The following is a 72,089-nucleotide window of genomic DNA, read 5'->3' as shown; positions in this document are numbered from 1 at the left end:
CTTGCTGTCAAGTAGTATAGCTGCTAAGTCCACACAAGGGGATCACATTCATGCTCCTCCTCGAATGTAAAATATCCAAGCACAAAAATGTGAAGAGGTTTGCTGCATTAGTGAAACTGGTCAAAAATTAAAGTGGAGAATAAGCTTCAAAGAGACAAGATAACATATCACAGAGAAGAATAAGGCAGCTCCTGTGGATGAACATTTTTCAAGGCCAGATCATTGCATGAAGGACCTTCTGATCAGGATACTGAAAGGAAACAGGAACATAAAACGTTGAAGATATGATCAAACACTGGAAACAAGCACAAAAGAACGGGCACTGATTTCTCAGCCTGCCTCTATGCTTTTACCGTAAGCTCTGAAAACAGACACCACACCACCGTTGTAACACAACATGTAATCGGGGTGTATATTCCAGCAACTTCATGCCTAGGTCCTTCTGCACTGACCCGAAGCATGCCGAACTCTCAAAAGCCAGTCATAAACATATTAAGTTATCCTAAAAAAGGGTAGCACTTGAACTTATTCCAACTTAGTATTAGCATTTGTATAATCATCTCCCCAAACCAAAATACGCCCAAGGTGGTGACGAAAGAAACACATAAAATATAAAAACACAATCATAGTATGCAGTATTGCAACATAAAAGAAAGTTATCACTTTACTCGCATTAGCATACGAACCCCAGAGAGAATGGCAACAGGAGTGTGGATTAACAATGCTCATGAAGGAAAGAAATGATCTTTCCACTGTCCAGAGGGCGAGGAAATCTACTTCCTGCCTGGCCTCCATAGTAGAGGCTGCGAAAACAAAAGCCCTACAGGCCAAATATTTATTCCCCCCTCGCGCGTAAAATACGGGGATTATGGGGTAGATTTTAAAAAGCATTTACTCGAGCAAAACTGGTTTTTGCTCGAGTAAATACACTTTACTCAAGTAAGTGGGCTTTTCAAAATTGCTACAATATATGCCATTGAATTGTCCATAGGATTTACTCGAGTAAGTGCACTTTACTCGAGTAAATAGCTTTTGAAAGGAGGCTGATGACGTCAGCGGAGCGAGTGGCCGCCTGATCCACGGCTCCCGACTGAACCGGTGGGAATCGCAATAATCGGCAGCCATCCAGCGCTCATTTTTCACGAGCAACCCAGCGAAAATCACAACAGCACTCAGCCCATGTCGAGCCGCAAAAAAGGAATCGACTTTCAAAAATTCTCGTATCAAAAAACGGATCGGGAGCAGCGGGCCGAAAAATCCAAGATGGCGGCCGCAACTACAACGGAGCTCTCGGAGGAGGAGGAAGAATGCAACGAGGCAGCCGACTCGGCCATCCCTAATCGGGGTGAGTTTAAAACGTGGTTTAGAGAACTGAGACATGACTTGCAGGCGTTTAAGTCGGAAATTCGGGAGGTGGTGGGAGAGCTCCGGGAGGAGGTCAGCGATATGGGCCGGAGGATTTTTGAGTACGAGACGCTCACCGAGGCTCAGGCAGAAGCAGTAAAAACTTTAGCTGCTGACAATAAAAATATCTCCCAGGATCTTAAGCTACTCTCTCTGAAAGTTGAGGACCTGGAAAATAGGAGCCGCAGAATGAACCTGCGATTCCGCGGCATCCCGGACACCCCAGAATATGCGGACTGTGCTCAGATTATCTCTAAACTCTGCATTGATATCCTGCAAAAGCAGGAATCTCCGGGGGGCGAAGGATCAGTCATACCCCACATTGTGAAAATTGAGCGGGCTCATCGGGCCCTGGGTCCCCGGATAGCGAACAGAGTGAAGGACATTATTGTCTGCTTTCATGAATATGCAGTGAAAGACCGGGTGATGATGGCAGCGCGAAAGCAGGGAACCATTATGCTGGATGGGAACGAGGTACAGATTTTTGCGGACATTTCTCCTATAACGCTAAAACGGCGTGCTGAATTGCGACCCATCACGGAGTTATTGATGAAGGAAAATATCCGGTACCGCTGGCTGTTCCCTTTTGGGCTCAGCTTTTCCAGCCAAGGCCGGACCTATAAGGCCCAGTCTCTGAGGGAAGCAGCTGGCTGTCTGAAGGAAGCGGGGCTCAGTGTTCCAGATCTCCCTTCTCCGCCGTCCCCTGCGGCTCTGCAGAGGGAGGAACCGAGATGGCAGAGGATGGGAAAGGGAGGAAAAAGACTGCGTCGCACCCCAACACCGGATCCGGTACAGCCGGTAGTGGATACTACTTGATGGGTTTGACGGATCCAGCAATTTCTTCAGTTCCTGTTTTCTGCAACCTGGATGGCTGCGTTGTTGAAAGTGGTTAATTTGTTTTTGTTGATTCCCACCGGACGGGACAGCGGGCGTTCTGCTGTGCCATGCCTCTATATGTAGGGCCGTGTGCCCATCGACTGTGGTCGAGAGAGGGGGGACGGGGGGGAGGGGGTTTTCAAAACTTGCAGGACCATGTGGGTTACGCTTTTCGGTATCCAATCTCTACTTTGGGCCTGGTTCCTCATCTGAGACCTTGGATTTTGCACCATTCCCCGGCTGAGTGGAGTAGCCAGTGTCTTCATTACTTTACCCCGCCATGACGAAGTTTCGACTATTTTCTTTGAATGTGAAAGGGTTAAATTCTCCACGAAAGCGCAAACTGTTATTCAAAGACTTGCAACGGGGGCAGGTGGCGGTGGCCATGGTGCAAGAAACTCACCTCAAGAGACGGTTTGAGCATCTGATGCGCTCGCCACACTACCCTCAACAGTTCTGGGCAGCGAGCTCCAAGCTCTCAAGATATGCAGGGGTGGGAATTATGTTTCACAAAGACTTTGCTTTTGAACTGCTCAAATGTGTTGCTGATCCCGAGGGGCGATTTATTTTGCTTAATATTTTAGTAGCAGGGGAAAAATACACGTTGGTCAATGTGTACGCTCCTAACACTGGTCAAGCAGTTTTTTTTCCTAAATTGTTTAGGACTGTTCAGAATCACCTAGAGGGCCATCTTTTACTGGTAGGCGATTGTAACATTTTACTCAACCCCAAGATGGATTCATCTGCGGGAAGGGGATCTATTCCCAAGAAGGATAGGCGTAGCCTCTTAACTTTTCTTCGCCACTTCATGCTGGAGGATGTCTGGCGCTTCTTTCACCCTCAGAAAAGGGAATATACATTTTATTCACACCCTCACAATCTTTATACAAGAATTGATTATATTTTTGCCGATAGGGGTTTTCTCCACAGGGTGATCGGTCCCACAGTGGACGCCATTACATGGTCTGATCACGCCCCTCAGTGGGTAGACTTAGCGTTTCCCCTATACGATAAAGGGCAGAGGTTTTGGAAGTTGAACGATGGCCTTCTAGAGGATAAAATGTTTGTGTCACAATGTCAGCACCGTATCCAAGAGTACTTACAGCTTAATGAGTCCCCGGATATTTCTCCTATAACTATATGGGATTGTTTGAAGGCGGTGGTGAGGGGAGAGCTTATCGCACGTGCTTCATTTGTTAAGAAGGTAGAGAATAAAGAGCGGGTAGCTCTCATACATACCTTAGTGGCTTTGGAGCAACGGCATAAATTACAGCCCACGGAGTCCGTGAAAGAGCAGATTGACTGCTGTCGCTCGCAAGTGGCAGCATTGGATGCTGCTCAGATTGCGTTTGCTTTGGAGCGGGTGGAGCAAACGTATTTTGAGGGGGGCAACAAGGCTGGTAAGCTCTTGGCTAATAAATTGAAAGCGAAACGCATGCAGAACCTTATTACCAAAATTAAGGATGAACAGGGTGCCTCTCTTACCTCTAATGAGGATATCCGTTCCCGGTTTCTTAGATTCTATGCCACTCTCTACCAACGCAATCCCACTATTGTAGAGGAGGACATAGAGGCCTTTTTAGGAGATATTTCCCTGCCCCGATTAGTGGATGGTCAGAGCGCGGCTCTGGATGCTGTAATTACCCCCTTGGAGGTCTCTCTCACCATTAAGCAGCTGAAGGTGAACAAGGCACCTGGATTAGATGGCTTTACGGCTCGGTTTTATCAATGTTTTTCTGCCGAGCTTTCTAGTCCCCTGGCACGGATGTTTAATGCCCTGCGAGGGGAGGGTCACTTAGCCGTTAATTCTAATGTGGCGGGGATCACCATATTGGCGAAGCCGGGCCGGGATGCCACTCAGTGTGGCTCCTATCGGCCTATATCCCTGTTGAATATTGACCTTAAGCTACTGGCTAAAATATTGGCTAACCGGCTTAACCATTATATAGCGCACCTGATACACCCCGACCAGGCGGGCTTTATTCCGGGGCGTATGGCTTCCGACAATGTGCGGAAAATAATGGATTCTCTATGGTGGGCTCAGCATCACAAACTCCCATTTTTATTAATGGCCATGGATGCGGAAAAGGCCTTCGACCTGGTCCACTGGCCCTTCCTTTTTCGGACTTTGTCTGCTATGGGTTTTGGCCCCTTTTTCATCCAATGGATACAAAGATTGTACGAGGGACCCAAAGCATGCATAAAAGTCAATGGTGGGTACTCCACTTATTTTTCGGTGGAAAGGGGTACTAGGCAGGGGTGTCCGCTGTCTCCTCTGTTATTTGCCATATTTATTGAACCCCTAGCTCAGAAGATCAGGGAGACGGCGACCATCACCGGCATAGAGGTGGGGACCTTTTCGTCCAAATTGGCCATGTTTGCTGACGATGTGATCTTCACACTCACGCATCCTCAGCGTTCTCTTCCAGTGGTCGTGGATCTCATAAAAGCCTTTAGTAAGGTATCTGGGTACTCCATCAATTGGGATAAAACTGAGATTCTCAACATTTCCCTATCGGGTTCCCAGGTGTCTGCCCTTCAGGCAGCTTTCCCCTTTCGTTGGGCTAAGGATAAATTGAAGTATTTGGGGGTGTATATTGGCAACAAGGGCGATGCTTTTACTCTTAATTACCCCCCTTTATTAGCTAAAATTTATAGAGAACTTGAAGAATGGAGCAGATATCACATTTCCTGGCTCGGGCGTATAGCAGCCTTCAAAATGAACATTCTGCCGCGGTTATGTTACCTGTTCCAGACCCTACCTGTTAGGGTGCCGGATGTGCTGTTAGTGAAATGGCAGAGACGTTTTATGAAGTACATATGGCAGGGGAAACGTCCCCGGGTAGCACGTAAGGTACTCTTCCGTCCCAAGCTCCATGGGGGGCTTGCGGTCCCCAACTTGGTGTGGTATCATGCTGCTGCACATTTGCGTGTAGTGGCGGAATGGCATCGGCAGGGGAGGGGGAAACCTTGGATAGCTTTAGAACAAGCTATTGTGGGGATCCGGCCGTTGCCATCCCTGGTATGGCGGCCTCGCTCGGATTGGCCCCCTATGCGGGATTTGTCTCTGCCTATGCAGCATACCGTTCAAATGTGGTATCTTTGGAGGCGGGCTCTCTTGGGTAAGCGGCTTGGGTCTATTAACTCCTCCCCCTTCTTTCATGTGGATTTCCTAAACGGGAAAGCGTATAAGGCATTCAAAGGTTGGCTAGATAGGGGCATCACTAATTGTGGCCATCTATGGGAAAATGGGGGGTGGTTGCCCTTTGAGACTATCAAGACTAAATTTGGTCTAGAACCTTGGGATAGCTATCGCTATCATCAGCTGCAAAATTATTGTGCGCACTCCGGCTTGAGGAGTGATCTTCAGGCTCCGGTCTCCTTATTCGAATCTTACTGCAGGGTGGTAGAGAAAACCCCCAGTCTACTATCCAAAATATATAAATTGCTCAACCAGGACTTGTGTTCCCCTCCGGCGTATGTAGCTGCGTGGGAGAATGATTTGGGGGTGACTTTAGATGCAGAGTCCTGGGATGATATCTATTCTAAGATGGGGAAGGGTATCATTTCCGCTACTCTCATTGAAAACGATTTTAAACTGCTCTATAGATGGTACTATACCCCTGAAAGACTCCACCGTATTTCCCCCCAGGTGTCGGACAAATGCTGGAAGGGATGTGGGGCTACGGGTACCTTTTTTCATTTATGGTGGGAATGCCCCAGGATTTCTCGGATTTGGGAGGATGTTTCTGCATGGCTTACGGCAGTCTTGGGGGAGTCTGTGTTGCTCACACCATTGCAGGCCTTTCTTAATGGGGACCTGGGGTCCGGGGATTTGCATCATTCTAGGTTTGTTAGGTTTGTGGTCTCGGCTGCCAGGTGTGAAATAGCGAGACATTGGAAGGGGAACGTACTGCCACAGGTGGCGGCTATCAAGGCAAGAGTGGACAAGGTCTATCTTATGTGTAAGATTACAGCTCACAAACAACACAACTTGCCCTCTTTCCAGAAGATTTGGCAGCCATACCAGCGCTGGCGAGCGGCACTGATTGCCTAGTAAATGTTGCAGATCCCAGATTGTATTCTGGCGGGTGCTTCTCTATTCTTCTGTATGGGGTCCGGAGCCGAACTATGGCTCTTCGTTAGGTTATGAATGTATGCTCATGAGATTGGTTGTGGTGTTATGCTGGTTTCTGCAAGATGGGGGGGAGGGGGTTGGGGGAATAACACAATAATCATATGGAAACTCATTTTTGTGTATTGAGTTTATTGCATTCTGGCATGTTATCTTTGACATATACAATGTTACGTATTTTTGTTTATGCAGTTTCTAATAAAAATTTAAATTGAAAAAAAAAAAAAAATAGCTTTTGAAAATTGCTACGATAGTATGTCACATTTACATGCATAACTCCTTTGAAAATGACCACTATGTGCATGGCCGGGCCTTGGTGCGCCGCGTGCATTTTAGAAGGGGCCCGGCCGCGCGCGTAATCCCCGTTACGCGCACAAGAGTCGGGCCTCACAAAAGGGAGGGGCGGAGCTGGAGGCAGCCGGTACAGCGGCCATTTGCCACCATGTTGGGGGAGGGGGGATCACGCACCGGCCGGCGCCCGCAACGTACGCCAGCTCAGGAGCTGGCGTACGTTCTGAAACAAAGGAAAAAACAGGTAGGGCGTTTTAAGGGGTCTGGGAGGAGAGGGGACGAGGGAGGGAACTGGGGAAGGCTGCGCTGCGTCGCTGTGAAAGTTGCATTATTCCCCCGCCCTTGTGCGTGGGTCTGTTTAAAAATCTACCCGTTAGTCTGTAGCAGAAACCAGACAATGCAATTCCCAGAAAGAGGGGGCCTGCAACCCGTATCCTGGGATAAGCAGGGAGGGCCCCCAGCCAGCAATCTGAATTTCAGTTTCACCCCTACTGGAAGCAAAGGCAGGACGACGTAGTCATTTTTACTGAACTAGCAGTAACTGCCCGTGCCCCACAGAAAGCGCAGCACACAGCACCCTGCAGTAATAAATGCCAGTGCATGAACACTTAACAAGCCTGAGTTTAGCATAGCCCTCCCCCTCCCCCCCCCCCCCCCCGCGCCAAGTGCAGGTCACATCTGGTACGGCATCAGAATCACATCAGAAGCTACGACTCTGCGCATCCGCTGCCAGTGCAAGACAAAATGAGCCCTCAGAAAAAGCAGAGAAACTGGGACAGGAACAAGGGAAGGTGAAAGGGAAGAGGTTGAGGCTGAGTGAGCTCTCTAGGACAGTCCTCGCCCCACCCCGGCAGCCACTCCTGTGACAATAGTACTTTAAAATTAGCTCTAGCAATGCTGTTTAAAATCATCTAAAACTTTTTCTGAATGGGGTGTTGCAGGCTTTTACAGAGGTCACTGTCAATTTTGTTCCTGGTTTTCAAATGCAGTGAAACAGCAAATTCTATTACGTGACCTTGTATTCATCCAAATGCAATTAGTGGTTGCTCGGCATGGATTTAAATATTTTAATTAAGTTGCAGGGCAATCCATTGCAAACGGAACAGTTTGCAACTACAAAAAAAAAAAAAAAAAGCTTTATGAAGAGATGTTAATGGAGTTAGTGGCTGCTCATGGCCTCAGAATAAAGACCTTAGCATCCACATTTAGCTTTCAAAAAATCAGCCACTACATTTTTTTAAGAACGTGCTTTCATTTAAAACAAAACTTCCTATTTTGATTCCATTCATCTATAAAATAGAAGCAGCCAGCCCAGCCCCCTGCTGGAAATGCACAGCCTTTAAACCAAACAACAAAGCAAGCCTGGCTTTCTCCCACACCTCTGGACTCGTTTCTCCAGATTACCCATGACCATAGGGTTCAAAGGGGACCGGAGCAATCCTCCAATTCCATATTTGTAATTAACCCATGGACACGAAGGAGGTAACATCTTTTCTGCCACCTTTCCTTGTATGGTGAAGGAATCAGTTTCTTCTGACACTGAATTAGAACAAGAGATTAAACTACCACATTCTAGAACAATGGATTACATTACAGCATTCTAGAACAATGGTTTAACCTATGACTACATTCTAGCACAATGGATTAAACTACCACATTCTAGAACAATGGTTTAACCTGTGACTACATTCTAGAACAATGGTTTACATCACCACATTCTAGAACAATGGTTTACCCTACAACTACATTCTAGAACAATGGATTAAACTACCACATTCTAGCACAATGGATTAAACTACCACTTCCTCGCTTTAATTCCAGCACATAAGAACCACCTCTTGGCCTAGCCAGTCTGTGCCCTCGCCTCTGCCCACTGTGTCACCGTAGACCCTAATCAGTATCCAGCAGCCTGTGAGAAGGCATTTACTTATAAACTTTCTTTCATGTAAATGGAAGTGCCTTGTGTAACATTTAAATAAACTCTTGCCTCATTACAATTTTTTGTGGGGCCTGGCAGTTTCCTCCTGCTCCTTTATACTTCCAGCACAAATCGGAACCAGAGCTGGGATCTGGTGCCATACATCTTTATTCACAAATACTCGAGAGTTTCCTCCCTGTTTTATATTCTCTTTCACCTCACCTATAGCTGAGTGAATGCTGCGGCAGTCGCTGGCAGGGACAATGCAGCAGTGCTCCCTTCCACAATCCTGCAATCACAGTAACAAAGGAGATGACAGCAGAAAACTAAATGCCCCACTTTTCTTGTCCACACTGCCAAGGATATATCCTAGCTGCCAGACATAGAGGAGGACCACCTTTATGAAAAAAAGATCTTGTCATCTTTCTCCACTATACTCCAACCTCCTGGGTGGCTTAGCGTGCAAATCCCCTTTTTAGTTCACATCCAGCATCCATTCCCTCCCCACCCAGTTCCAACCACAAAGTCCCATAACAATCTGAAAACTGCTAACATCAATGTGGCTATTACCTGAACATCTGGCCTCCTCGGATGCTGCAGCCACCAAGCCTCTGCTAATGCCAGGCAGCTCTGACTACATGAGCGCCCCTGGTGTCGCTAGTACACGGCTCCCAGACTTTCAGCCAATGTCAGCCCATTTCTTGACCCCAGGGTACGATGAAAACAAATTATCAGGGGTGTGGTCCCTCTCTCAACGTCCACTCTTTCCAAACTGATCCTTGCTCTCAAACTCCACCCCTCCGGCGGACTTCCTCTCCAGCTGATCCCCTCTTCAGCGCTAGTGAAAGCACTAGGCGGACTAGAGCGCCACGGGTCTAGAGGGTGGTGATGGCGTGGCGTCTTCTTCGCATCTGTGCGACCTGGAAAAAGAGGTGGTGGGTGTATGCAGGAGGTAAGAAGGAAAGGCTATGCTGTCACGGCCAGAAGCAATGGAAAGAACTGTGCATCCCCTGGGTCATCGCAGGAAGTGACAAGATCAGCCCATGCAGTGTTTCAGTATAAGAGCATCAACAACAGAGCGCACGCCACCCCCCACCCCCGGTCCTATAGACACCGGAAGCAGAGCAGCATCAGCTCCCATGGCCTCAGAGTCCTGTCTGCCTTGGGGGATGGAGGAGGAGGCTGCCGCTGTGCTTCTGATAGGAAGGAAGGAGAAAGTGAGTGAGAATGTGTCTGTGTGAGAGAGTGTATCTGTGTGTGAGAGAGCATGTCTGTGTGTGTGTGTGTCTCTGATAGAGTGCATCTGTGTGTGAGAGAGCATGTCTGTGTCTGGATGTGTGTTAGAGCATGTCTGTCTGTGTGTGTCTGTGATAGAGTGTATCTGTGTGTGAGAGAGCATGTCTGTGTGTGTGTGTCTGTGATAGAGTGTATCTGTGTGTGAGAGAGCATGTCTGTGTCTGGATGTGTGTTAGAGCATGTCTGTCTGTGTGTGTCTGTGATAGAATGTATCTGTGTGTGAGAGAGCATGTCTGCGTGTGTGTGTGTGTGTCTGTGATAGAGTGTATCTGTATGTGAGAGAGCATGTCTGTGTGTGTGTGTCTGTGATAGAGTGTATCTGTGTGTGAGAGAGCATGTCTGTGTCTGGATGTGTGTTAGAGCATCTGTGTGTGTGTGTTTGTGTGTGTCTGTGAGAGCATGCCTGTATCTTAAAGCATATGGGTGTGTCTATGAGAGCATGTCTGTGTGTGAGAGAGCGAGCATGTTCTGTGATTCAGCATGTGTGTATGTGTGTGAGAAAGATTGTGAGCAGCAATGCTGCTAATCCACCACAATCTCAGGGCATCTGCAAATCAAAAGATCCCAGGTATGGACAGCAGGGAATTTTTTTTGTTTTGAAATATTTTATTGGTCTTTGGAAAATGTATATAAGTTTTAAATTATTGGATGATGTTGTTTTTGTTAGCCGTTTTGAAATATTCTTTTTATTAGTATGGTTTTACTTCTATTGATGATTTATATTCCCTGATTTTATTTGGTGTTCGAGGACTTGTAATGCTTCTGTTTTTCCATTGTTGCATTGCATATTACATAGCCTGGCTTGTTGCGGTTTACAATTCAGTTTTTGTCTGCACATTTGTATTACTACTTTATGGTCACCTTATTCTGCATTTGATGAGGGTCTCTTTGTATTTTGCATGTGTGACTGAGCTGACATTCTGCTAGTGTGCAGGTTCTGTCTAGGGATCTACTGCAGCTTGGCTTTTTCTGTTTTCTTAATAGTAGGTGTAATAATTGCAGTGTTGCCTATTCATAAGTAGGGTTGTTAGTGTTTGAATGCTAGCAGTTATGGCAGTTTTGAAATGGAAGATTTATTATACTGAAATGGTAATTCATTTTACTTGTGGCGTTTTGCACGCCAAGCCCATACCCAACACACGTTACAATAGACTTCATACCAATTCCAAGCCTTCTTTACAGGTTTTACAGTACTGCATGTAAATATAATACACGCTGTGATATTTTTACCTCAGAAGACTGTACTTTAAATGTTCTTGTTCCTATAAAAATCTATTATTATAGATGCATAATTTTTAATTGTGTGGCAGGCTGTACATTTTGCCTAGAGCACCTAATACCCTTGCACCAGCCCTGCCCCTCTCACATCTCTCCAATCGAGGCCCTCTCTCTCATCCCTCAGCCGATCCTTCTCACTCCTCAATCTTCTGTCATTCCCCCTTTCTAACCCTCTACAGCCAATCCCATCTTCACCTGATCCAACCCCTCTTGCATCTGATGCCTTCTCCAAAGGTGAATGATAACGGGGGGTGAAGAGAGGGCAGGTTGATGACAGGGGCAATATTTTCTTGGCTAGGTTCAGTGATGGGTGAGAGAGGAGCAGTGGCAATCTCCACCAGCCTGTGCACACTAAGCCCTGCCCTCCCTCCTTGGCGGGTCCAAGCCCCACTCTTCTCAGTATCTTCAGCCAGGGCCAACTTGGGAGCAGAGAACAAAAGAAACTTCATAGTGGGTCAGATCAAACACCAATCAAGCCCAGCATCCTGTCTCTAACAGCACCCAGTCTAGGTCACAAGTACCCAGCAGGATCGGATGGAATAGTTCCAATCCTTCTTGCTCATAACTAGGGATAAGCAGTGGTTTTCTCAAGTCTACTTGGTTAATAATGGTTGGTGCACTTTTCTTCCAGAAACTTGTCTAAATTATTTTTAAATCCAGCTACGCAACTGCTTTCACCACATCCTCTGGCAACAAATTTCACAGTTTAATTGTGCATCAAGTGAAAAAAAAATACTCTTATTTGTCTTAAATGTGCTTCATGGGGTGTCCCCTAGTTCTAGTACTACTGCAAAGGGTAACTGTTCCCTATTTACCCATTCCACTCATGATTTTATAAACCTCTATCATATCTCCCCTCAGCCAACTCTTCTCCAGGCTGAAGAGCCCTAACCTTTCCTCATGGGGAGCAGTTTCATCTGCTTTTATATTTTGGTCACCCTTCTCTACATATTTTCTAATTTCACTATGTCTTTTTAAAGATGGGGTGACCAGAACTGCACACAGTACTCAAGGTGTGGTTGCACTATAGAGACATTATGACATCCTCTGTTTCATTCTCCATTCCTTTTGGGATCATTCCTAATATTCTATTTGTGTTGCGATCCTGCTCGCGGCCTTTTCTTCAGGCCGGCTCGGCCCGACCCCCGATGTCGTCACTGGCACAGCAGGAGCCGTGCCGGGGTTCCCTGTAGCGGCAGGAGCCACGCCAGGGCTTTCTCCTGCGGCTGGAGCCGCACTCCTGCAGCCTCTGCAGCTCAGAGGCTGTCCCTGTGCTCCTATCACGGCAGGAGCCGCGCTGCTATTTCTATGTGGCTAGGAAGCCGCCGGCCATCGACCCACCTCGGGCCTGCATCCCCGGGCTTGCTTAGCACCCGGAGCCACTCTCGGTTCACCCCCTGCGGCAGGGAGCTGCCTCTACATCGTGGCCTGCTGTGAGGCCTAATTCCAGCTTCTGCTTCAGCTCTGCAGTCTTCCGTGCAGCAGGGCCGCTGTCCAGGGTCCTGCACTGCTTCTTGCTTCCTCTCCCTAGGGGCAGACCCGCGTCTTTCAGTCTGAGTTAAAGGGCCAGGAGGGAGGGGTCCCTCTGGACCCACCTGCAAGCTCCACCTTGGGTATTTCCTGCTTCACCCTATAAAAGGGTTCTTCAGTCATTCCAGCTTTGCCTTTGCAAGGAGTATGTTCTCTCTTGGACTTCCTGCTCTCTGCTCCTGCATGGCATTCCTGTATCTTTGTTGGATCCTTCGTCATCTTGTTCCTGGTCTCTTCCTTGGACGTTCCTTGTCATGTCTTCTGTTCCAGTCCTGATGTTCCGCCCCAGCCTTGATGTCTTCCAGTCCTGATGTCCGTTCCAGCCCTGATGTCTTCCAGTCCTGATGTTCCTTGGCCTAGTCCTCGTCTGATGTTCGTCTTGTACAGATGTCCAAGGCTTCATCGGATCCCTCCCACGTGGTCCATGACCAGCCCTGCTGGGTTGGTAGGGCGTGCTGCGGCCCAGTGGTCCATGACCACCCTCGCTGGGGTGTGTAGGGCACTGGTGGGTTTTCTCCATCCTCGGAGCCAAGGATCTCCATGTCTGCCTGTCACCTCCTAGGTCTGGAGTCTTCGGGAAGTCTGTTTCATCCGCCCCGGCTGCCCTTTGTTGAGTGTCCAAGGAGTTCATCCTGATGTCCTGGATTTCCGCCTGGAGGCCATCCTGTATATAGTTCTCCGATGCCCTGGACTCCGGCTATGCCTAGCCCCCAGTGGGCAGTGCTCCAGTGGATAGCCTGCAGGTCTTTCTGGCCACTGCAGCCTCCTTCCTGGCTGTGGGTGTTAGCGCTGTATCCGGAGTCTTCTCCATCCTGAGTTTTATTGATGATTTTAATTTGCCTTGCCTTGCCTTGCTAGAGTTCATGTCTTTGTCTGATCCTGAGTCCATGTCTTCGTCCACGTCTGATCATCGTCCATGTCTGACCATCGTACACGTCTGACCTTCGTCCAAGCCTGTTCTTGGTCCTTGTCCATCTCTGCCTCTTGCCCAGCCTGCGGCCTCTGCTGCTCCCTGTAGCGAGTCCGAAAGGGTTGGGAATGGTCGGAGGACCATTCAGAGACCACCATTGGTTGGTGGTCTCACGGAGGTGTGCAGGTCCGGTAGAGGTCCCCGGGTTTCAGCCTAGGATCATCTCATCGCAAGGGCACACATCTTGTCCCACTCTGGTGAGCGCCCCCTGGTGCTCTCCCCCATCCCAGCACTACAATTTGCTTTTTTGACCACCACCACAGACTAGGCCAAGGATTTAATTGTCCACAATGATGCCTAGATTTTATTCCTCGGCTGGCAATGAAATCCAGGTTCTCTGTATGGCAGTGTTGCCATTGAGCTACTAGATTGTCACCAAGGTTGAATTTTTAAGGTACATTTTTTATTGAATTATGCAAATTATGCAGTTAACCTTGCATCCACCATACATTGTTGTAATTTAAATTAACATAAGACAGACTGAACCAGAACATTTTATGTCCAATCAGCTTGCTGAAAGCAGGACATGTAGTACTAATTATTGAAAGTAAGTGTGGGAAAGAAATACAAGCGATGAGTTCTAGGGAATCCACATATAACTTTCAGGTGTTGATCGTTTAATGCACAGCGGTGGAAAATTCAACATAATACAAAGTATGCACACCACTTAGAAATGTAAGAGGAGTATTTGTAAAGATCAAACATTTTTTCACATTTCCAAATGTATCCATTTAGAGCGGTTTTTAATGTTTTAAGCATAAATCAGGCTGTCCCTGTCTAACCTCAAACAGCACCGAATGTCAGGTCTGCACAGGTGGGCAGCCTCAGACCCATCTTTCCCTGTCTGTGAAGGCCCTGGGCTCTCTCAGATGCAAAGCAGGAGAGACTCTACAGCCAGAACCAGTCTCGCTGGGCTCGGGCTCCCTTTCTCACTTCTCTGCTGCATCGTGAAGGCAGACCAAGAGCACCTGCGGCAGGGCTGGCTGCAGGAAAGCCAACATCTAATGCCTCTTTAAACGCACTCTTATTCAAACAGACTTGGTTGTTCAAAGGCAAACATCCAAACAGTGAAAGTAAAATACACTGCGAACCTCTAAACCTTTTTAATTTTCTCTTTCTTCTTTGCTGTCTGTATTCAGCTGAGAAAATGCCATCATTAAGGAGCGAGGAGCCTCCACCCTAAATAAAAGGCCTGGGATTTACACTGAAAGGCTAGTTACAGTCCCAGAGACCAGGGGGACGAGAGAGGTCTGGATATCTAATCCCCAGTTCTTCTTTTTGTCTGTGTGAAAGCACAAACCCCAATCACATAGAATAAAATGTGTGTTCGCCTCGCCTGGCTTCCCTGAAATAGATACATGAATATTTCTTTTTATTAAAGCAGCCCCCTGTTGTCTGTTAGTTAGGCTCCTAGCAATGCAGATGGCGATACAAGAATGAGAAGCAATAAGCGATGCCTCTTCCTGCTTCCCTCTCTGCATTTACCCTCTCGGGATCACAGGGACAAGTCAGCCAGTGCCTGCTGAAACTTTGCTCTCTGCTGCCATCTGCAGGCCCCTCTAGGAGGGACTCCTGCCCTCCACCTACGGCGGATTGTGGAACGGCACCTGGGCTAACCTGGGGAGTCCTCCTCCTCTTCCTCCTCAGGCAGGAGCTGCTAGGAGCTTGCTGACATCAGCTCCATTTGTAAATGGAAGAAAATGTGCCCTAAAAAAATTACATTTAAGGGGTTTATTTAAACCCAATTCATGCATATTTCCTCCGACGTTTTTTTGCCCTCTCACCATGCTGTCTTCCTATGACCTGTTCCAAACCTGATCCAATAATCACAGGATTAGAACATTTCAAGAATGAGCAAAAAGTAAATGCCACAACAATCTGAAAAGTACAGAATTTTGAATGTTGTCATCCTTTTGTCATTTTACCATTGGAAGGTGCTTATCATCTCAATTCAGTTTACTGGAATTTTCTTAGTTTCTACTTTAGTAATCTCTCTCTCTCTCAATATATATTTATAAATAAAAGGTTTGTGTTGGTCGGTCATACTGTCATGCCTGTCTGTGGCGGCACCCGAAACAGTAGAAGGTGCATTGTGCAAAGATAATCTGCCCTGTCTCTCACACACATACACACAGGCTCTCCTCTTAATTTAAGGCAAAGATAATATGCTCTATCTGCAAAGCCGTCTCTCAGGCACACACACTCACATGCTCTCTCACACACAGACACACAGGCTCTTCTCTTAATTTAAGGCAAAGATAATATGCTCTATCTGCAAAGCCGTCTCTCAGGCACACACACTCACATGCTCTCTCACACACACACACACACACACACACACACAGGCTCTCCTCTTAATTTAAAGCAAAGATAATATGCTCTATCTGCAAAGCCCTGCCTCTCAGGCACACACACACTCACATGCTCTCTCTCTCACACACACACAGGCTCTTCTCTTAATTTAAGGCAAAGATAATATGCTCTATCTGCAAAGCCCTGTCTCTCAGGCACACACACTCACATGCTCTCTCACACACACACACACACACAGGCTCTCCTCTTAATTTAAGGCAAAGATAATATGCTCTATCTGCAAAGCCGTCTCTCAGGCACACACACTCACATGCTCTCTCACACACAGACACACAGGCTCTTCTCTTAATTTAAGGCAAAGATAATATGCTCTATCTGCAAAGCCGTCTCTCAGGCACACACACTCACATGCTCTCTCTCACACACACACACACACACACACAGGCTCTCCTCTTAATTTAAAGCAAAGATAATATGCTCTATCTGCAAAGCCGTCTCTCAGGCACACACACTCACATGCTCTCTCACACACACACACACACACACACAGGCTCTCCTCTTAATTTAAAGCAAAGATAATATGCTCTATCTGCAAAGCCCTGCCTCTCAGGCACACACACACTCACATGCTCTCTCTCTCACACACACACAGGCTCTTCTCTTAATTTAAGGCAAAGATAATATGCTCTATCTGCAAAGCCCTGTCTCTCAGGCACACACACTCACATGCTCTCTCACACACACACACACACACAGGCTCTCCTCTTAATTTAAGGCAAAGATAATATGCTCTATCTGCAAAGCCCTGTCTCTCAGGCACACACACTCACATGCTCTCTCTCACACACACACACACACAGGCTCTCCTCTTAATTTAAGGCAAAGATAATATGCTCTATCTGCAAAGCCCTGTCTCTCAGGCACACACACTCACATGCTCTCTCACACACAGACACACAGGCTCTTCTCTTAATTTAAGGCAAAGATAATATGCTCTATCTGCAAAGCCGTCTCTCAGGCACACACACTCACATGCTCTCTCACACACACACACACACACAGGCTCTCCTCTTAATTTAAAGCAAAGATAATATGCTCTATCTGCAAAGCCCTGTCTCTCAGGCACACACACTCACATGCTCTCTCTCACACACACACACACACACACAGGCTCTCCTCTTAATTTAAGGCAAAGATAATATGCTCTATCTGCAAAGCCCTGTCTCTCAGGCACACACACTCACATGCTCTCTCACACACACACACACACACACAGGCTCTCCTCTTAATTTAAGGCAAAGATAATATGCTCTATCTGCAAAGCCCTGTCTCTCAGGCACACACACTCACATGCTCTCTCTCACACACACACACACACACAGGCTCTCCTCTTAATTTAAGGCAAAGATAATATGCTCTATCTGCAAAGCCCTGTCTCTCAGGCACACACACTCACATGCTCTCTCACACACATACACACAGGCTCTTCTCTTAATTTAAGGCAAAGATAATATGCTCTATCTGCAAAGCTCTGTCTCTCAGGCACATACACTCACATGCTCTCTCACACACATACACACAGGCTCTCCTCTTAATTTAAGGCAAAGATAATATGCTCTATCTGCAAAGCCCTGTCTCTCAGGCACATACACTCACATAGAAACATAGAAACATAGAAATGACGGCAGAAGAAGACCAAACGGCCCATCCAGTCTGCCCAGCAAGCTACGCAGTTTATCCATTTTTTTTTTATTTTCCCCCCCTTTTTTCTCCCCCTCCCCCGTCACTATTGGCTTCCAGCACCCTCCGGCCCCAATTCCCTTCCACCCCTCCACCAATGCAGAGAGCAGCGCCGTATCCGCATCCCAATGAACATCCAGCTCAATCAGGGGTAGCAACTGCTGCAACAAACGGCCACACCCCTGCCCCATACTCTTACCCACCTCTGTTTTGTTTGTTTGTTTTTTGTTTTTTTGTTTTGGTTTTTTTGTTTTTTTTGGAGATGGCAGCCCTCCAACCTTCCGCTCCGTGAAGGTGGAACACAAACCACTGGCATCCCGCTCCGTGAATGCCGCTGTGGCTACTGCCGCTCCGTGCAGTGTTTGAATGCCTCCTCTTTATTCACGCCCTCTAGACTTGATGGATCCACAGTGTTTATCCCAGGCCCCTTTGAAGTCTTTCACAGTTTTAGACTTCACCACTTCCTCCGGAAGGGCATTCCAGGCATCCACCACCCTTTCCGTGAAGAAATACTTCCTGACATTGGTTCTTAGTCTTCCTCCCTGGAGCCTCAGCTCGTGACCTCTGGTTCTGCTGATTTTTTTCCGTCTGAAAAGGTTTGTCGTTGTCTTTGGATCATTAAAGTTTTTCAAGTATCTGAAAGTCTGAATCATATCACCCCTGCTCCTCCTTTCCTCCAGGGTGTACATATTTAGATTCTTCAATCTCTCCTCGTACGTCATCCGATGAAGATCCTCCACCTTCCTGGTCGCCCTTCTCTGTACCGCTTCCATCTTGTCTTTGTCTTTTTGTAGATACGGTCTCCAGAACTGAACACAGTACTCCAGGTGAGGCCTCACCAAGGACCTGTACAAGGGAATAATCACTTCCCTTTTCTTACTCGATATTCCTCTCTCTATGCATCCCAGCATTCTTCTGGCTTTTGCTATTGCCTTGTCACATTGTTTCGCAGACTTCATATCATTAGACACTATCACCCCAAGGTCCCTCTCCTGCTCCGTGCACATCAGCCTCTCTCACACACACACACAGGCTCTTCTCTTAATTTAAGGCAAAGATAATATGCTCTATCTGCAAAGCCGTCTCTCAGGCACACACACTCACATGCTCTCTCACACACATACACACAGGCTCTCCTCTTAATTTAAGGCAAAGATAATATGCTCTATCTGCAAAGCCCTGTCTCTCAGGCACACACACTCACATGCTCTCTCACACACAGGCTCTTCTCTTAATTTAATACAGTATATTTATCTTTTCCAATTTTGTTTGGTTTTGAAAATTTACATCAGTTGTGAACCAGACAACCCAAGGAATGCCAGGTACTTTTCACTAATATGCTCACGTCTTTCAGGCTCCCACACACCGGAACAGGTAAGCATAGGCGCACACACACACACACACACACATAGGCTCCCACTCATGCATACGCACACATAGGGCCATCTTCTTTAGGCCCTGCCAGACCCTCTTTCAGCTGCCGAAGGATGAGAACCACGGCTGCACCCTTGAAAGCCTCTTCTGGTGTCAGGCAGCTCTGGTTGTGTGAGTCTGACCCCTAACTGGGTGGGCCATGGTTCTCCCAGGTCCACCTATCTCTATGTCACTGTTGTGGATTGTAAACTGGTTAAAAGAGTAAGATAACTGGTCAGTTCTCTCAATGGAAGATGGCAGTGCAAGGATCTGTACTGGAAGCAGTGCTTTTTAATCTTCTTTAACAATCACTATTTAGCGCTCTGTAGAGTTGAGCAATGTGAGATGTCTAATATACTATCGATGTATAGAGGTTCCCTAAGTTTCTAAATACTTGCTGTTAACTAGTTAATGAATAAAACAATATTTAACATTTTCACCTTTGTTCCCCTTTAAAATTTATAGCTGTTATGGACCAGGTAACCCGAGCAATGCCGGGCAGTTTTCCCGAGTGGCATATAAGGTAACTCTAGCAAGTGGAGCTATCTTTAGGCCAGCATGAATGGCGTAAGCTCCAAGCTTCTCCCCTCGTTTCAGACCTAGATGAGCCCTATCACCTCCAGCCCAGCCCTTGGCTCTGCCTCGGATTCAGCAGGGGTCCCTGCTCCCCAGTTCCACCAGTTCATGAAGGATCTTGGTGGCAATGGAGTCCATCATAGAGGCGGGTCAGTACTACCCTGGCATGGATCCAGGGCGCTGCCTCCACAGGATTGGGCATGGCCGTAATGCCAGCAGTCACTGCCTCAGCAAGACAAGAGAATGGTGGTTTCCAGTGGCAGCAGCAACATTTTGGAATACTTTACCTGAAGCGCTGCGGCAGACTGACTGTGTAAAAACATTTAAGTCCATGTTAAAAGCTTTTCTTTTTAAGCAAGCTTCTTCTCTTTGATAATCTGCCTTTTTGATTCTTGAGTTTCATGCTGCTGCTGGTGATGATTTCTGATGCATTTCTCTCATTTTGTATATTATTTTTATGACTGTTGATGTACATCGCTTAGTCCATTGTGTATAGGCGATTCACAGATTTTAATAAAGAGAAAGGCAATATTGAGAGGAGCATCCGTGGTGGCCGAGCCCACAGAGCCCATTCTGCCACTGCCCTTCAGGAGCCTGGAGACATCCTGGAGCAGGAAGGGAAGTAAAGAGACACAGGGCTGGCGAGGGGCCTGAGGGATATGAAATTTCTGCACACAGACGCACGCACAACTGCAGTACGCATGCAGTAAAAACCAACCACATTCTCTTTCCAGCCTGCCTGCAACAGGTGGGCGTGCAGTGAGCTGCAGAATTACTATGCAGGAAACAAGTGACAAATCCCACATTGTGATGGATGGGGGTATCTGAAAGTAATTTTATGCTATTGTGAGTCCTGAGATTTTGCTTACTTTTAAGCAGGACTTTCAGTCTGTCCACTTTGGGTTGCTTGTAATGTCATGGCTGGAGACAAGATAACATTAGCATTAGCACCCCTCTCCTCCCAGGGGTTAGGGGCTGTGATAGGAACGCTATATGTCCCTGCAAATTTTTCTATTGGAGTTAGATGCACAAGCTGGAAGTCAGCAGAGATGCTGGGGGCAGTGCTGAAAGGAGCATGAACAAGCTGCTCTGTCTTGCGGAGGGGGGAGGGGACTGGAGCTGTGGCTGGGTGAGAGCAGAAGACTGGATTCGGCTTTCGTCCACGCTGGAGAGAGAGGCTGTGGATCACTGCTGGCAGCTGGAGGGAGAGACCCATTCCACCTGATGCATACACTTTCACGCCGATGCCGCGTCCAGCGTAGCGCACAGCTTAACGAGCGACTGGACACACGTTTTGGACACACCTCCATAATCCCCGGTGCAATAAGGGGATCAGCGCATCCAAAATGCATGTCCAAAGAAAGGCATAGCTAACAGCACTCACCACACGTAAATGCCATGTAGATGAGGCTATTAGCTATTACCCTGCCATGCAAGAAATCCCTGTGCACCTGAGACGCACCTTTTAACCTGCAAAATTTTACATCTGCCTGGAGGAGGCATAAACTGTTCTCACACATCAAGGGCTCAACTTAAAAACAAAAAAACTGCTTTTCTGTGGTTCCTCCTACTTAGCATCGTCACAATTCCGAGAAGGAAGAACCAGGGAAAGCAGCAGCATGCAAAAAAAAAAACAAACTCGGCTTAAAAAAACAAATTGAGGGTGCAGAATATACACCCAGAATACACTCGCTCCGGGCCGAGTATATTGTGCATGCATATAGTGCCGGTAAAATAGCTGCCACGGGAAAAAACAGGCACTCGTAAATTGAGCATGCGTTTTCCTATCCCGCGCACAGCGACGTTTCCTGGGCACAGCATGTCATGAACACACCATTTATCCCTAGTGCATCCTTTTTAGCGTGGCAGCTCATTTGCTTATTGCGTCGACGCTCAGGAGAGGTGATTTTCCGTGCATTGAGAAAATGTGCACCCAGTTTGGACGCACGTTTTTAGGGTGTCCATATTGCGTTGGCCTGTTTGTCAGTGGTGATGGGAGGGAGGACTGGCTGGGGTGGGGTTCTTGGGAATTCAGAGGGTGTTGTGACCATGCAGGACTCCAGGAATAACCATGTACTGGTGGGAATCGGTCAGTGCCCAGGTTGCATGGGGCCTGACCTGAAAGGGAGGCAAGCAGGATGGCAATAAGGAGCCTGTTGCCATTATGCACAGCTTGGAGAGCCCTGAGGAGCTCGTGATGGTCTGAAGGTTCACCTGCTCACCCAGGGTTAATTTTTATTTCATCGTCATCGGGGGCCTGGCGTGAGCGGAGTCTCTGGCCCCCAACCGGGAGAACAAAGAGGGCTGCAGCAGGTACTGGGGGGGGGGGGAGGGGAGGGGGTTAGAAGAGGAGGCAGAATGGCGTCGTGTGCTTGGCCGTTAAGAATCAGTGAAAAACACTGCAAAGTCACGCATTTGTGGCGCAGAAATTCAAAGGAGCGATAGGAGATGATGGGTGAGAAGCTGATGTGCACCGATAAGGAGAGAGGCCTCAGGTACCTGATAATCTCAAGGTAGCAGAACAGTGTGGCCAGCGGGTGGTCGGAGCCTGAAGATTGCTGGGGGGGGCGCTGGGAGAGGCAGAGGTGATGATGTCACTGCGCAGGCGACACTGGTCAGGCCTCTCTTCCGTCAGAAGCCACGGGGGATGCGCTAGAGACCGTCCAAAGAAAGGCAACCAAAATGGTCTGGGGTCTGCAGCAAAAGCCCCCAGAGATGAGGCTTCAGGAGGTAAAAGGATGGGCAAATGTTTTATTTTTTAAACAGGGCCATATGACTGGGCTTATCGGAGCCAGGGGGAGGTCCCCCTGAGAGCTCCGTGAGGGGGGGAGGGCAGTAACAGTGCCAGGCCCAAAGCAACAACCTTAGCAATAAAACGAATTATTCATCACAGTTAAACAGAACAACACCAAATAGTTAAAAGCTCATATAAAAGCCTTCCAAATACCCATAAAATGTTTCCAAACAGACATCAAATACCCAATAATTAAACCTAGTAAGGATTTTTATGTTTAAATCTGTTTATTGTTTTGAAACAATACAACCAAAGAAAGCCTTGAGTGTGAATCCGCTTCTACATCCAGACCCATCCTACTGAGGTTAATGTAATAAAACAACCTCCCCCCTCCCCCATGTTCCCCCCACATCCTCTGATCCTCCTATGGCTTCAGTCAGGAAAATATCCTTTGGGGTTTCACTGAGCAAGATCATTTAGTACCAGGCTTCTAGCACACAATGGCAAATATTGTAGATATAAGTCCCACATTTATACGAAAGTCAAGTGTTTCTTCTGCACATTTGAAAAAAAACATATTTTTCAGTTGCCCTATATTCGGTGCCTCTGCCATCGTCCATTTTTGTAAAATGCACCATAATCTCATATAACCTGTTTGAAATACTGAACTACTCAAACCATCAAATAAGGTTTTTACATCAAATACAAACAATACACCCGTTACTTCCAATAAGTACCTGTGCACTACTTCCCAGAACTGTTGTACAGCTCTGACTGAAACTTCCCAAGTCCTGTTTTCATTTCACACAAAGCCTAGATGCGATTAAATTACTTTTATACGCTTCAATTTGGGAACAAAAGGCTCGGAAAAGACATTTAAAGCGAGTTTCACTCAACTGTGCATTCAGAGTGCCGTGTTTTCCGGTGCACAGATCACACCCCTGCCTAAACAGGACCTTTGCAGGTAAAATCTGCAGATAAGTCGCACCTCTCCAGCCCCCGTTTGACTCCCACAGCAATAGCGACTGATGGCGCGCTGGTGGATCATGCGTATGAGCCGCATAGTTGCGGGGCATACGTACACATGTGCACAGCGTGTGACGGATGAACTGGAGAGTGCGAGGCACGTGGCCATACATGTGGATGTGCACAGCGTGTGACGGATGAACTGGAGAGAGCGAGGCACGTGGCCATACGTGTGGATGTGCACAGCGTGTGACGGATGAACTGGAGAGAGCGAGGCACGTGGCCATACGTGTGGATGTGCACAGCGTGTGACGGATGAACTGGAGAGAGCGAGGCACGTGGCCATACGTGTGGTTGTGCACAGCGTGAGACGGATGAACTGGAGAGAGCGAGGCACGTGGCCATACGTGTGGATGTGCACAGCGTGTGACGGATGAACTGGAGAGAGCGAGGCACGTGGCCATACGTGTGGTTGTGCACAGCGTGAGACGGATGAACTGGAGAGAGCGAGGCACGTGGCCATACGTGTGGATGTGCACAGCGTGTGACGGATGTACTGGAGAGAGCGAGGCACGTGGCCATACGTGTGGATGTGCACAGCGTGTGACGGATGTACTGGAGAGAGCGAGGCACGTGGCCATACGTGTGGATGTGCACAGCGTGTGACGGATGAACTGGAGAGAGCGAGGCACGTGGCCATACGTGTGGATGTGCACAGTGTGTGGCAGACGAATTGGGGAGAGAGAAACAGAAAATGCAGCAGATAAGTCGCACCAGTTTATAAGTCACACTTATGATATATTTTGGGGAAAAAACACGCGACTTAAAACACCGGAAAATACGGCGATAGTATGGGCCCTCGAGAGACTGCCCCGTTATCTCCACTCCCAAATCCTTGTTCCAACCCCCCACCAATATATGATAATCAGATTCCGGTTGTGAATTTCTTACCATTTTACACCAGGAGGAGCTGGAGTGGCGGTCAGGATCCTCTAAGTCAAATACTTCTAACTGTACCTCCCGTTGAGATCCAGAACTTTCCCTACCTGGGAACTTTTCTTTTCCTGATGCCCCAAGTTTGTCATGGATTAGTGGGCAGAGAGGAAGGGGGGGGATTGTTCCTCACATATGTGCTCTCTCTCTCTCACCCACTCACACAAAACACATGCTCTCTCACCCATCCATATATACATGCACATGCTCTCTCTTACCCACCCATATATACAATGCTCTCTCACCCATCCATATACACAATGCTCTCTCACCCATCCATATACACGCACATGCTCTCTCTCACCCAGTGTACTCTCACCTACCCTCATACACAAGTTCTCTCACCCCCACATACACAGGCTCTCTCTCATCCACCCTTATACACACATGCACTCACTCTCATTGGCTCCCTCACATACGCACACACACACACACCAGGCAAGCCCCCGTTCATTCTCGTACATGCACACACACACACAGGCAGGCTCCCATTCATTATCACACACACACACAGATCCCCTGGCAGGCTCCCATTCTCTCTCACACACAAAGTCTCCCAGGCAGACTACCATTCCTCTTCACACATATACACAGAGATCCCTGAGGCATGCTCCCATTGATTATCACACACACACACACACACACACACACACACAGATCCCCTGGCAGGCTCTCATTCTCTCTCACACACAAAGTCTCCCAGGCAGGCTCCCATTCCTCTTCACACATATACACAGAGATCCCTGAGGCATGCTCCCATTGATTATCACAGACACACACACACACACACACACACACACACAGATCCCCTGGCAGGCTCTCATTTTCTCTCACACACAAAGTCTCCCAGGCAGGCTCCCATTCCTCTTCACACATATACACAGAGATCCCTGAGGCATGCTCCCATTGATTCTCACCCCTGCTCAGTTCTTTACTCCCGGTGGTCCTGATGTGCAGCTGCTGGCGGGATGGGGTCTGCTGGTGGCCGCTAGGTTCTCCCTATGTCAGCCACCAGCACTCGGCCGATTCCGGTGGTGCTGTGATGTTCCTCCTTTTCCTGCCCTGCCAGCCATGCTGCTCCTATTTTAATTGACGGACACTAGGGCCACGCTGCTCTCCCTACACTGCTACACCCCTGAGGGGGACATCACAGCCAGCAGCTGACATCCTGGTCGACATCATCAATAAAGGCCCACAATGTCAGTCTGTTGTTGATGACATTGCTGCAAATATTTGAAATTGCACATTCACGCCTCAGTTTCCATTGTCAGCCTCTGCTATTACTGACATCAGTAGCATGGGATCTTCTTAGTGTTTGGGTAATTGCCAGGATCTTGTGGCCTGGTTTGGCCTCTGTTGGAAACAGGATGCTGGGCTTGATGGACCCTTGGTCTGACCCAACATAGCAATTTGTTATGTTCTTATCATTCACGTGGAGCTTCCCTGCTGCTAATCCCTCTCCATCCAGATATCAGTTACTGTCAATCTGTTATGTCCTGTTTTACTGGTTTTATTTTATGATTGTGTATGTGGGATATAAAATATTAAATTAATAATGGGGCAAACTGAGTAGGAGGAGGGTCAGAAAACGCCTGTCGTTGGGGCACCCCTGCTCTAGAGGAGAGGAGAGACAGGGGATAAACACCTGAAAGCTGATGCAGACGTTTTTCAATGGAAGGATCTAGAACTGGGGCACATGATTCGGAGCTCCAAAGGGGCAGTCTCAGGAAAGGGTGGTGGATGCGTGGAGCTGAATTTGCAAAGGCTTGGGATAAAGGCAAAGGATCCCTAGAATGGCAATGAGGCACTGGGGTAACCTGCGCAGAGCAGAGGTTACAGCCCTAAAAACCTTGCTGGGTACACGTCTCTCTTTTTCTGCAGTCGTTTGCTGATTTGGTGTTAAAGCTAATTGAGAAAATGGAGTAACGTTTTGTTTGTTTTGGGAGGGCACCTTTGGCGTCTCTATTCAGGCTTCAAACATTTAGGGGAAAGAGAAGCTCATGTGAAGAAGATCTTTTCACATGGACTCCTCGTTTCTGCATTCGCCTTTTAGTATTCTCACTCCCGTGGAAAAGGAACATAAAATCCCCCAGTAATAAGCTATGGTGCACGCTCGCCCCTATCTCAGGGCGGGCGTGAGAAAAATAAAGAGGGTGGTCAGCGAGAGCAGAACGCAGCCACCTGCAAAGCCATAAAATATGCAACCAGCAAAGAAAGAAAGAGCTGGTGGACTTCTTGCCCAGGGTTACTGCTGGTGCTGATGCGGGGGCTTAAAATGCAGTAAGAGGCTTGGGGGCGAGGAGCCTGCCAGCACAGCCTTTGCTTCTCTCTCTCACTTGGAACATCGGAAGGGTCTGCCATACCAAGATTGTTCATTTCTGTTCCCGAAGGATTTTAGAAAGGGTCAGGAAAAAGCAGGCGCTTTCAGCAGTCTCTTCCCCTGTGGCAAGAGGTGTCCTTAAACACAGCAGATGAAGGTCTGCTGACCTGACTGCATTATATTCCGGGTGAACCTTGCAGCCATCCACAGTCCCGACCACTGCCTCAGAGCTCCTTCCAGCTTTCCTGAACCCAGACACCGTGGTCCTGCTCTCCACCACCTCCACTGCCAAGCTGCTGATTAAACACCAAACTCTCTAGGGATACCTTCAGGGCTTCACCTCCTGGCACAGGAAGCCCAGCACCTTTTACCAGAACCAAAGTCTGGAGAATTATTGTTTTTCTATAAATTACAATTCTTGACATCCTATGATGAAAAGGAATTTCTGTCTCAGAATACTGGTTACAGGAAAATGGTTTATGCTATCAGTAAGGCAGGCCAGGTCCCATCTAAAGTGAAGCGATCCATACATTTAATATTAACCAAATAAAAATGGCTAAGTCTTGTATTCAGCACAGGCGGAAGGAAGGCCAGAAAACTAGAGAAGATTTCATAAGGATGACTGCTGTAACAGGAGCAGAGCTGTAACAGCACATGAGAAGGAAGCAGCCACCTTTCACATCATACACACTCAACAGAGCAAGTCGTTCTCCCCTAGTCCACTGAGCAGAGCAGAAGAGATTAACTACTGTCTACATTCATAATTTCAGTAGACTGAGGTCATGATTTGGCGTATGGGGAGAGTAGATCTTTCCAATGATGAGCGACATCCACCTTCACAGTGCCATGAGCTCCTCCCATTCTCAGGCAGGTAGAAATCCACCTTCACAGTGGCATGAGCTCCTCCCATTCTCAGGCAGGTAGAAATCCACCTTCATAGTGCTATGAGCTTCTCCCATTCTCAGGCAGGTAGAAATCCACCTTCATAGTGCCATGAGCTTCTCCCATTCTCAGGCAGGTAGAAATCCACCTTCTTAGTGCCATGAGCTTCTCCCATTCTCAGGCAGGTAGAAATCCACCTTCATAGTGGCATGAGCTTCTCCCATTCTCAGGCAGGTAGAAATCCACCTTCATAGTGCCATGAGCTTCTCCCATTCTCAGACAGGTAGAAATCCACCTTCTTAGTGCCATGAGCTTCTCCCATTCTCAGGCAGGTAGAAATCCACCTTCATAGTGCCATGAGCTTCTCCCATTCTCAGGCAGGTAGAAATCCACCTTCATAGTGGCACGAGCTTCTCCCATTCTCAGGCAGGTAGAAATCCACCTTCATAGTGGCACGAGCTTCTCCCATTCTCAGGCAGGTAGAAATCAACCTTCATAGCGGCACGAGCTCCTCCCATTCTCAGGCAGATAGAAATCCACCTTCATTGTGGCACGAGCTCCTCCCATTCTCAGGCAGGTAGAAATCCACCTTCATAGTGGCATGAGCTCCTCCCATTCTCAGGCAGGTAGAAATCCACCTTCATAGTGCCATGAGCTTCTCCCATTCTCAGGCAGATAGAAATCCACCTTCATATTGGCATGAGCTTCTCCCATTCTCAGGCAGGTAGAAATCCACCTTCATAGTGCCATGAGCTTCTCCCATTCTCAGGCAGATAAAAATCCACCTTCATAGTGGCATGAGCTTCTCCCATTCTCAGGCAGGAAGAAATCCACCTTCATAGTGCCATGAGCTTCTCCCATTCTCAGGCAGGTAGAAATCCACCTTCATAGTGGCACGAGCTTCTCCCATTCTCAGGCAGGTAGAAATCAACCTTCATAGCGGCACGAGCTCCTCCCATTCTCAGGCAGATAGAAATCCACCTTCATTGTGGCACGAGCTCCTCCCATTCTCAGGCAGGTAGAAATCCACCTTCATAGTGGCATGAGCTTCTCCCATTCTCAGGCAGATAGAAATCCACCTTCATATTGGCATGAGCTTCTCCCATTCTCAGGCAGATAGAAATCCACCTTCATATTGGCATGAGCTTCTCCCATTCTCAGGCAGGTAGAAATCCACCTTCATAGTGCCATGAGCTTCTCCCATTCTCAGGCAGGTAGAAATCCACCTTCATAGTGCCATGAGCTTCTCCCATTCTCAGGAAGGTAGAAATCCACCTTCATAGTGGCATGAGCTCCTCCCATTCTCAGGCAGATAGAAATCCACCTTCATAGTGGCATAAGCTTCTCCCATTCTCAGGCAGGTGGAAATCCACCTTACATAAGAACATAAGATATGCCATACTGGGTCAGACCAAGGGTCCATCAAGCCCAGTATCCTGTTTTCAACAGTGGCAAATCCAAGTCACAAGTACCTGGCAAGTACCTAAAAACTAAATAGATCTCAAGCTACTATTACTTATTAATTAATAGCAGTTTATGGAGTTTTCCTCTAGAAACGTATTCAAACTTTTTTTAAACCCACTTACAATATCTGCCATAACCACATCTTCCAGCAATGAATTCCAGAGCTTAGCGAAAAAGAATTTTCTTCGATTTGTTTTAAATGAGCTACTTGCTAACTTCATGCAGTGCCCCCTGGTCTTTCTGTTATCTGACAGAGTAAGTAATTGATTTACATTAACTTTTTCAAGACCTCTCATGATCTTAAAGACCTCTATCATATCCCCCTCAGCCGTATCTTCACCAGGCTGAAAAGTCCTAACCTCTTTAGTCTTTCCTCATAGGGGAGCTGTTCCATTCCCCTTTATCATTTTGGTCGCCCTTCTCTGTACCTTCTCCATCATAACTATATCTTTTTTGAGATGCGGCGACCAGAATTGTACACAGTATTCAAGGTGCGGTCTCACCATGGAGCGATACAGAGGTATTATGACATTTTCCATTTTATTAACCATTCCCTTTCTAATAATTCCCAACATTCTGTTTGCTTTTTTGACTGCCGCAGCACACTGAGGCGATGATTTCAATGTGTTATCCACTATGACGCCTAGATCTCTTTCTTGGGTTGTAGCTCCTAATATTGAACCTAACATTGTGTAACTACAGCATGGGTTATTTTTCCCTATATGCATCACCTTGCACTTGTCCACATTAAATTTCATCTGCCATTTGGATGCCCAATTTTCCAGTCTCACAAGATCCTCCTGCAATTTATCACAATCTGCTTGAGATTTAACTACTCTGCAGAATTTTGGGTCATCCTTAAATTTGATTACCTCACTTATCATACCCCTTTCCAGATTATTTGCAAATATATTAAAAAGCAAAGCACCGGTCCAAGTACAGATCCCTGAGGCACTCCACTGTGTACCCTTTTCCACTGAGAAAATTGACCATTTAATCCTACTCTCTGTTTCCTGTCTTTAACCAGTTTGCAATCCACGAAAGGACATCGCCTCCTATCCCATGACTTTTTAGTTTTCGTAAAAGCCTTTCATGAGGGACTTTGTCAAAAGCCTTCTGAAAATCCAAGTACACTACATCTTCCGGTTCACCTTTATCCACATGTTTATTAACCCCTTCAAAAAAATGAAGCAGATTTGTGAGGCAAGACTTCCCTTGGGTAAATCCATGTTGACTGTGTCCCATTAAACCTCGTCTTTCTATACGCTCTGCGATTTTGATCTTGAGAATAGTTTCCAGAATAATGCATGTGTTTTGCTGCCACTGTTTGCACTCACAAGTTGCCTCACTGGATGAGGGGCAGAGCACGTTCTGACCTCCGTGCCATCCTGCAAGCAGCAGAGGGGCTGGCGCGCATCCTCGTCACCGCGCCCAACGCCACCATGCCCTTTGCCCCCCGGACCCTGAATAATTGTTATCCTTCCTTTCGGTTGCCGGGTGCCCGATGCCTTCCGTGGTTCCACGGTTACTTAGCTACTGCGGTTTGTTGGCGTTTATTCCAAACGGAAATCCTTGCATAAGTGAAATTCATTTTTATTCTTATTGAGAGAAAATCTGCCCCCCTCTCTGTAAAGTGGAAGAGAGAGGAAGATGCTGACCAAGCTGAGCGTGCTGGAGACTCAGGCCTCCCCCAGGCACCCACCCCCCCTAGGGCCTTTCCCCCGCTACATCTGGATACACCAGGACACGCCCCAAGACAGCTTAGACAAAGCCTGCTACGAAATCTGGAAACGGGTCCAGGACCTCCCCGATGGACTGAAAAGCAAAAGTCGAGAGGAGGCGCTCCCGGAGCCGCCGGCCTGTAAGTGCCCCACGCAAGGAGACAGCAGGGGGGACAGTGCCTGCGGCAGCCACTCCAAGGAAGAGTGAGTGTTTGACAGAGTCCCACAAACCCCTACCGGACGCGTGCGAGGGCCGCGACTTAATGTGGCAGCAGGTACAGGTGAAGCACGTTCACTGCATGTGGTACAGAGCAGCAGACACTTACATACACACACATCCTGCCTGCCCCTAGCATCTATACACATCCTGCCTGCCCCTAGCATCTATACACACCCTGCCTGCCCCTAGCATCTATACACACCCTGCCTGCCCCTAGCATCCTGCCTGCCCCTAGCATCTATACACACCCTGCCTGCCCCTAGCATCTATACACACCCTGCCTACCCCTAGCATCTATACACACCCTGCCTGCCCCTAGCATCTATACACACCCTGCCTACCCCTAGCATCCTGCCTGCCCCTAGCATCTATACACATCCTGCCTGCCCCTAGCATCTATACACATCCTGCCTGCCCCTAGCATCCTGCCTGCCCCTAGCATCTATACACACATCCTGCCTGCCCCTAGCATCTATACACACCCTGCCTGCCCCTAGCATCTATACACACCCTGCCTGCCCCTAGCATCCTGCCTGCCCCTAGCATCTATACACATCCTGCCTGCCCCTAGCATCTATACACATCCTGCCTGCCCCTAGCATCCTGCCTGCCCCTAGCATCTATACACACATCCTGCCTGCCCCTAGCATCTATACACACCCTGCCTGCCCCTAGCATCTATACACACCCTGCCTACCCCTAGCATCCTGCCTGCCCCTAGCATCTATACACATCCTGCCTGCCCCTAGCATCTATACACATCCTGCCTGCCCCTAGCATCCTGCCTGCCCCTAGCATCTATACACACATCCTGCCTGCCCCTAGCATCTATACACACCCTGCCTGCCCCTAGCATCTATACACACCCTGCCTGCCCCTAGCATCCTGCCTGCCCCTAGCATCTATACACACCCTGCCTGCCCCTAGCATCTATACACACATCCTGCCTGCCCCTAGCATCTATACACACCCTGCCTGCCCCTAGCATCTATACACATCCTGCCTGCCCCTAGCATCTATACACACCCTGCCTACCCCTAGCATCCTGCCTACCCCTAGCATCTATACACACCCTGCCTGCCCCTAGCATCCTGCCTGCCCCTAGCATCTATACACACCCTGCCTGCCCCTAGCATCTATACACACCCTGCCTGCCCCTAGCATCCTGCCTGCCCCTAGCATCTATACACACCCTGCCTGCCCCTAGCATCCTGCCTGCCCCTAGCATCTATACACACCCTGCCTGCCCCTAGCATCCTGCCTGCCCCTAGCATCTATACACACCCTGCCTGCCCCTAGAATCTATACACATCCTGCCTGCCCCTAGCATCTATACACACCCTGCCTGCCCCTAGCATCCTGCCTGCCCCTAGCATCTATACACACCCTGCCTGCCCCTAGCATCTATACACACCCTGCCTGCCCCTAGCATCCTGCCTGCCCCTAGCATCTATACACACCCTGCCTGCCCCTAGCATCCTGCCTGCCCCTAGCATCTATACACATCCTGCCTGCCCCTAGCATCTATACACACCCTGCCTGCCCCTAGCATCTATACACACCCTGCCTGCCCCTAGCATCCTGCCTGCCCCTAGCATCTATACACACCCTGCCTGCCCCTAGCATCCTGCCTGCCCCTAGCATCTATACACACCCTGCCTGCCCCTAGCATCCTGCCTGCCCCTAGCATCTATACACACCCTGCCTGCCCCTAGAATCTATACACATCCTGCCTGCCCCTAGCATCTATACACACCCTGCCTACCCCTAGCATCCTGCCTGCCCCTAGCATCTATACACACCCTGCCTGCCCCTAGCATCCTGCCTGCCCCTAGCATCTATACACACCCTGCCTGCCCCTAGCATCCTGCCTGCCCCTAGCATCTATACACACCCTGCCTGCCCCTAGCATCTATACACACCCTGCCTACCCCTAGCATCTATACACACCCTGCCTGCCCCTAGCATCTTCCCTGCCTTGCCTCTCCTCTCCCTCCACTGATGGGGATAGGAGAGTGAGAGGATCTTGCCAGGGTGGGGGAATGCGGGGGTTTAGGATTGCACCAATGTGATGGTGAAGTGTGAGGAGCTCTGACTGGCACAGATGTGCTCAGGCACATAAACCTCAATGCCTGATGGGAGATGCACACTCACTCACTCACTCAGGAATAAGTTCATAGCTAACTAAGTGGGCCTGCTTGACATAGACCGCAGTGAATGAGGGGATTCAGAGAGAGCAGCAGGGAAGCTGTTAAGAGTGTCAAGTCTGGAAAGGAGACGGCAGAGACAACAGAGGTGGGAATTCAGGGGAAAAGAGATGTAATGAATATTAGAGGGAGGGTGACACCTACTCACGGGAGTAAGGAGAGGGGAGAGGGCTGCCATGGTAATGACTGGGCTGGTTCTGAGGGAGCTGGAAGCACAGAAAGAAAGAAAGGTAGAGCTGGCAGCAGCACGGGCTCAGCTTTCCCGTGTCAGATGCTTGCTGGTGACTCACAACGTGTAGCACTCTGAAGCCCAGGGGACAGCTGACACATTCAGCTTCCTCAGGAGCCTTCCAGAATAAGCATTCACAATATTTATACCAGGAGCGACTGAAAACCCTGAGCATGGATTTAACTGCTTTTAGACACCATCCGCAAACAAGCTCAGCAATCTTTGTCTGCAGAAGCCTTGCTAATATTTACTGCACGTATTGATGGATTACTTATCAATACGAGAAGGGGCCAGAGCAAGGCAAACAAGACCCTAAGATACAAAAATATGAGGGTCTTCATAGAGATTGCACAGTAACTGCAATCTACACAAATGAAAAGTCATCAGCCAAATCCTTTCCATGCTCTCTGGTGTAGCGCTGCTGTTTAGCACAGGGAGCCCTTTAATCTAAATGACTGAAAAAAATCAGCTCTCAGAGGGTACAGTGTTACAGTACAGCACTGAGCACCATCAGCAGGCAAAGGAACTTATTAAACACTTAAGTATTTATCCTCTGCTCTGCTAGCAGGCTGGCCCCTGAGCCCCCACTGAAGCAGTACGGGAGTGGACAGACACAGGAAGGGACTGAGCACAATCACAGAAGTAACAGGGATTCTCTTTGGCTGCTCCGAGGTGTCCATCATAGAAACATAGAAATGACGGCAGAAGAAGACCAAACGGCCCATCAAGTCTGCCCAGCAAGCTACGCACTTTATCCATTTTTTTTCCCTTTTTCTCTCTCCCACCTGTTACTATTGGCTTCCAGTACCCTCCAGCCCTAATTCCCCTCCACCCAATTTAGAGAGCAACTTTGAATCTGCATCCAAGTGACATCCAGCTCAATTGGGGGTAGCAACCGCTGTAACAAGCAGGCCACCCCCTTGCCCCATGCTCTTACCCACCCCTGTTTTTATTTTTTTGGAAACAGCAGCCCTCCATCCTTCCGCTCCGTGAAGGTGGAACACCAACTACTGGCCACTGGCATCCCGCTCCGTGAACGCCTCTGTGGCTATTGCCGCTCCGTGCAGTGTTTGAACGTCTCTGTGGCTACTGCCGCTCCGTGCAGTGTTTGAACGCCTCTGTGGCTACTGCCGCTCCGTGCATTGACACTTACCTTCTTGATTATACTGGGATTGTCTGTGGCAGGGGAGAGGAAGCCCCTGCATGTGTGATGTCACGCATGACATCATAGCTAAGTAAGAATACCACCTGTGATATAATTTTGGACTATTACAAACAGAGGCTCTCCTGGGGGTTAGGTGTGAGGAGCCACATACAAAATTTTAAAAAACGACTACAATTTACTTTCAGTTTATACATTAGTGCTCAAATGCACCTACTGCAAACAGCACACCACCCACAACAGGAGCTGTCTTATTATCATGGGACTACACCAGAATGCAATTTACTACCATTATTTTCAGATGCTGACATTTAGTTTACTAAACATTTGAGTTTAAAAATAAATTTTGTAGGTGAAAACATTATTAAGGGCATTATCAGACTTTGCAATAAGGCAGTGTAACTGGAAGCCATGTTGTGCATATATACAGTATATAGATAGATATCTCAAAGAAGCGTAGCTAGAAAGGATATCTATCTATACTATACACACGCACACAGACATATAAATATAGATATATACAGTATATAGATACAGATAGATATCTCAAAGAAGCGTAGCTAGAAAGGATATCTATCTATACTATACACACGCACACAAACATATAAATATAGATATATACAGTATATAGATACAGATAGATATCTCAAGCATAGCTAGAAAGGATATCTATCTATACTATACACACGCACACAGACATATAAATATAGATATATACAGTATATAGATACAGATAGATATCTCAAGCATAGCTAGAAAGGATATCTATCTATACTATACTATACAGTGTAATATATTAATATATAATATATACAGTATATGATATATAATATTATATATATAATATATATGTAGAGTATGTATATTACTGTGTAATATATAATATATACAGTATATAGATACAGATAGATATCTCAAAGAAGCGTAGCTAGAAAGGATATCTATCTATACTATACACATGCACACAGACATATAAATATAGATATATACAGTATATAGATACAGATAGATATCTCAAGCATAGCTAGAAAGGATATCTATCTATACTATACTATACAGTGTAATATATTAATATATAATATGTACAGTATATGATATATAATATTATATATATATAATATATATGTAGAGTATGTATATTACTGTGTAATATATAATATATACAGTATATAGATACAGATAGATATCTCAAAGAAGCGTAGCTAGAAAGGATATCTATCTATACTATACACACAGATATACATATTCTTAGAGCTATATTAACACTGCAGCTGCACTGTAAATCAAACCTCATGCCAAAATACATTCACCACATTTAGAAAAAGAAAGCAACAAGGGACAGCAGGTAGTGCTGAATGAACAGGTCCAAAACACATGAGATTAAAACTACTTTTATTAAAATGTATTTATACACACTCACTCCCCCCTCCCCACCCCCTCCCTTCACACTCTCCCCCTCCCCTCCCCACCCCCTCCCCTCACACTCACTCCCCCTCCCCTCACTCACTTCCCCCTTCCCACCCCCTCACACTCACTCCCCCTCCCCACCCCCTGCAAGCATGTCTCCCGCTCCTTCACAATCATTCCCCCCTCCCCACCCCCTCCCCTCACATTCACTCCCCTCCCCACCTCCTGCAAGCACTTCTCCCACCCCCTGCAAGCACATCTCACACTCCCTCCCACTCATTCCCCCCTCCCCACCCCCTGCAAGCACATCTCCTGCTCCCTCACACTCATTCCCCCCTCCCCACCCCCTGCAAACATGTCTCACACTCCCTCACTCATTCCCCCCTCCCCACCCCCTGCAAACATGTCTCACACTCCCTCACTCATTCCCCCCTCCCCACCCCTCCCTTTATACTCACTCCCCCCTCCCCACCCCCTGCAAGCACATCTCCCACTCCCTCACACTCATTCCCCCCTCCCAAGCACGACTCCCGATCCCTCACACTCATTCCCCCCTCCCCACCCCCTCCAAGCACGTCTCCCGCTCCCTCACACTCATTCCCCCCTCCCTACCCCCTGCAAGCACGTCTCCCGCTCCCTCACACTCATTCCCCCCTCCCCACCCCCTGCAAACATGTCTCACACTCCCTCACTCATTCCCCCCTCCCCACCCCTCCCTTTATACTCACTCCCCCCTCCCCACCCCCTGCAAGCACATCTCCCACTCCCTCACACTCATTCCCCCCTCCCAAGCACGATTCCCGATCCCTCACACTCATTCCCCCCTCCCCACCCTCTCCAAGCACGTCTCCCACTCCCACTCCCTCACACTCATTCCCCCCTCCCCACCCCCTGCAAATACGTCTCCAGCCCACTTCAACTCATTTCTACCCCTCCAGGTACCTATTCTCTTTCAGGCCGATGCAATATCAGCTTATGTAAAACGGGCGCTCATAATTGAGCGCACTCTCTCCGAACACGCGCCCAGCCACCTCTCCTCGGTGTGCAATGCATTCTTTAAATGAGGGGTCATGCTACAAAGAACGCGCTAGGGATAAATTCTGCATCCCTAGCGCGTCCATGGCATCGGGCTCCCAGGAGAAGGGGCTGTGCACGGGTTAGGAAAGTGGACGCTCAATTAATGGGCATCCGTTTCCCTGACCTGACTGCCGGCAAACATTTGTTTTCATGCTGCTTCTTCTGGTTCTTCCTACTTAGTATGGGGACGATACTAAGTAGGAGGAACCACGGAAAAGCAGTATTTTGGGCTTTTTGTGGCTTTGCGAGGTGTTATTTTTAGAAGGCTCATAGCGCGTAAGACTTAACACCAGCCCTGGGGCTGCCTTTAAGTTTTCCGTCTTACAATGTGTACATCGGGCACACAGTGATTTTTTGCATCGGAGGTAATAGCTAATAGCCTCATCTACATACATTTACATATGACGAGCGTTATTAGCTACAGGCTGATTTGTGCGCATGTTTTGGATGTGCTAATCCCCTTACTGCATTGGGTGTTAGCCTAGCGCATCCAAAACGCACGTCCAAGAGCTCGTTAGCCTGTGCGTTAGGCTCTGCGCACGACCTGTTTAACTGTTGCCAGCTGAGTGCTTCACTCCCTTCAGTGCTTCCTCTCCTCTCGAGGTACAGAAAATTGTGGTGCAAGGCAGCCAGAGTACCGCGCCGCACTGGTGCCTGACTTGGTCACCCACCACTGTTGCTTGATCCTCCTAGGTCAGGTTGGTTCTGCTGTGCCGTGTCTGCCCACGTGCTTCTCTGGCGGTGACCCGTGCTGCCAGAAACATGCCTGGCCTCAAGGCAACTTTCTCCGTCTGCACTCGGCACTGCCCTCTGCTGCTTGGAATCCTGCCCGAGTGCCTGGACTGCCCCAGTGCCCCGACACCTGCTTCTTACAGGCCTGAATGAAAAGAGGGTGCACCCACAGCTGCGCCACTGCTATGGACAGGCCTCGTCGGCAGCAGCAGCAGCCAATCACAGGAACAGAAGGGCACAGGTCCCGCCCACCAAGCCCAAAAAAACCCCACAATTCTAAGCAACCGGCGAATGCAAACAAACCCCAAGCTAATCGCTATAACAACAAGGCCAAACTTGCGGGAAATAAGCAAACCTGAAAGCACCCAAAATTTCAGGAATTCCCAGCTCCCTCTGCTTCACATTGCCCTCTGACCTTCTGTAGGGCCAATCAGAGATCGGCACACAGAGTGGTGAGGGGGTGGGAGCTCCACGACTGGGAGGAGGCGGGAATCTTCCATGTGCCAGGCTCATGTTGCAGCAGTGGGGGAAAGTTTTGATTGCTTTCCGGGCAAGCGCCTCAGATGTACCTCTTACAGTTAAACTGGCAGAGAGCAGCTTTCTCATCAGCAGGTCCCATGGAACAGGAGTCCACACTTTTCAGGGATTCTGAAAGCTTTTTATTTTATTACCCCGGTCGTGAAATAGAAATGGATAAAGTATACAAAGCACATTCCTGCCTGTGATTCATAGATTCGGTAATTACTGCAGGGGGAAGAGAGGAAAGCAAGACCAAACAGGCAACCGGCTTAGCAGCTGGAATAAAAAACGGGTCCATTACACTGATTAAAACAACAGAATCAGAATATCTGGTAGATAGAGCACTTTTCATACCATTTCTGGGAGCCCATATGTGTTTTTCACCCCCGCAGAGCTGTGCTTGACTATACTATTTTGGATAGGGAATATCAAAGCTTACAAGGATCATACTTTATAGTGTCGCAGCTTATCTCCTCGTGGTTCTAGGTGGGGATACATTACCAGTCCCTTCTGGGATGGGTTTGGTAGAGGGAATCCCAGCCACCGAACAGCAGCTACATCTGGTAATCTAGAGTCCATTTTAGCCGGGTTCCCGAGTGTGTTGTGCTTTGTGGCCCCTGTCACTGTGATGGCTGGACTAAGAGAGTTGGGAGGGGGCTTACAAAACAATGGGAAAGCTCTCCAGGTAGTTGTGATTGAAGGCTCATGGTGCTGAAGTCCACCAGAGCTGGAAGGCCAAATGTGCAGGGAAAAAATAATCTCTCACTAGCATACAAATTTACTGCCCAGACTTTCATGTCAGAAGTCCTCCGCACTGTGCTTAATAGTTTGCATGCATTAACCTAGATAATATATTTCTTTCTGTTGAGGGGAAGGGGAATGAGAGAGGTCCAGGAGCCTCTTGGGTGCTTACATAAATCACTTAGTGTCTCTCTCTATCACATTAGTCCCTCTCTCTCTCTCTCTCACACAGACCCGTGCAGCAAAACGCCGAGGATGAAATCTCTCGCCTCGTTGAAGCAGAGTACCTGAGCCTCACAAAAGAGAACCTCAGTGAAGCGGAGGTGAAAATCTTACATCCCAATGACGGCAGAAACACAACTCCAGATGTTTACCAATCTCCCTTGCAGAGCGGCCTAGCCCTGCCTTCCCCAGACCAGCTAGCGGATCAGAAGATGGCCGTGGAGAAGATGTTGAAGTCAATAATCGGCTGCAAAGGCAGGGAAGAGAAAGCGCGGCCAGACTGCGAGCCCCAGTTCTCCGCGAAACCTGCCGCCCCCAGCGCGGCTCGCCCAGCTAAGTGCTCTCTCAAGAGCATGATGCTGGCAGACGGAAGCGGTGGCACCAGCTCAGCTTCCAACAAGGAGATCACGTACCTGCTGGCCCACTTCCCGCTCAAGCACATCGAGAGCTCCAAAGCCCCCGACAACAAGATGGTGATGGAGGAGACCAAAATCATCAAGGACTTCCTGAAAAACAGCATGTTCAGCTCGGCCAGCGGAAAGAAGGCTGCCCTGCCGCTTTCACTGCTGCCTGGCAGGGCAGCGGAAGGCCAGGCGCCTGGCCACAAGCGTCAGCTTCCCGTGTTTGCAAAGATGTGCCTGAAAGCCGACGCCGAGCCGGGCGGCGGGGGGGTTCTCAGCATAGGTAAGGTGATCTTCACCTCTCATTTCAGTAACACTTTCTGTATTACACAACCAGGCCGAGCACCTGGCAAAGCTTCACTGCATGATGACAACAATAGTAATGACCTTTTACATTTACTTTCACCTTTTGTGACACTTCAAAGCGGATTACATTCAGGTGCGGTGCAAAGTCCACAGACCCTAAAGCACCCCGGGTGCCAGCCAGCCCCAAATTTTCTTAACACACTGTGGAGACTTTCCCTTTGAAAATTCACTACCCATAGATCTGCAAGTACTGTAGCCAATTCAAAAATTGCCCCCATGGTGTATCTGGATTTTCAGAAGGAATCTGATAAAGTTCTCATGAGATAGGAGGTGTCCTCCTGTTGTGAACTGGTAACTGGTTAAAGGATAAGGAATAAAGCATAGGATTAAATGGTCAGTTTCCCAGTGCAGAGCAGTGAATGGTGGAAAGCCCCAGGGATCTGTACTGGAACCAGGGCTGTTTCATTTATTCATCAATGATATGGAAAAGGGAGCACTGAGTGAAGTGATCAAGTCTGCAGATGATAAAACCTCTTTGGTTTCTTTATTGCATAGTCTCAGGAAGAGTTTCGAGGAAGGGAAAGATTCATTAGTGGTGTTATTGGATCTTTCCTTGGCTTTCAATATGGTAGACCTTATTTTGATTCAGAGATTGGGTCTATCTGGGAGGGTAAGGTCTTGGTATATCTCTTTTCTTGATCATAGAATACAACGAGGATTAGTACCTATAACGTTATTAATGTTCCTTAATGTAAGTGCCTGTGTGCGGTGCTGCCCTCCCACCAGCAGGGGCCCTCAGTAGCCATGTTCCCTGCTGCTCAGTCATCCAAGCCCTATGGAGGCCATGCTCTCTGCACTGCCTCAGCCTTAAAAGTCTGCCTCACTCACTCCTTAGCTTGGAGTCATCTATGTTACTCGTTGTTGCCCTACGCTACGCTGGCCTTGCAGTTGGCCCCAGTATTGCAGCCTTCTGATCTCTGTATTCTTCTGCCCTGTTTGCTTTTATTCTGTTTAGTTTTGTATTGGGACACTAGTACTGTAGCTTTATCTTTTGTTTGTGTTTGTTTGTGCTGGATTATTTGGCCCTACTCTGTGGCTTCCTGGTACTTACGTGTTCATCCTGTCCCTGTCTGTCTAGCAGTGTATTTGTTCAATCATATTTTTGGTGCAATCCCTGTCTCGTGTTTCCTGTGGGCAACTCTCTCTTCCCTGTGTTCAATTTGGAGTTAACAGTCTGCTTAGGAGTTAGCAATGTTTTGTTATTTAGGAGAGTAGTGGGTGGATCCTTGGACCGGTGGCAGATGACCTCGCCCCCGGGGGAAGATCCCGAGAGGGACCACCGGTCAGGCTCAGAGTTAGGAGACATAGACACACACTAGTTCTTTTATTAGACAGTATACTGAACCACCAGAGGTGGCAGTAGTGAGCTGGAAGTGCCCGGCTGGGCTGTAGACCCTCAGATACTGGAACAGCGATCCCTGGAGGATGAGCTGTAGAGAAACTGAAATATAGTGAGTAGGCAGGGTATGCAGAGTTCATGTACTGAACCAGATGGTAACACTCACACAATGTCTCATAGAAGCCCAGGAGTTGGAATGTATAGGCCCTCGAGGAGCGAGTACCTGGTTCCAGGGAAAGCTCTGAGAGAGCGATGGTAACTCACTGATGTAGTTGGCAGCGATGACTTCCAGGCAGAAGAGAATACGGAGCAAGTCTGGGAACGAGGGCCCTCGAGGAGCGAGTACCGGTTCCAGACTGTCACCTGAAAAACAAAGGAGAGAGCGAGGCCCCCGAGGAGCGGGTACCCCTAGTAAGTCCGAGGAGGCAGAGTAGCTTAGGTAGATTAACCCTTGCTAACTCAATCTGTTAGCAAATTCTAAGACCTTATATATCCGTCACGGGTGACATCAACTTCGGGGGACGCCCCCAAGGTTCGCGCCATCGCCGGTACTTCAGTCGGGGCTGCGCCATGCGCGCCCCTAGGCCTCCAGGAAACATGGCGGTTTGCAGCGTCCAGCAGGTCCGGGGACGCCGGAGGACTTCGGCAGAACAACGCTGCGGCAGCCAATCTTCCCGCGGATGAAGAGGGAGGCGCCAAAGAGGTAAGGAGGGCAGAGAGAGGGTGTCGGGTACCGACGGACACAACACCCAGTCTGTATTTCTGCAGCCTAGCTCTGCCCTGGTGGGTGACCCTTTCTTCGGTTCCTGAGTTCACCTCCTGCCAAGTAGGGCCAGCCACCAGAAACTGAGGGCTCAATCCGAGGGAGAGGGGGCCGGTTCGGGCAGAAGACCCTGATGCTTGGCCAGCCCTGTTCCTGTGTAAGCCAGATTCCAGAGTCCAGCCTGCTCCAAACCCAGCAGCAGTGCCCTGATACCTTAAACCTCTGTCTTCCTCTCCATGATGTTTAATTTCTCTGTCCAACTGTTAGGGTACTTGGTTAATGAGTTTGGAATGGGCTGAAAACTATGCTGATGACATACATGTTCTGCAATGGTGTTAAATGCCTAGAAGTCTAAGCTATCATAGGTTTATAACCCATCTGTTGCATTATCTGTTGCATTATCTCACCAATAGTTTATTCTTTTTGTTTACGGCGTTCCTAGACCTTTATTTCTCCAGCAGTCTATGCTTCCAAGTTTTCTATCCTTGTTGTATGTAACTTTGTTCTTCCGGTTAAATCTACTGTTTTTGTTATTGCTCCCCAATTCGATGTAAACCGATCTGATATGGTCTTTAACTATGAAGGTCGGTATAGAAAAGTGTTAAATAAATAAATAAATAAATTATCTTGACCATCCCTGATGACTGGGAATGTACAGAGCTGAAGTAAAGATTTGGATTCTACTCTCTATAAGATCTCAAATTAACCTTGTAATGATGGTTTCCTTCTAGCTATTGCGTCTTATTTGTAACTTCATCTTGCTACCATAATTAGGGCTCTGGTTTTTAGTAGGCTTGACTGTTATAATGCTTTATATATTGGGGTAAATAAAAGTTTGTCAGTTCGATTCTAATATGTCCAGAATACTGCTATTAAAAACATAAGAACATAAGATTTGTCAAACTAAGTCAGACTAAAGATGATTCAAGCCCAGTATCCTGTCTCCAACAGTGGCAAATCCAGGTCACAAGAACCTGGCAGCATGCCAAATGGTTGACAGATTTCAAGCTGCTTATCTTAGAAATAAGCAGTGGATTTCCCCCAAGTCTATCTTAATAATGGTTTATGGGCTTTTCTTCCAGGAACTTGTCCAAAACCTTTTTTAAACCCAGCTACACTAACAGCTTTTACCTCATCCTCTGGCAGCAAATTCCAGAATTATGCATAGAGTAAAAAATGTTTTCTCCTATTTGCCTTAAATGTATTACCTAGGAACTTCACTGCATGTCCCTTAGTCTTTGTACTTTTTGAAAGAGTAAACAACTGATTTGTGTTTATCTGTTCTACTCCATTCATTATTTTATAGCCCTCTATCTCATCTCCCATCTCCTCTCCAAGCTGAAGAGTCCTAACCTCTTTAGCCTTTCCGCATAGGGGAATTTCTCCAGCCCTTTATCATTTGGTCACTCTTCTCTGTACTTTTTCCAGTTCTGCTATATCTTTTTTGAGATAGGTGACCAGAATTGTACACAATATTCAAGTTGTGGTCTCACCATTAGGATATTTTCTTTTTATTCGCCATTCCTTTCCTAATAATTCCCAGCATTCTATTTGTTTTCTTGGCCACTGTCGCACACTGAGCAAAGAATTGTAACATACTATCCATGATGATGCCTAGATCCTTTTCCTGGATGGGGATTTGCATTGTGTAGCTATACTTTGGGGTGCTCTTCCCTACGTGCATCACTTTTCACTTGTCCACATTAATTTCAATTTCTCACAATTCTCTTCTGATTAAACAACTTTGAATAATTTTGTATCATCAGCAAATTTGATCACTTCACTCGTTCCCATCTAAGAACATAAGAACATAAGAAGAACAGGTCATTTATAAATATGTTAAACAAAAGTGATCCCAATACAGATCCCTGGGCACTCCACTATTCATCTTTCTTCACTGACCATTTAAACCTACTCTGGTTTGTATCTTTAACCAGTTCTCAATCTGCAACAGAACATTGCCTCTTATCCCATGATACTTTAATTTCCTCAAGAATCATTCTTAAGGTACTTTGTCAAATGCTTTCTGAAAATCCAGATACACTATGTCAACTGGCTCACCTTTATCCACATATTAATTAGAGATGTGCATTCATTGGGCCATTTGTTTGATTAATTTTGTCGATAGGCGCGAACTTTGTGAGTTTATGGTACACGCATATTTTATTAACGAGTTACACGTGTACCATCCATTCTTACGCGCATACCATAAATCCATGAGATACACGTACCTATGAAACAAATGGTCCAACGAATGCACATCCCTAATAGTTAGGTCACCCTTTCAAAAAATGTAGCAGATTGTTGAAGCAAGACTTCCACTGGCTAAATCCATGTTGGCTTTGTCCAATTAAACTATGACTATCAGTAACTTTGTTCTTTATAATAGTTTCAACCATTTTTCCGGGCACCGACATCAAGCTCACCGGTCTGTAGTTTCCTGGATCACTCCTGGAACCCTTTTTAAAACTGGCGTTACATTGGTCACCCTCCAATCTTCAGGTATTGTAGCTGATTTTAATGAGAGTTTAAAGATTACTAATAGTAGGGTCTGCAATTTCATTTTTCAGTTCTTTCAGCTCTCTGGGATGTATACCATCTGGTCCAAGTGATTTATTATTCTTTAGTTTCTCAATTTGCCCTATTACATCGTCCAGGTTCAGTTCCTCTGAATCATCACCTTTAAATATCACTTCCAGCATGAGTATCTGTCTTACATCTTACATTAATTTAATCTCTCTGGCTATGGCCTTGCCTCCCTTAGTGCCCCTTTTAACCCTTGATTATTTAATGGTCCAACTGACTCCCTCACAGGCTTTGTGCTTGAATGTACCTGAGAAAAATGTTATGAATTTTTGCTTCCATAGCGAGCTTCTTTTCAAATTCTGTCTTTTCCTTCCTTATCAATGCTTTGCATCTAACTTGCCAGTTATGCTGTTTCCTGTTTTCTTCATTCGGATCCCTTTTCCATTTAATGAAGTATGTTCTTTTGTCTAGAATAGCCCCTCTCACCTCACCTTTTAACCATTATGGTAGTCATTTGGCTTTCCTTCCACTTTTTTTTAATGCGTGGAATACATCTGGTCTGAGCTTCCAAGAAGGTTTTTTTAAACAATGTCCAGGTTCAGTTGTTGTTGGCACTAAAAGTATGTGATCATTTCATGCCAGGGTTAAAAGAAAAAACTGCATTGGCTGCCTATTGAAAAACTGGATTTTAAGATTCTTTTGCTGGTTCATAAGGCCATTTATGGAATTCTGCCAATATATCTGAAAGAGGAATTCAAATGGTATAAACTTTGGCTTTGTATTCTCTGGTTGATGATTTTAGTCCTTCCTCCTCCTTCTATGGCAAAGTATACTGTTACTCAAAAATGTGCTTTTTTGTAGATCGGTCCAAAAATTTAGAACTTGCTTACCATAGGATTGAGAATAATTGATAATTACTAAAGGCCTGATTTTCAAAAGGTTTTGCAATCATAAATGGACTTGGTGGTGGTGGTAGTGGGAGCGTGCATGTAAAAGTACCTGAGTATTTTTCGGTGCACTAAAAATAAAATAGCCATTCCAGGGGAATGGAGTTGGGGCAGGGAAATCATTTATGTGCATTCTTCAGTCTTCAGAAGTACATGCATAAACATGAGCTCCAGAGCAGGTGTAAATGTGCATGCGTAAGTCTGCCTTGATTTTCATAGCGCACATATGAGCCTAAGTCCACGATGAAAATTCAGGCTCAGGTCTGCAAGATCTTTCTACTTGCAGACTTCAGCTCTGTGCCCACAGTTATAAAATTACCCTCTTAGGGGTAGATTTTAAAAGAAGCGCCCGCACGGACAGGGAGGGAACTTCCCTACCCTTCCCCTCTCCTCCCCACCTTCTTTAACTTGGCCGCCGCGGAAGTCTTGGGACACCACTCAACCCCCTGCCCCGCCCCGAACAGGCCCCCGGCCCCCAGAGGTTACACACGCGGCCAGGTCCCTTCTAAAATGCGAGCAGTGGGTGCAAAGCCCAGTTGCGCTCGTTACCCCTGGATTTTACGTGCGTGGGGGGTTAAAAATCAGGCCGTTAATGTTTAGGAAACCATGCAAAGCATGTTTTGTTTTTTTAGATAATTAATATCAGTTAAGGAATGGATGTTCTGTTTTTTGTTTAATGGTTGTTTTAACTCTGTGTTTTAATTTGAAGACATATTTTCTGATGGGTTATGTATGGTTATGTATTATTCTACAATAGTTAGAGCTCTTAGGAAATTAGGTATCTAATCAAATGATCTAAACAATAAATCAAAGTAATTAAAACACGAGCCGACTGTGAGGAATTGCAGGAGGACATTGCAAGACTGTGGGACTGGGCAAATGGCAGATTAAATTTAATGAGGACACTAGCAAAGTGATGCAGACAGGGAAAAATAATCCTAACTACAGGTACAGAATGCCGGGCTCCATATTTGGAATAACCACCCAGGAAAAAGATCTTGGAGTCATTACAGACAACTGAAATCCTTAGCTCAGTGTGTGCCAGGCAAAAAAGCAAACAGAATGTTATTAAAAAGAAAATAAATCAGAGAATATCAGAAAGCCTCTGTATAAATCTATGGTGCAACCAAATTTAGTGATGCATGCAGTTTTGGTTGGCCCACATCAAAAAAGATATAGCAGGTAGCAATTTGCCTCTCTCCTGATTTTCTTTTAATACATTCCTATTTTCTTTTTGTTTATTATGCCCCCTTTGAAAATATTTCTATAGGTGCGCTCTATAGCAGAACAACAATAAACATGATAAAGGGGGTGAAGAAAGCTAAACAGGTTAGGCCTCTTCAGCTTGGAAAAGAGGTGGCTGAGAGATCTAGGTTAATAGGGAATGGTTATTTAACCTTTCAGGTGCTATTAGGTTTAGGGGATTCTCCATGAGACTCACCGGTAGTAGATTTAAAGCAAATTTGGAAATGAGTTTTTTTCAGTCAATGCACAATTAAACTAGAATTGATGCCAGAGGGGGTTAGTTGTAGTTAAGGTTAGTGATATAGCTGGGTTTATAAAAAGGTTTGGAGAAGTTTCTGGAGAACATGTCTATTAATTATTAGCCAGGCCGACTTGTCAATCACCACCTCCTCCGCCTTGGAATGAGCAACAGGGAATGGATCTCTATTTTAGGATCTGCCGGGTATTTTCAATAGCCATGGTCGAAGGCAGGATGCTGGGCTTGATGGACCCTTGGTCTGACCCGCCATGGCACTTCTTAAGCTCCTATATAGAAAAAGTGAGTCAACATCTTTCCACTAGTGATCGAATGGATTGATAAAAAGCATCCCAGGACTTTTGTTAATAAAAAAAAAAAAATAAAACCTGACTGTGTAGTGAGAAAACAGTGAATAAATGTGTAGATTGCTGACAGACTGTAGTGGAAAGCTAACAGGACAGTCATCATATCGAAAAACAACATGATCACATAAAACACTGTTGCCAATTTTAGCTGATTTTCTCGTTCTAAAAATATTTTTCAAGTGTATAGAGTCATAATCGGCTCAATCAGAGGAGGTCTGCTGACTATACTCATTTCCAGCCCTACTTATACTCAACATAAGCATGCGCACCTCAGCTCTAAAAGCACATCTGAAGAGCATTTACCATCACAAAGTAGTCTAATTAAAGAAAACTTCCAAGCACACCTAAAAATGTTGCCTGTGTATATTACATTTCATGAACTCCAGAAAGAAGCAAGCATTAAGAAGAGGCTTGCATACGTTTGACCGAGATCATATGCAACGTACCCTGGCTATCAAGCGGGTATGCACAATCAAAACCATTTCCAGACAAACTCAAGTAGATGCCAAAAGAAGAACAGGAGACAAGTGCCAGCCATGAGATGTCTCCTGAGAATCCCGGAATATGATCTAAAGCTGGAGAAGGAGGGAATTTCCATTATTCCTTACAGCATCTTCAAACCCTGACCCTGCAGCCTGCACTCACCTTCGCTTTTATGTTTCTACACATTTATGCTTTTCCATCTTAAGAGAGCGGCAGCTAAAGTATTGATTAATAAAAGGAATGAATGAGCAGCAAAATCGTCAGGGTGATCTGCACGCTCAGACACAGGCTCCATACAATGAATGCAATATCTCTTTTCATTGTATACAGAGGAAGGAATTAGAGTTGCACTTCCAGCGATTAGTCTATCTTCATTAGCATTCTGGGATCCCAGCACAGTGAGATGCATCATGCTGGAGTGATACATTCATATTAACCTTCCACAGATTTAATGATGAAATCAGTAGCTCCATTTCAAATGACTGTATACTGCAGACCACCATTGACAGGGCATTGCGGATGACAGGAATATGGCATGGCATGGATTATGGGATGCCGCAGTGAACACCATATATTGCGAACGCAGTTTAATTTTCAGCCTAGCTGTCTTAGCTCATTAAGTAAAGACTGGCTACATAGAGGTTGTCCAATTTACTGATAATAAGAACATAAAAAGTTGCCATACTGGGTCAGACCAAGGGTCCATCAAGCCCAGCATCCTGTTTCCAACAGTGGCCAATCCAGGCCATAAGTATCTGGCAAGTGCCCAAAAACTAAGAAGATCCCATGCTACCAATGCCGGTATCTGCATTTACTATAGATGGAATGAAAATTTATATTGTTCCCTTCCAAATAAGGTTCTAGGGTAATACTTGATAAAAGAGAAACAGGAGATCCACAATAAAATGTATCAATCATCTTAAATGTACAACATTGGTACAACAGAAGCACAGCATAGGTCTTAGACAAAGGAAACCATGCACGTATCTAGCATGTGCATTTATCACTGTGTTAACATGCAGGACAGGAATGGCAAGAGGAAATGGTAAAAAGCACAGGTTATACAGATTCTTATCTGCATAAGAGTACCTTCTCACAATTTCTTTAGATGTTAGAAACACAAAGAGAAGCTGAAAGCCCCTGCCATGAAGAGAGACACCACTCTTATCAGGATAAGCGTTATTCATGGAACACATTACGACTTATAATACATATTATTCAAAGTAAGTGAGGAAGGAGAGATGTTAAAATCTATCATGATGCTGTCTCGTCCTCACACAAGCAGGGAACATATAGTGACAAACTAAACCCAGCTGCCCACTTCTCTACTGTTCCCTGCAGACCCGCTTACAGAAGAAGCAAGAGTACTGCACAGGTTACAGTGGAGTGCACTGCTGGTCCTGTAATAATATAATGCATTTTATTTAAAGTCTTTCCCAGCAGAGAGGGGAAAACAAGCTTACAAATGAATTCTAACTGTAAATCACTCAGTTTAGGTCTCCAAACATTTGGAGATGGTGTCAGAGACTGCAGATGAATTACAGCCATGTTTTGGTCCATCCAACCCTCAAACAAGAAATATCTGTACTTCTATGCTCGTACAAGTAATACATTCTCTGTCTTTTTTTCTGCTGCAGAAGAAAACCAGAGTGCGAGGGAGGCTAATAAGTGCAGTGATGACGGTGGGTGCCAGCTGTCCCAGATTAAGAAGGATGCCATGTGTGATGAGAGCCTCGGCAATGTCAAACAGACCAACGCGTTTGTCTGTAACAATATAAAAATGTCGACGTGGCCAGACAAGAACATTCTGTATCAGTGCGTCGGTGCACCAAGAAATGCTGATGGGCAGCCAGCTGGCAGGAGTAAAGCAGAGGCTGAGGGAATCGGGATGAAAAGTAAGGGAACCATCCTCCTAGGTGGGCAGTGCATCATGGGTTGTTTTGGTATCAGCATGGCCAACTGCACATGAAAGCAGCTAACAATGGTTGGACCATAGGGTGAAGTCTAGTCATTTCACTCAAACCTCATCAAGGAATTTTACATTCCCAAAACTTGCAAAAATTTGCCAAACGTTTGGCAGAATTCTCACAGATTTACCACAATCCAGTAACATTCCTACTAGTTGGAATCCACCAAATGTTTGCCAAATTGTGACTTTACATTACAAGTGATGATGACCCTATGGCATGCACGACCAAGGTGGTACTCATAGCCAGTTTGACTGCCATTCAAAAGTCACAAACCCAAATGAAATTCAAGTCCCACAGACTTTGCCATCCATCACCCTAATTCCAGATGGTTGGCACTTTATGACACTGGAATTAAAAACTATTTACCATCCTTGTGCTACGTAATCTGTCACGTGTGCGAAACCATCAGCAAAACTTAAGTGGATATATTTGCATTTCTGCGCCGAGAGCGTGTTCACGTGCATCTGAATTTGTGAACTGTTTATAATAAGGGTGCACATTGGTGTTGTTAAGGCTCACATTGTATTGCTTTATAAAATCCTTCTACTTTGCCACTTTAGCAGCGTTTTGGTGGCATGAAGAGAAACGCACCGCCCCGCACATGGGCATTGCGTCCCATAGCAAAGGTTTGTTGTATTCTGAGACAATGAAGAAAGAGCCTAGAGATAGAACGAAAGACAAGAAAACTGTTATAGGACCTGTGGCCGATGCTCGCTGAGCAATGTCTCTCTTAGACTTAAATTTTGGCTGCAAGGTTGGCAGGCTTTTTCTTCATAGGAAGAGAGACAGGATAAACGCTAATCAGCTCAAAAGTGAACATGAGTCAATCGGGTGAATTTTAAAAGCCCTGTGCGCGCCAAAGCCGGGAGATAGGTGCATGACTCGGACGCGAGCGGGCCATGTGCATTTTAAAAGGCCCGCGGCCACATGCGTATCTCCTGGTACGCAGATAAAGAAGGTTTGGCGGAAAAGAGGCGTGGTGTGGGCGGAGCATGGGCGGAGCATGGGCGGGCCAGCTCTGTAGCATGAATCCAGCGCGTAAGTATTTACATACACAAGCGCGCGCCAGGGTCCCATACCACATAATTTTACTTCTTCTATGGACAGTGTGTAAGTCATGTAACAAAACAATTACGCTAGGTAGAGGGGTTTAAAGGGTCTGGGGTAATAGGGTGAAAGGGAGGCAAGTTAGCTAGGGGGTTTAGGAAGTCCTCTCCTTTACTGGGGCGAACTGGGAAAAAGGCCAATTGCGTCGTCACGCTTACTAAAATTCCTCCCACTTACATGCTCGAGACGGCATTCGCACGCACATGCCCGCGTCAATATAAAATCGTGCATGCACGTATGCGCAGACAGCCGATTTTATAACACGGGTGCATATGTGCGCACGTACGCGCGTATGTTATAAAATCGATGCATCTATGTGCGCGCGCCGGCAAACGTGCGCTCAGGTCTTAAATTTTACTTCAGTGTGTCTTATAGAGAATGCATACAGTCTCCAGCCCTGGTACTAATTCAAATACAACTCTTTATACAGCAGAGCTCAACAAAATGACAAAAATTGCCAATGCCTTTAGCAAGTTATCAAACCAAAGTCAGACTAAATCAATAAGGCAAGAGTGTGGGTATGTGAACCGGGTACGGAGCACGAGTAATGTACGTTAAGTAATGTTCACAGGAGGGAGTTACTTTCACTTCCTGGAGTTCCTTAGTGATGTTAGAATGTGTCCTGATCCTGGAAGGGCTTGGGGGAAGGATGCCAGCACCCGAACTGATGAAGCATCAGCTGTCAGGGAAGAGGAGGGCCAGCAGCAGTGGATGTTAGCGTGGCCTGTGACGGAGATGTCAGTCAGAGCCAGCCTAACGTCCACACTTTCTCATGCTGCGGCCTGAATGCCAAGCCCTGTAAAGCCCAGATTTTTTTCATTAGCCTACTTCCGATACAGAATCTGTATTTTAATTATCTGTTTTTAGCAACCAGCAGTGCGGCGTCAGACAAGAATAATGTAAAGTTCTGCGGACACACTTTCCCTGCTCGTACCAGTGCCACGTCCATCTCGGCAGCATTAAACCGGCCATTCCTGCTCAATTTTCCTCCACCTGGCCATCTTCCGAATCACTCAAACTTTTCACAGTTCCAGGTAAGCTAACGCTAGCTGATTCTGCAAGCAAAACGTGGCCATTGCGACTATGCTTTGTCACTTCAAGGCTCAGACAGATGTCAGTCTCCAAAACCTCTTCCAATGACTTTACTCCAACACCACCATTTCTCTTATTCTGGAAAGAGTCCGGCTGCCCTGAGCCTGAGGCTTAAATTTCAAAGACGATTAGTGAGTCCATAACTTGAGTGTAAAATTGTTCTAATTTTCGCATTTAACAAAAGAAATACTGAAGAAGCGTACAGCATAAATAGACAACCAGTTGTCTATATGGGGCAGTCAGGTTTATGCTACAAAAACAAAAGAAATACAAGTTTTTTGAGGGGGAAGGGATGAATAATGTTCCGCAGCTACAAGTCTGAGTTCACCTTTAATCATTTTGCTTCTGTTATCCAGGCCTGGGCCTAGGGTGGCAAACATCTGGGGGGGGGGGGGGGGGGGGGGGGCTGCAGGCCAGCTGCAGATTTACTGCCCTCCCATAGTGCTGAATCTCACTCAGCACTGAACAGCCCTCTCCTGGAAGGGAGGGTTCGAAATGGAAGGGAGAGAGCAATAAAACTGCCCTCCTCCCTGCTCTGCCCCTTCTCCTCCTGCCATTCAGGGAGAATTACATTTTTAATTTATTTGCAGAATGTTTTTTAATTTCTTTTTAAGTATTTTATTTTGTTTTTATGTTTATTATTTTTCTGTATACTGTAATTTGTTTTATTGTGCCTCACTATGTTGGATATTCTGATATGGCACAAACGAATATGGTTAAATAAAAATAAAATAAACATGAGGGGATGAGGTGAGCCTGGGGCCCGACAAAGCAGAGCCAAGAAGGCCTTGACTTAGATTTTCGGCTCTGTTATCTGGCGGGGGGAGGAGGGCGACAGTACTTACAGTGCTTGGAGGAAGCTAAATCCTAAATCCATCACTGCTGCAATCCCATATGAAGTCTTCCCAGGATGTTTTGTCAGGCTTTCTGATGCTGTAATTGGCTGCATGGAACACTAATAACCAAATCAGATGGTTGGAAAGGTTGATTCTTCGTTCCTGGCTTAATTGGAAGCAGCTTCATGACCGTGGCAGAGCAATGCTTTTCAATAGCATGCTGTAGGGCGCCCTTGTACAGAAAAGCTATTTCAGCAGAACTTCTTACTGTTAAAAGGTCTTTGCTGCCTTGTGAGTGTTTTACAAAGGAACACATCAATCTGGAAGGCACTTCCTTTGTTGCAGCTTTAGGATGAGATGAGGAGCTTGCATGCATGGCTGAGACACAGCAACGATACCTGGGTCATCTTCACACCAAGGAAAGTCTGGCATTGCATTAAGAAAAAAAATCACTAGCAAAACCTAACAATGCAGAGCTGCTTAGCTTTTAATGTACAAACTATTTTATTCATTACCCTAATTCAGATAAAATACAGGATTTAACACAAAGCTGAAATGGGATCAGGACCTTGTGGCCTTGGATTAGCCAAATTGTTTCAGTTCTATAGTGTACAACCCAAAATAACTGTTACTTGTGAATAATTAGGTTGTAAAACACTAAACATAGAGCACCCAGGTAATTATCAGGGCTGAGTCACATAGCCAAGGTTATTGTATTCACACAAATGCTCTTCATGGAAGTTTTTACTGCAATTAAATAACCCTTCAGGTCTGTCTAGCGTTTTTAAATTACCTTTAAATAAATCCCTTGTTTGCATGACTAGGAAAGGACAAATCAGTGATGCTCCTAGATGTTGCTTCTGATTGCTTGCTGTCACTAACTTGTAACCCTTTAACAATGGCTGGTAAACTGACTCTGGTGTAGGTTTCCAATTAACGGTACCTCTGGAAATATCTGTGCCAAAAACCAAATCCGAAAACTAAAACAAGACAGAATAAAATTTCCCATGCGTCATAGTATTTATATATAGTTACAAATATATAATTGTTTAATAATTAGATTTGTTTTGCCCATGAATGAAGCAGTGAGAAGGGTTGGAAGTGAAAGCTGTTGTAGCACAAAATCCAATGCAGATATCTGCAGTGAGTTTACAATAATGCGCCACACGAATCTCTTCAGGCTGCAAGGCTGCTGAATGCTATAGTTCATGCCCTGTTGAGATGTCACAGGCCTCTTTCTGGGAACTATGATGATCTATGTGGTCTTCAAATCTCATGTATTATAACATCTTTTTTTGTTTGTTCAGTCAGAGATATCACACCCACATGTTGTATTCTGCAAATGATCTTTCTTTAGCACAGGGGGCAAACAAGCATTTTTGTTTACACTTTTTATATGGACAAAAGGTGGTAGATTTGGCTCCACTGAACCCCTTTTTTATTTATCTGCTTTTAACCTTTTGCTTGGCAGGGTTTGTACCAGCAGAGAGCGCGCCTCCCGTTTCCTCAGACCCTGCACCCCCAGTTAGGCTGCTACTCCAGACAGGTACGGAAATCAGCGCAGAGTGCTTTCCTTATTCTGCAGATTAACCTTGCTTCAAACACCATGTGCTATGTTAACAAGTGGCTGATTTCTGAAAATCATCTAGAAACGTAGGATTGTATAGAAGTTGTACCCTATCTAGTCTTGAAAGAACAGTGACACCCTTTTTAAAACGTTGCTCTGCTGAAATGCCCACATTCGCACATACCTGGGCCGCGCACGAGCATCGCAGATTTTGAAAGCCAAAATCTACGTGTACGTCGGCGCTTGCAAAAACTGAGGGGGTGGAAAAGAGATGAGGAGCAACCCTGCAGTTCTGGTGTTTTAGGGCTCACACGACAGGGTGAGGGGGTCCCTGTCAATGGGGGGGACGTGCAGGATGAAGATCCAGAGGGGTCTGGAGATTGACTGGATAAACTGGTGAACTAATTGGTAAAGCATGGTTTAAAATCTGCTTACAATGCGCACATTAGAGCCGGCAAAGTCCCATGGAAGATACGCGAAGGAGGTTTGCTCAACCAACCGCTTAAAATTAGGAGCATACTTATGTGCACCAGGTGTATTTTAAATCATACGTGCAGCTGCGTGCGTGATTTTTAAATTTCAGCGTATCTCCGCTTGTGCGCTAATACACGCATGTGCTCATTTTAAAATTAGCCTGTAAGTTAAATATCCATTTTTTTTAAACAGTCTTCAGATATATGTATGTCCTTACCAATCATCTTCTTTCACATGGAAGCATCTGTGCATAAAAAGTCTTTGGGGACGGGAAGAGGAAGATTTGTATTACACAAGCAGAGCTCATACAACCCTAGGGCCCAGTTTCCTCGGGAGATGCTTGCTACTTACTCTGTGCCACTCACTGCCTATGGTGGCCAGTGGTGGCGTCAGTTGCCTTTTAGGAGCCTGCATGGTAACCTTGAGCCTTAGTCCACTACTTCCAGATGGCTCCAGAGCTCTATCAAGTGCTAAGCAGAGGTTCTGTATCCATGCAAGAAAAAACGTAGCTGAAGGCACTTTCTGCATTGCCTCTTATTTTATTTTATTTTTTTTCTGACAAGGCCCATCAACTCCTTGCCCAAATAGGAATGCCTGCCTAGATCTTCATAGCATTATGTTGGGTTTTTTTGTGTTTTCCCCATTCAAAAGTACAATTAATCAATAAGGAACTTCATGAAATATACAGATCTTAGTGGGCTCCAAGATGGCCCCATAAAATGAACAGTCCAAATCAGACCGGGAATCAGATGCCGCGATGGCTCGCGATGGGGTAGGTCTGCCATGCTAGTGCATGCCAACTGTGTCCATTAAGCTAACAACATAACCATTCCTTCCATGGATCTAAGATCCAGCAAATTACATTAGCATGTTATTTATACTGTACACTTCCTACAGAATTATAGAAACACAAGGTAGTGCATACATTACAATATATCAAAATAATGTATTTCAGAATGTGAAGCATGACTTAACTGCACAGAAGGCATAAAACTATATCTCTCCTGGAAGTAATGTGATTAGGTAGCAATAATGTTCCTTTGTTTGGATATTTATAGTAAATCTTCTGCATGATTTGGTATTTTCCTTCCATTTTGACTATTGACTTTGCAGAGTTCCCCTGCCTTTACTTTTATGTCCAATAAACCTTCTCTGAGAGGCAGGCAAGGCCTCTCCAGGATGGCAGCGTACCTTGCCTCGCCAATAGCCAAACCTACACATTCCTTTACAGCTTCCTGGAGACAACGTTAACAGTAAACTCACCACTTCTACCTTTATGTCCTAATTACCTCATGGGTTCACCTGACTCTGCTGTTACCTGCATCTGATCTGCACCTTGTTTGGGAAAAGTGATGCCACAGCTCTGTACTCAAAGCAAATCTGTGTCAGTGGAACAGTTTATCCCACTAAGTGTGTCTCGTCAAATTAAATTTTACCACAATTCTTTAGGATGAGGAAACAGTAGCATCCACCCTCAGAAGCCTTGGTCAGGTATGGGATCGCTGACACATGCTCTGCAGTTACTGTCCTGCCCTTGGGGACACCAGTCATGTTTATGTTAGAATGGTACTAAAATGCCTTGATAAGATTTCTGACGTATGTAACATAGAGCGATACATTATACATTTTTTGCTTCTTCTTTTTTGAAGATAAGTCCATACAGCCACCAGCAAGTAGCACAGCAGCTGTTAAGGTCTCCTTACACCCCTCTGATGGGTTATATTCCGCTTGTTCAGCCTAATTATTCCTTCCAGCAGTGGAATTCCCAGAAAAGCACTGGCAATACCCGGGATCCTCCTCCGATGGCAGGTGATGGACTGCAGTATCTGTTTCCAAATCTATATGGGTATGTTATCCCTGGCATAGTGGCCTCCGCCTGCTGGCCCACCACAGGTTCACAGGCAGAGAGACAGGGCTTAGTCAAGGGATGCTACCAACAGCCTTGGAGGCCATAAGAGAGGGGTCTCGGCCTGTAATGTAAATGCTGCTCAAGCTAGGACTTAAATATTGAGTCAAAGCAAGAGAAAATGAGTCAAGATATAGATGAAAACCACTCAGAATCTAAGGTTACACAGAGACTGCCCTGCAGTGGAACAGCCGATTTTATAACAAGTCCTGTAAGTGCATACACTCGTGCTTTGTGTTCAAATCGCTGGTTATAAAATTGTACAGGGATTGTGTCCATAAACTGATTTTTCATCTAAAAAAATATGTGCATAAATTAAGTCACATGTGCGAAAAGCATATGAAGTATGTGGGTCAGTTTGTGTGCAATATTTGGGATCGTTTTTAAAGTGAAATTGTGTGTACATGGAGTGTAAGTTACTTAGGTTATTTTAAGTTCAGAGCAGCCTGTAATGACAGTGAATGTATTTATTAGATAAAGTCAGAACCTAATTACAGCCAGGAGATCAGTGCAGAGGGAAATACGTCCCTATTACTTTCAGTCGCTTGACTTTTATGGCCATTTTCTGTTATATCATAAACAATACTTTTATTAGGCAACATCCTTCCCCACTTAGAAAATATCTTTTCCATCATGTTTAAGTCTACACCTAGAGCACCTGAGACTAGTGGCTTAGCGTAGCCATTCAGTGGGAATGGCAAACCATGTCTGATTATCAGAGCATGGGAAGGAGGTCAAATAAGGTGACTGCAATTTCCTGAAAAGTTTCTGTTTACAATGAGTCCATAAACATGTCAGTGCTAGGAAGCGGATAGGCATCCATGCAAGGAAACTTATTGTGAGCAGCTTCTAGCCATCCATGTGATTAATGACTGAGGCATTCATTGATCTCACAAGAGCTACTTGAAAGCGTGTTTGATGGTAGTGGTGAGAAGAGAGGGGCATCATGGGACCACAGCCTCTCTCTCATCTACATAGGGGAATGGAAAAGAGAATTCATAGGCCCTCCTGGGCACTTGTCCTTGGCTTGCAGAAGCTTTCTCCTGCTGAGGAGAAATGCACAATGACGAGATCACTATCTATTCCTCAAACGTGTCTGAAGACCATTTCCATTTGAGTTTGATATGCATTTGTTATAACTCTGTCATGTTACTAACGTTGATATTCTGGTCTAACTTTGATTTCAGGTTTCACAGCTAATGGATTTGACCGGGGATAAACACAGATGAACCCCCTTCTCAACTAGAGACCAAGCATAGACACCCAGTAGCTATTCCCTACCTCCTTTCAAAGTAGCATAAGCAAACTATGACAATTAAGCCCATTATTACTTCTACAAGACTGCACATATATTCTTTTTACTGCCTACCAGTTTTGTTGATAATTTGACAGTTCTGATTATATAATCATACCCTTTTTGTCAATTATACTTCCACAGATGGCAGCTCATATTCCGCACATAACTTTATTGCAAGGCTGATGTAAAATTCCAAACTTAAATTCTAATAGAATGAGAAAATGAAGCTGTTTGGTAAATTCATTTTTATGACGTCTCTTTGTTATTTTTTCAAATAGAATGTGAGATCATTTTTGTGTTTCATCTAGTTGTTTGCCATGTGACTATTTTTTAAGCACAGAATAAATGAATACCCGTCTGTCTGTGGGAGGCTACTTTTTTTTGTCAGTTTATACTTATTACTGTCCTTATTCTAAGGAGGACACTGACACTGTACAAAGCACTGTACAAGGTAAAGAGTTCTAGATCTAAGGGAGGACACCATGAATAGTCAACGTAACACTCAAGGGAATTTCTCTCATTCTCCACTGTGGCAAATTAACATGATCAGATTAAGAAATCAACCACCCTGATTAATTTCTCCTCTTCCTTAGCAAAAGATGGTGACAAATAACAAATTAGAACCCATATTCAATTACACTTTGCACAAAAGGGTTCATTAAGTAACAGTTATGTAATGAAAACTATCATCTGTGAACCTTAAGTATAGGCTAAGAGTGCTCTGCAAAATTGCTGATTATCTTTTATATCAGTGTATGACCAATACACATTAACACTGTGCATGCAGACAGGAGAGAAGAGCAAATCACTCTCTCTTGTCCTTGCTGTTTTTCTACATTGCTAAGGCTTATGATTAGGATGTGAATTATAGGCCAGTTTCTGCGTTAACTATCAATGCTACGTGCACTGACTTGAAAGAGCCTCTTAGAGAGATGCTATTTGCTGTGGTGGTGAATGTGTGGCTTGATGTCCCTCGGCATGATCAGAGAAGGACAAAAGAGGCTGAAGAGGGTTACAAAGCTTGTGCCACCTCCTGTCTGACGGTAAAAATGAGATGGTCCTGCTCCCCTCTTCCACCCTCTACCGATCATGCTCTGTGTATGAAAGCAGAACTTCCGCCCACTTCAAGTCATGAAGGAAACCTTTAGGGAGGATTTTGCCTCACTTCTACGAACGCTTGCCACTCGTGTGTTGGAGATGGCTGGCAGTACTGTGGACTTTTATAAATTCCCCTAGAATTGAACTCCGGGGTTCTCTTTCGCAGGTACTGGACAGTAGGATAATGAAGTGAGGTAAACATTCAAGGTACGCACAGGGGTGCAGGATTAAACAGGGGTCCTAAGCATTCCTTTCTACCTGGGGCCATGCACGGCAGTACTGAACAGGACCTAGGAAGGAAGTTTGGAGGAGAAGAGAAAGGAGGCGAGCTGGACTTGACTGTGGAACTGCTTACAAGTTTATCACACAGTGAATTCTCAACGAGTGCAGTTTCTCATATTTCATGCTTGTGCCAATACAAAAGGTGGTCCTGTGGGTAAAAATATGGTTGGTGAAAAACCTTTTGCACTTAACTTTTCAAACTATAGGGTCTTTTCTGTACTCTAAGCCCCAGCCGATGCCCTCTGAACACATATTTCTTCCCCTACATACTGATGGGCGCACTCGCTCGTAGGACAGGCCAGCGAGCGGCTCCACTCACCTCCCCCAACACCACTAGTGAAGCCACAGCCTGAGTGCTACTGACGCCTGCTTCCATGCACCTCTGCCATCTCGGTGTGACCTAGAAAGAGGCCCCCGACCCTGCCGTGCCGCCACTCCCATGCAGCGCTGAATCCATAACTGCCTTGCTTCCTGCGGCTCTGGAACACCACTGACGCTGCTCTCTTCGCGGCCTGAACACCGCCGACATGTCGCTTCACCCGATGTCCTCCTAGACACGCGCCTCTGCCTGCAATTTAAAGGGTCCATGGTGGGAAAAGCCCTGCGGCCCCTTCTGATGTTTTGCCTTGTCATCCAGCCAGCCCTATAAAACAGCTCTTCAGTTTTCACTCCTGGCCTTCGCAAGGACCTTCAAGGTTGTCCATGGTGTACTTCGTCCTTCAAGATCTTCCATGGTCATTCTCCCATTATAATGGTCGTCTTGCTCTGTTTTCCATGTTCCTGGTCTCTTGTTGGTTCCTAGTTCCTGTCTTCAGTGTCTGCAGTCCTCCGTCCACATCTTCACCATTGTTCCGGAGCTCAAGTCTTCGTTCCTGAGTCTTCATCTTGTTCCTGAGTCCTGATCTTCCAAGTTTCCCCGCGTCTCTGCCATGTTCCTGTGTCCAATTACTCCTAGCCTCAGAGCCCTGGACCCAAGTCCTGCAACTGCATGGACCATGACCAGCCCATGGCGGTCTGTGTAGTTTGTGTCACTGCTTGTGCTGGGGACAAGTCTTCCAAGTCTTCAGAGTTCTGTTCCTTGTTTCCAGAGTCCTAGGTTTTGTCTCTTGAATGTCAGTCCAAGTCTTTATTCCAAGTTCCAAATTTCTGGAGGCACACCAGCGTCATGGTCCGTGACCACCCCATGGCGGGCTGTGTAGGGTGCCTCGTAGCATAAGACCTGCTTCCAAGTTTCCAAGTCTATCTTCGCTGGATGAAGTCCTTGGAGTCCATCCTTGTTCTAAGTTCCAAGTTCCTAGACATGCTCCTAGTTCTCGCCTCGTGGAGCCTGTCCAGCTGGTGCATCACCTTGTTCCTCGTTCCAAGCCATATTCTTTGTTTCAAGCCTTATTCCTTGTTTCAAGTGATGTTCCTCGATGTTCCAGGTCCAGAGTCTGTCCCACTGTCAGCGTGTGTAAGGCTTCCTGCGGCACAGGGCTCCTTCAGTGCCTTCATCTAAGTTCCAAGTCTTCAGTGCCTTCGTCTAAGTCCTTGTCTCCAGAGTTATCTTCTGTCTCAACCTCCATCTGTCTTGACACACAAGCCGTTCCCAAATGGCAGGTCCAAAAGGGCTTTTTAGTGTCCAGAGGGCTATCCCAGAGACCAGCATTGCGTTGCTGGGTCTCATTCCTGTGCATACAGGTTCAGTAGAGTCTCCAAGTTCTCCAAGTCTCCAAGTGCTTCCAAGCTTCTTTCCAGCCCATGCCCGGATACTCACGCCTCCTGCAGCACGTACCTTGGAGCCTCGCCCTGGGATTGTGCCGTGGTGCAAGGACTCATGCTCTCTCTGATAACTGGGCCCATGCCCGCTCATAATACATACTGGATACTGAGTTTCAAAAATCCACTGCTTATTCTTAGGATAAGGAGCTTGGAATCTATCTACCCCTTGCGATTCTGTCAGGTACTTGTGACCTAGCTTGGCAACTGATGGAAACAGGATGCTGGGCTTGATGGACCTTTGGTCTGACCCAGTATGGCAAGTCTTATGTAAGATAATCATAGTATATAATTTTTAATAAAGTTTTCTTAATGTAGAAATGTATTACACTTATGACTACATTCCCAAGTAGATTGACTTTGCAACTAGAAAGTCTGAGAGTATTTCTTGTAGTTTCATATATACCAAAACAAAGCATGAATGGCTTATTAGCCATTCAGAGCACTGAGAAAGATAAATAAACTCCAATATTACACTGTGGTCTACCCATTGCTCTGCAGAGACCAAGCAGGGGGACTACAGTGATTCCTATGAAACTCCAGTTTTAAATTAAATAAGAACAGTTAAAATATACTGGGCCCTTTATCCAGCTCTTCCCCATTCTTTATGGCAAAAAATCCTTTGGCAATAGGATCAGATGTCTCCAGTTTTGCCAGAAAGGTGAAAAAAGCAGGCAAATATTTCACTGTACTGCAGAAATCTTCTTCACTAGATTTCTTTTGTAAGTGTACGCCTTTAGAAATATAACTTAAAGTGCACAGTGCCTTTTCCTCTGCTTCCGCAATCCTTCTCAGTTTTGTATTTTGGTTGTCAAAATCCCAGCAGCCACCTCCTTCCCCAGCAGCAATAATTCTGGGCTTGCTAAAGCGTGAGGACAATCATGGGATGTTAGTGGTGGGGCAGAGAGGGCGGCAGGTCTCCAGAAGGAAGATCTTTCATTGGTGCATGTGGCCAGTGACCAAGGAGGACCGAGAAAGTTCAAGCAATGTCCAAAAAGTTCAAAGTTGAATTTATGTTCTGAGCAAGCGAAACGTTCACGTTGTCAGCACCAAGCGCCCGACACGGGCCGTGATTCAAAAAGCTCCACCAGCACTGCCCTCCTTGTTCTGTGAACCTGAGTTTATTAAATGCCCAATTAATCTAGGAAAGAAACGTTTCCCACTTGCACCATTACAAGCATTTATACTCCTGCTCAACTCTACTGCCACGTTTGCCACAAGCCTGCCTTAAACCTCCTCTGCTTCCTGTAGGCTCCCTTCCAAACACGGCCCGTGTCTGGGGCTTGGTGCTCAGAACGTGAACGTTTCGCTTGCTCAGAATATAAATTAAACTGAACTTTTTGGACATTGTTTGAACTTTCTATGTCCTTCCTTTCCTCATTGGTCTCTCATCATTGATGGTTGGACCCTTGCCTATTACCTAATTTGCATATGGCCAGTACCTAGCTGGACAAAAATGAGAGGCATTTAGATGGGAGACTTTATGGCATCCGATGTGCAGCTGAGTTCCCCTCACAGTAGGGCAGGGTCACTACTGACAAATGCAGGACTTGAACTCAGTCCACTACTGCTTAACCTGATGCTACAGGCCGAGTTCAACCCTCTCTTCTGTCACTGACACTCCCTGTGACCCTGAGAAAACCCACATCATCTCTCCATTGCCTCAGGGCAAGGATTCACTGTATCTGTATGTACGACACATGGCAAACGTCTGAGCTCTGTGTGTCACTCAGCTCCAGCAACTCCATCATTGCTCTGTACTTTAACAGCAGGGCGAAAAGAGGAGAAGAGGAATTAGGTTCAGACAGCAACCAACAAGGACATTGGATTTTATAGTCTGGGAAAACAAATAAGCATGGAGGTAACTTGCTGGTGTGGTGGTTACTACCCTTAACCAATAAGCTTCATACTTGTGATGTTACTCCAACATTGCTCTCTGCTTCAATGGCAGGAGATAAGAGATAACGGGGAATTGGACTCAGACAATAACCAACAAGGGCCCTGACTTTAACGGTTTGGGAAACTAAGTTTGAGGGTAACTTGTGCGGCACAGCAGATACCACCCCCCTGATGCTAATATTATAGGGGAGCCCTGTATGGCGCGGCTGTGCTAGGCAGACTGGATGGACCGTTTGGCCCTTTTCCGCTGTCATTTCTATGTTTGAATTATCCCAGCACAGTGGGCACAGTGTGCTGACAAGCCTCACCCCCGCACAGAAGCCCAGGAGGCGAGGGGCAGGGATAGGATGCAGGGAGTGATAGGACATTTTCTGCCCCTGGCACAAGTCTAGGAGGATTGCCTGAGGTGAGAAACGATGGCAGCGCGCTTGCTGCACTGCCATGAAAACCTCATTCCATCAGAAAAGGCTCCTGGATATTTATTTATTTTACATAGACCGAAGAGAAACAATAGCATCAGAAGTTACCCATCTTACAGCCACTGGATGAAGGGGAGCACTGCATGCTTAGATAAGAAAGGATTTCTCTGCTATATCATCAACATCTTTCCTTTTAGTATTTCCTTTCTACGTTGTGCTTCCAGGTTAAGTAGAACAAGAGCTGGGATCCAGCACCAGGGGCCTTCATTCACTGCCACCCAGGAAATTGTAATCCTGCTTTATAAGGCACAAACATGAAATGTACGAGTCAGAAGCAGGAATACGTTTATTTTTATTTTTTACTAGCATCACATCAACGTATAGCTCATAACTCCGTGGGTCACTTAGTACAGAGAGGAGCAGGTTTAACTCTGTCTGCAGAAATATTCATGGAATCAATACCTTTAAAGGGACCACGCTCTGCCCTTCCATCCTAACCGTAACATGCTAAAGCACCTGAAGAAATGCACAGAAGGGGCTCACCAAATATTTCAGGTAACATTCGCCACGAAAGCCACGTCTCAAATGCTCTGAGTGCTGTCGGCATACGCCAGCTCCATCTCTTAGGAAGTTTGCTGTAGCAATTCATCACTGTCACCCCCGGACAGGACTCTGAGTGATATCAGTCTGACCCACTGCCTCTCTCTGAGATTCATACAGATGAACCCAATGATTTAATGCCAGGGTCTTCTCAATCTCAAGAAGGGAAGAGAGGGAACATAACAGGTGAGAGAGGAAAACATCCAGCGATGGCAGCTCATCATTCCTTCCAGCTGTCACCGCATTTTCATACGCCACTGTTTTAACCTAACAAATTTTCAATGTACTGTAGAGAGAGCATTAAGAGAGAAGCTGCAGGAGTGGACAACGTCTTGCAAATACTGCATACAAAATGGGTAAATGGAACCACATTTTTTAAAATGTTTTTAGCCATTCACCTACCAACTTAAAATATTTTAATTTTAAAATAACACAACTGTACCACTTATGCAAAAAGGAACAAATATTTGTATATCTGACATTACAGGGTATTTGAATGTATCAAAGTAAATTAAGACAATATTACATCTTCAGTGCTACCATGTAAGAGTTTGATGAATTTATGGCTTAACTTTCATAACAGAGTTCCTTTTAGATGGAGAATTAGCCACATCTGATGTAAGTTTTGTGCAGACTGTGATATCGTAACTGATCAACAAAAATAATGTGGTAAGACACAAATTTTCACAACCACAAAGGCAGGCCCCAGTTTCAGATGTTCATCTCTGCCTTATATAAGCACTATAAAACTCTCTGCCAGCTTAATAAATGAGATTTTTATAAACGTGTGGCACGGAGAGTACTGCTTAAAACATTCAAAGAACTATTACAGCGGTGGCCTACTCTGGTCCTCGAGAGCCACAAACAGGCCTGATTTTCAGGAGATCCACAATGAATATGCATGAGATAGCATTACATTCACTGCCTCCAATGTATGCAAATATATCTCATGCATATTCATTGTGGATCTCCTGAAAACCAGGCCTGTTTGTGGCTCTTGAGGTCCAGCCAGGGGCGGATTGGCCTATTGGGGGATTGGGCAGCCCCCGGTGGGCCGGTCGCGCTAGTCACGTGGTCTGCCGAGCGCGGCCGTGACAGAGCCCCGCTCGGCAGACCACGTGGTATCTCCTGGGCCGGCCTGGGTGGCGAATCCCCGGGCCGGTCCTCATTGGGAATCCACTGCTGGGTCCAGCGTTGGCCACTCCTGAACTATTAGATAAAAAGTGTATTAGATAAGGCAGTTGCATGCAGATGTGGTGAAATCAGTTTGTGCAGCTGGGTTCAAAAAGGTTCTACATGAGTTCCTGGAAGAAAAGTCCAAGAATCATTATTAGCCATGTAGACTTGGGAAAGTTATTGCTTATCTTGCTTATGAACGAGGAGGACTGGATCTGTTCCGGGGACCTGTGACCTGGATTGGCCACTGTCGCAGACAGGATGCTGGGCTTGATAACAACTGATCTGGCCCTGATCATTTCAGCAGCTAAGCCATATTTTAACTCCACTTTCCCTGCGCCCCTCTGGATTTGGAGAAAAATAAGATTTTTTTGCATAGGCGCAGAATGGGAAAAGTCCTTTTTGAATAAGACCATTGAGTGATACAGGACGAGAAGTCTGCTCCATTGACTTTTAAGGATAGCAAATGACCTAGGAGAGAAAGTAACTGTAGAAATGTGACTCCGCGCACGGGGTGGCAATGAAGTCACTGCAGGAATGCAGCTCATTTCACAGCCCTGCGATGATGTCACTGCAGGAACTATTTGCATGGGATTAAAAAAAATCAGAAGCAGTGTTCCTATTAATTACAGCATTACATTAAAAATATTTTAAAACAGCACTAATTTTCAAAACAGAGGCATTCACCAAAATCCGAGCCTCTAATGTCAAGTGACCTCCGTGTCCATGTACCGTAACATCCTTAATAAAAACCTGTGCTAGCCCTCCTTTCAGACTACATGAGATGAACCCTTCACACTTGTCACCTGAGCTATCAGAATATTTCTCTGTCTCCACCTTGCATTTCTGTCTGGCATGTGAGCAGTAGTGTCAGTTGCCGAGGTTTCAATCCTGTTTCCATGCCTGTAACTTAGGCGCATCCATTTTTCTGCACCTCACCATTAAATTCCCATCAGTCTGGCTCCTGTGTGAATTCTTCTATAAATCATAACGATAAATGTTGGGAAAAATAATCTCTTAATGAGTGAACTCTGAATCATTTATTTCTTGTCAATTTGCCTGCAATGATCCATCGGATGGGGAGGTCTGCACTGCCTGAGGCTGGGGGTGGGGGATGGGGGCTCATTAATAGTTTTAGAGGTTAGTGCTTAACGTTGGGAGGAGGAAGGGGGAAACAATTTTCTGCTAAATTTCTTCTGGATGTAAAGCGATCAGTTTCCGCCATTAAGATGCCAATTAAATTCAGTGCTTCCAGTAAGAGAACGCCAATAACTCTTTTTGAAATTACTGGGAATGGAAGTAAATGCGTGTAGCAATTTCCAGCCATAATGCATTGCTGTGGACTCTCTGCCTTCCTCGCACTTTATCATGGCAATGGGCTCCGGCTTGATTAGACTGCTTCTTAGGCGCGATAAGGTGAAGCGGGCTGCTTTAGCGTTAATGATTTTTAGTGTATAAATTCTGTGAATTAATAGCTGACTCAGGTATTTATTCTGTAGGTGCCTGGCTTGTGACCTCCGGCGCTGTAATTGGTTAAACGGAATATTTCATTAAAGAATAATAAACTGGAAATAAAGCACAGATGTTATTCAATCAAACTGCTGGACGGGCTCAGCATGCCAAGTCCTCTACAATGCAGCGAACAGGGGAGATTCATGCACCGGCACCGAGCAGACTGCTCCACGGCAACCAGTTTTCTTTTAAACTACAGTAAAGCAAATTGTTATTAGGGGCAATTTCCAAACTGCTCAGACTGGGACAAAGCTGATGGTTGTTTTTATACCCATGCACTTTGCACTACATTTTAAAGACAAGGAAGTGCACTTAGAATTGATTTTTCATGAAAACTGATGGCTGCAGATTTGAAAATGCAATCTGCACGTGCAGGTGCGGCTTGCCCCGTCAGGCGACTGGGCAGCTCTCTGTGGGCCGCTCTGCTGTGTGTCTGCGGGCTCTCTGGGATGGGAGAAACCACAGGAGGTGATGGGCTGGATTAGGGAGCAGAGCAGCTCTTTTCTCCTCTGCTCTGCCTCTTCCACACTCCTTCCCCCTGCAGGCTGCTTGGGAGGGAGGGGCTGGAGCAGGAAACAGAAGACGGAGATCCTAAAGTGGGAGTGGGGCAGTCCTGGAGACTACACTGCAAGACACCAAAGGTGCGTTTCCAGAGCCAGGTCTGTCAGTGACTGCTGATCCCATTCAGAAGAAGAAAAGAAGAGAGAAAGGGTTAGAAAAGTAACCGGTGTGCAGCTGACAAGAGACAGAGAACTCCAGCCAGAGGCCAGGCAGTGAAAGGTGTTTAGGAGGGGGGTGAGAGGGACGGGCAGATGTGCAGGGAGAGGAGCCAGGTGTGCAAAGGAGTCACAAGCCCAGCAGTAAGGTGAGGCGAAGGGAGGGGGACTGAGATGCTAGTGATTGGGGAGGGGGACGCAGAGAGGCTCCTCCTCGTCTTGCATCCCACTTACCCCTTCCTGCCCCACCCTGGGCTAATTTCCTGCCACAGTCCAACCCCGCCATAAACTTACCCCTGGGACCCACCTTCTCTGTGCTTTAAAGTGCTTTCAGCCACATTCAGACAGAGCGGGTTTTGGACCGCTAATGAATATTCATAGGACACTAAATCCCTGCATCAGTCGCTTTGAGAATTGTTGTTCCAGTGGCACAGAATTGGGAAAAAGTGCAGAAAACGTTATTTATGTGTAGGAGAGAAGAGCTGACTTCACCTCAGCAAACTGCTCCCCAAACAGCTCCTGGGCTTACAGGAGATCCCAAGAACCTTCCACACACCCAAGCACAGAAACTTGAGAGAGAAGGTTTATTAATCCCTCAAATTACCCTCTTTAATTACCCTCTCTCAATCTATCTGGGCTGAAGGTAAAGTCTAAAGCAAACAGGCAGCTCAGGGAGAGCGATATGTAAGAGCAATAATTCCTGGCAAATGTGCCACAGAAAAGCCCAATGGCTACAACCAGGGCCATATCCAGATACTGTCCGGATTGCTAATTACCCAGATCAGCCTATGCAGCTAATTTTGGAGGTACATTCAATAGTGCAGATGTAACCGGCTAACTACAGCTGGCTAACTTTAGGACAGGTCTTCAACTCGACCTAACTTAGGGGGTCATTTTCTATCCCTATCGCACGCGATAGCTAGATAGGGGCGGACTCGGGGCGGAGTCGGCACCGGAAGAGGAGGAGTCAAGGCGGACGCGGCGGTAACTTCGCTGGCGGTGATAAGGTAAGACCCGTTATCGCCGCCAGTAGCGCTATTGGGGGTGAAATCTGGCAGCGATAACACGGCAGTGGTGCGATCGCTGCCGGCTTTCGCAGGCCTGCCTCCCGCTTCGCCCCCCCGTTACCGCAGGATTGTGCTTCCAAAGATATGAAATATTAAATTTATATTTGTTCTAACTAAATTCTGAGTCATATCTTTGTTTGAAAAATGTGCTGACAAGCGTCTTATTAAAGTCTAATATTTAGACAAAAGCCATTAGAAAATCCAGGCCTTAGCCAAATAAGTTATCGAGCTAATTCTAAATTTCAGAGTTAGTCGAGTAACTCGACTCCTCCCAGTTACGCCCCTGGAATGCCCCTAACTTAGCTGACTAAATTCTAGCCTCCTAACTTATGAGCCACCTAGAATTTAGCTGGATAAGTGCCCAAATATTCATTTAGCTGGCTAACTTCTGAATGTGGACCTCAGTGCCTGTCTGACACATTCAGGTGTGAAAACGTGTCCTAGCATGGCAGTCGCCTCCTTATAGTATGACGACGACTGTATACTGTGGAGGCTATAAGAGGAGAGAGACCATGGTCCACATGCCCTGTTTCTAATACACTTTAATCATGCATTACCTACCACTGCTGGAGACAGGAGGATCTGACCTAGCATGGCAGTCGTCCTCCTTATAGTATGACGACGACTGTATACTGTGGAGGCTATAAGAGGAGAGAGACCATGGTCCACATGCCCTGTTTCTAATACACTTTAAGCATGCATTACCTACCACTGCTGGAGACAGGAGGATCTGACCTAGCATGGCAGTCGTCTCCTTATAGTATGACGACGACTGTATACTGTGGAGGCTATAAGAGGAGAGAGACCATGGTCCACATGCCCTGTTTCTAATACACTTTAATCATGCATTACCTACCACTGCTGGAGGCAGGAGGATCTGACCTAGCATGGCAGTCGTCTCCTTATAGTATGACGACGACTGTATACTGTGGAGGCTATAAGAGGAGAGAGACCATGGTCCACATGCCCTGTTTCTAATACACTTTAAGCATGCATTACCTACCACTGCTGGAGACAGGAGGATCTGACCTAGCATGGCAGTCGTCCTCCTTATAGTATGACGACGACTGTATACTGTGGAGGCTATAAGAGGAGAGAGACCATGGTCCACATGCCCTGTTTCTAATACACTTTAAGCATGCATTACCTACCACTGCTGGAGACAGGAGGATCTGACCTAGCATGGCAGTCGCCTCCTTATAGTATGACGACGACTGTATACTGTGGAGGCTATAAGAGGAGAGAGACCATGGTCCACATGCCCTGTTTCTAATACACTTTAATCATGCATTACCTACCACTGCTGGAGGACAGGAGGATCTGACCTAGCATGGCAGTCGCCTCCTTATAGTATGACGACGACTGTATACTGTGGAGGCTATAAGAGGAGAGAGACCATGGTCCACATGCCCTGTTTCTAATACACTTTAATCATGCATTACCTACCACTGCTGGAGGCAGGAGGATCTGACCTAGCATGGCAGTCGCCTCCTTATAGTATGACGACGACTGTATACTGTGGAGGCTATAAGAGGAGAGAGACCATGGTCCACATGCCCTGTTTCTAATACACTTTAATCATGCATTACCTACCACTGCTGGAGGACAGGAGGATCTGACCTAGCATGGCAGTCGCCTCCTTATAGTATGACGACGACTGTATACTGTGGAGGCTATAAGAGGAGAGAGACCATGGTCCACATGCCCTGTTTCTAATACACTTTAAGCATGCATTACCTACCACTGCTGGAGGCAGGAGGATCTGACCTAGCATGGCAGTCGCCTCCTTATAGTATGACGACGACTGTATACTGTGGAGGCTATAAGAGGAGAGAGACCATGGTCCACATGCCCTGTTTCTAATACACTTTAATCATGCATTACCTACCACTGCTGGAGACAGGAGGATCTGACCTAGCATGGCAGTCGTCTCCTTATAGTATGACGACGACTGTATACTGTGGAGGCTATAAGAGGAGAGAGACCATGGTCCACATGCCCTGTTTCTAATACACTTTAATCATGCATTACCTACCACTGCTGGAGACAGGAGGATCTGACCTAGCATGGCAGTCGCCTCCTTATAGTATGACGACGACTGTATACTGTGGAGGCTATAAGAGGAGAGAGACCATGGTCCACATGCCCTGTTTCTAATACACTTTAAGCATGCATTACCTACCACTGCTGGAGACAGGAGGATCTGACCTAGCATGGCAGTCGCCTCCTTATAGTATGACGACGACTGTATACTGTGGAGGCTATAAGAGGAGAGAGACCATGGTCCACATGCCCTGTTTCTAATACACTTTAATCATGCATTACCTACCACTGCTGGAGGCAGGAGGATCTGACCTAGCATGGCAGTCGTCTCCTTATAGTATGACGACGACTGTATACTGTGGAGGCTATAAGAGGAGAGAGACCATGGTCCACATGCCCTGTTTCTAATACACTTTAATCATGCATTACCTACCACTGCTGGAGGACAGGAGGATCTGACCTAGCATGGCAGTCGCCTCCTTATAGTATGACGACGACTGTATACTGTGGAGGCTATAAGAGGAGAGAGACCATGGTCCACATGCCCTGTTTCTAATACACTTTAATCATGCATTACCTACCACTGCTGGAGGCAGGAGGATCTGACCTAGCATGGCAGTCGTCTCCTTATAGTATGACGACGACTGTATACTGTGGAGGCTATAAGAGGAGAGAGACCATGGTCCACATGCCCTGTTTCTAATACACTTTAATCATGCATTACCTACCACTGCTGGAGACAGGAGGATCTGACCTAGCATGGCAGTCGTCTCCTTATAGTATGACGACGACTGTATACTGTGGAGGCTATAAGAGGAGAGAGACCATGGTCCACATGCCCTGTTTCTAATACACTTTAATCATGCATTACCTACCACTGCTGGAGACAGGAGGATCTGACCTAGCATGGCAGTCGTCTCCTTATAGTATGACGACGACTGTATACTGTGGAGGCTATAAGAGGAGAGAGACCATGGTCCACATGCCCTGTTTCTAATACACTTTAAGCATGCATTACCTACCACTGCTGGAGGCAGGAGGATCTGACCTAGCATGGCAGTCGCCTCCTTATAGTATGACGACGACTGTATACTGTGGAGGCTATAAGAGGAGAGAGACCATGGTCCACATGCCCTGTTTCTAATACACTTTAATCATGCATTACCTACCACTGCTGGAGGCAGGAGGATCTGACCTAGCATGGCAGTCGTCTCCTTATAGTATGACGACGACTGTATACTGTGGAGGCTATAAGAGGAGA

The 72,089-nt window shown here is 46.4% G+C and overlaps 1 protein-coding gene across 2 annotated transcripts; it reads left to right on the top strand.

The window, feature by feature from the left end:
• Positions 1–30,712: 30,712 nt before the first annotated feature.
• C11H1orf94 (chromosome 11 C1orf94 homolog) lies at positions 30,713–58,592 on the top strand. 2 transcript variants are annotated; one of them, XM_029571418.1, is made up of 7 exons: positions 30,713–31,024; positions 39,347–40,020; positions 49,647–49,904; positions 51,954–52,120; positions 54,486–54,560; positions 56,705–56,864; positions 58,149–58,592. In XM_029571418.1, the coding sequence occupies exons 1-7, from the start codon at positions 30,750–30,752 to the stop codon at positions 58,178–58,180; spliced, it is 1,641 nt and encodes a 546-aa protein (XP_029427278.1). In that variant the 5' UTR covers positions 30,713–30,749; the 3' UTR covers positions 58,181–58,592. The 2 variants fall into 2 exon arrangements, with proteins under 2 accessions (XP_029427278.1, XP_029427277.1); XM_029571417.1 differs by having other exon boundaries at positions 56,705–56,901.
• Positions 58,593–72,089: the final 13,497 nt, after the last annotated feature.

The sequence above is a fragment of the Rhinatrema bivittatum genome, chromosome 11 (genome assembly GCF_901001135.1).
Source record: "Rhinatrema bivittatum chromosome 11, aRhiBiv1.1, whole genome shotgun sequence".
NCBI classification, from domain to species: domain Eukaryota; kingdom Metazoa; phylum Chordata; class Amphibia; order Gymnophiona; family Rhinatrematidae; genus Rhinatrema; species Rhinatrema bivittatum.
Note: the sequence above shows the minus strand (reverse complement) of the source record. Positions and strands in the feature narration are given on the sequence as shown.

Coding starts and splice junctions, on each gene's coding strand:
- C11H1orf94 (XM_029571417.1), top strand. CDS start 30,750: ATGCTGACCAAGCTGAGCGTGCTGGAGACTCAGGCCTCCCCCAGGCAC. Junction 40,021..49,646: donor CGGGGGGGTTCTCAGCATAG/GTAAGGTGATCT, acceptor TTTCTGCTGCAG/AAGAAAACCAGAGTGCGAGG. Junction 54,561..56,704: donor TAGGCTGCTACTCCAGACAG/GTACGGAAATCA, acceptor TCTTTTTTGAAG/ATAAGTCCATACAGCCACCA.